This window comes from Mytilus galloprovincialis, chromosome 10, assembly GCF_965363235.1.
Source record: "Mytilus galloprovincialis chromosome 10, xbMytGall1.hap1.1, whole genome shotgun sequence".
NCBI classification, from domain to species: Eukaryota; Metazoa; Mollusca; class Bivalvia; order Mytilida; family Mytilidae; genus Mytilus; species Mytilus galloprovincialis.
In genome coordinates this window covers 78,721,454-78,788,276 of record NC_134847.1, presented here as the reverse complement: position 1 = coordinate 78,788,276, position 66,823 = coordinate 78,721,454, and the positions used below count along the sequence as shown (strand labels likewise).

Sequence of the window (66,823 nt, the reverse complement as noted above, 5' to 3'; positions counted from 1 at the left end):
CCTGTACAGGAGGCAGTCATCTGCGAAAAGTCTGACAGATGATTGTACTGAATCTGGAAGGTCGTTAATGTTGCAGAGGAAGAGAAGGGGTCCTAGTACTGTACCTTGTGGTACACCGGAGTCAACTGAAGCTTCTTCTGATTCCTCCCCATCTACGACGGCTTACATTTTCCTTTGAGTTAGAAACATCTCCAACCATTTGTTTAGTGGTCCTCTTATACCGTATTCATTCATTCTGTGCAGTAGTTTGTTGTGTGGCACAGTGGCAAACGCTTTGGAGAAGTCCAGGATAGCTACATCAATTTGTTTTCCTGCGTCAAAGGCTTTCATGAAGTCATGTAGTGTGACTAGCAGTTGGGTTTCACAGGAATAGCCTGACCTGAAGCCATGGTTTAGTGATGTAAGTACTCTGTGCTTCTCTAGATGTTTAAGTATATGTCTACAGATAATATGTTCCAGTAGCTTGCACGGTACAGATGTTAGTGATACTGGTCTGTAGTTTTCTGGTGCATGTTTATCTCCCTTTTTGAAGACACTTGATATATTTGCATTTAGCCAGTCTCTTGGTAATGTACCAGTGTTGATGGATTTCTGGAATATCATTGTAAGTCCAGGTGCTAGTTGTTTTGAGCATTCTTTCAAAATACGGTTTGGTATGCCGTCTGGACCTGATGCCTTGGATATATTCAATTTCAGCTTTTCGACTCTATCTGTTTTTATGTCTAAAGGAGGTATTGTGCTTTTTATATGCTTTGATGTTGTTGGCAGAGTTTTGTCTTTATCTCTTGTGAATACTGAACTGAATTGTTTAATCAGTAATTCTGCTTTCCCTTTGCTGTCATTGATTAGGTGTCCATTGCTTTTAAGGGGTGCTATTCCTATGTTGTCCTGTTTTCTTGATTTTACATATTTCCAGAAGGGTTTTGAGTTGTTGTTTTCAAGCCCTTCTAGGATTGTGGTGTTGATGTAGTTGTACTCAGCTTTTCTGATTTGCCTCTCACATTCTTTTTGAAAATGCCTATAGTTGGTCCAGATGTTGGTTTTCTTTGCCTGTTGATATAGCCTTGTTTTCTTTTTAAACATTTTCCTGATTTTGTGGTTGATCCAGGGAAGACTGGTTTTTAGATTGGATGAGTTTTGATGGTATATGGTTGTCAAGGTTCGAATAAAGATCTGTCTTGAACTTGTCCCATAATTCCTGTACTGTGGCGCCTGTATGGTACATTTCAATGATGTTGGTTGAAAGTATGGTCAGGCCTTTTTGTAGATCTTCCCATTTTGCTTTGGAGTATATGTAGCATTTGCGTGGCTTATTACTCTGATAATGTGGTTTTGTGTCGCAGTCTATTACAATCATATCGTGGTCAGATATTCCTGGAGCATTAGAGGATGTTTTGATAAGTGACGGGTTTGAAGTCAGCACTATGTCCAGTAAGTTATTGCCTATTGTTGGTGTTTCGTGTATCTGTGTTAGTGAGTGTGATATGATAACTTCCATTAGCATGATTAGAGCTCTTTGGATTTCCTTGTCTTGTGCATTTTGATTTACGGACATGGTGTTCCAGTTTATGTCTGGGCAGTTGAAGTCTCCAGTTAGTATGATGGTTTGATTTTTGTTTGAAATATGGTCTAATGATTTATCTAATCCCTTTATGTGTTCCATGTTCTTGTGTGGCATATAGAATGAGCCTATTGTGAGATCTTTTTTGTCTTTCATTTGTATCTTTACCCATTCTATCTCACATTTTGTTACAAACTCTGGTTTTTCAATTGCAATGATGTCGTTTTGTACAAGGATGAAAACACCGCCTCCCAGTGTACCTCGATCATTTCTGTAGGCTGTGTAGTTTTCTGGAAAAACTTCACTAGATTTAATTGCATCTTTAGTTGGGTTTTTTCCAGGATGTTCTCCTTTCAGCCAAGACTCTGTGCCGCAGATGATATCAGGTTTGATGTAGTTGACTGCGGCTGAAAATTCAGATGTCTTGTCCTTGATGCTTCTACAGTTCAGTGTAAGGACTCTTAGGTTTTGTTTCTTTGGTATATTGAATACGTTGCTGCTGTTTGTTCTGTTTTTGCTTTTATTACTCTTTGATGTGTTATTATTCATTGAATTATTTCCTTTTGGACTGCTGGCTTTTAGTGGACTGACTGCATTTGACGTAATTGATTCGAATGTGCTATTGTGGGTTAAAGGATCATAATAGTTTGAAGTGTTCAATTCGTAACTGTGGAAAGTGAAAGTAGAAACGTTGATGCTTTCACATTTACAACATAGCCATTGTACATTAGATCTTTGCAGTAGGTCGTAGTCTCTAGAACATAGTTCTATACATGTTTTGTGATGCCAGATGTTACAGTCATCACAGCATACTCCTTCGCAATTCCTTAATTACTCCATCAAGACTCCATCCCGACAACAAAATGAATACTTATTCGAAAATTCCGATCAATTCACGATCTTAACCCGATCTTCACTCGACGAGCTAGACCAAATCAACTATTCACGATCTCAGCCTGATCTCAACTAGACCAGATAGACCTGATTGTATATGGGTCGTAGGGATAATCGGGAATTGGTCGGGTATGCACATTTTTAGTATAAAAACGTCCGATTTTTTTTTTATTCCCTGCCTCTTCGGAGTGTGCATTAATTGTTACCCTTGTCCGTCCGTACGCACGTACGTCCCAACATGACCCTTTATAATGTTATATATGCTAGCTGGGGCATTATTGGTGTTCCATGGACACATTCTCCGTTTATATGGTTATATTCAGTAGAAGGTCCGAGAAAAATCATACATTTAAAATAAATACATAGAAATAAAGCAGTTGGATTTGTGAGCAAGGTGGTAAGAGCTCAGAGAGACAGGTTAATAGCTGTGACGGAGCTTGCAGAGTGCATATAGAAGACAAAGAAGATGATGTAGACATCAACAGGCGCCGTGAAATCTAGGTGAGGCAGTGGCTGACACGACGACCACTGTGTGGTCAGTTTGAGAGACTTGCACTAACTCAATAAAGAGGAACCCAATGCTTATAAAAACTTCCTCATAGTGGACAGTGATATGTTTTATTGCTCTTTTTTGGAAATGACACCACAAAATGAGATTTGTCACTGAATTAGTACTTATGTTTATGTATATTATATTGCTCTATATATGTTGGGTTGATGTTTAGACGAGTTGTATATATATATATATATATATATATACAACTCTTCTAAACATCAACCCAACAATGTTAGATCTGTAAATTTGCTTTCGCAAATTTTTGGTTCTTCCCTCGCCGGGATTCGAACCCATGCTACTGTGATATCGTGAGACCAAATCGCCTGCACTGCAGCCGTCCCGCTAGACCACACGACCACCTGGGCTCTCAAAAAAAGAGCTTTCGCTGGCCGTGTGTTACCTTTCCATGTCAGTTTTAATCTAGCGGCGTACTGCAGTACATGATATATAAGGCATGAAGATGTTTATTGTTACAGATCAGCTAAATTATCTATAGTAAAGGATCCTACAAATGAATGTAAGATACAGTCACAGAAAATAATTATATTTATAAGTACGTCTGAGTCAGTGACAACCCTACAACAGATGTATCCATCGGATCGCCATCAATGATGGTGATACATGGCTGTGTACATAATGTATATATACAACTCGTCTAAACATCAACCCAACAATGTTAGATCTGTAAATTTGCTTTCGCAAATTTTTGGTTCTTCCCTCGCCGGGATTCGAACCCATCATATTGATATATATATATCAATATATATAAACTTTACCATCCCCATTTCCTTGATTTCTTACAAATACAAGCGTACTGTTTGTCAAATATATGTGCATAAGTATGTAATCAGTAGTTTTCATTGATTTGATATCCAATAGTTGAATGGTTAAAGATATTTATTTTCTTTTTGCCTAATGGCAACAACCTGTATGTATTGGCCCAAAAATATTGCAAAAAGAGGTAAAAAATGTCACATATTTCCCCAAAATTTGACCCAAAGTAGAATTTCAATCCCCTGGAGTGATACCTTTTTTAAAACAGTTTACAATAAAATTGAGAAAGGAAATGGTGAATATGTCAAAGCGACAACCACCCGACCATAGAGCAAACAACAGCCGAAGGCAACCAATGGGTCTTCAATGTAGCGAGAATTCCCGCACCCGTAGGTGTCCTTCAGCTGGCCCCTAAAATATGCATAATAGTACAGTGATAATGGACGTCATACTAAACTCCGAATTATACACAAGAAACTAAAATTTAAAATCATACAAGACTAACAAAGGCCAGAGGCTCCTGACTTGGGACAGGCGCAAAATTGTGGCGGGGTTAAACATGTTTATGAGATCTCAACCCTCCCCCTATACCTCTAGCCAATGTAGAAAAGTAAAAGAATAACAATACGCACATTAAAATTCAGTTCAAGAGAAGTCCGAGTCTGATGTCAAAAGATGTAACAAAAGAAAATAAATAAAATGACAATAATACATAAATAACAACAGACTACTAGCAGTTAACTGACATACAACTTTACATATATCTATCAAGAGATCAAGAGTCCATTTTTTTTTCTAACCAAAGTTTGGCAAACGTTGTGTGCCGTTTGTTATAGTTTGTTAAACGTAACAGCAGAAGAAACAAATGCATCGTTTGGTTAAAGGGGATTGGCATTTTGAGTAATTTTAGACAAGGTTTTGAGTTATTACAAGCAAGAACACGTTTAGATAATTGATTTAATGTTAAAGTTAGAAAGAAGTGCATCGTTTGAACTAACAAACGACGAACGACAAACTGTAGACGCATTTACAGCGAGTGTATAGTTTGTCAAAGTGTATGCAACTTGCAAAAGTGTGTTAGAAACAAATGATCAAAACTTGTGCTCGCTGAACAGTTTGTATCGTTACTGTTAGAAAGAATTCGCACCAATTAAAAAAAAAATTGTCTTTTGTCTCATTTTTGTGTGAAATTACGTCAAAAAGACCGAATGAAATTTTTTTTACTGTTAGTGTGACCTATAATAGTTGTTATTGATAATGTCTGTGTCATTTGGTGTTCTGTGAAGAGGTGTCTCATTGGCAATTGTACCATATCTCTTTTTTTATGCTACAAACATTTCTGGACAAACGGAAAATACGGACAGACAAAACAGAAAATAGCCCATAAAACAGGTAAAATATAATCTTGATGTTCTTATAAACCAACTTTGAAAGATAACTTAGTCATCAGCAGTCTAACAATGAATATTATTGCACAATTACTTTAATATATGAAAAATCCGCCGGTGCCAAAATTGCAGGATTTTCTTCCCTTCCGGAACATCTGAGATCATCCCAGGTTTTGTTGGGTTACGTGTTGCTAAGTATTTAGTTTTCTATGTTATGTGGACTGTTGTATTCTCGTCGGTAACCGTTTTTCGCTATGGCTGTGTCGGTTTGTTGACCTCTGAGTTTGATTATTCCTTTGGTATCTTTTGTTTCTCTTTTAAAATGTTACCTTTCCTTGCAAAATTAAAGACACGTACTGTACATGGAGGAATTTTTGTACAGTTAACCATTATATTTGCCAATATATTTTTGCGGAAGCATAGTTATGAGAGTTAATCAAATCTGCACACACTTTTAGAGAATCGTGTAGCAGTCATGTGTTATCGTGTATGGCCGAGTAGAGATCAAAGAGTGGTCGAATGTGGTCGCGAAGGGATCGGGTATTGGTCGAGTTGGTTTGGGATAATATAAATATACAAGTCGCAGTGATCTGAAAGCGATCGGGCATTGGTCGAGTTAATTTGAAAATGATCGGACATTAGTCGAGCAAAGGTCGAAATGATCGAGTACTGATTGGTAAAATATTTGTATTCCGACCAAACTCGATCTCTACACGAACCTTTCCCGATCAATTCGACCGCTACTCGACGAATTTTCGATCTCTTCTCGAGTGACTTGCTTCTCGATCCTTACTCGAATGTTTTTGACATGTCAAAAACTCTCGGGTAGGAAGTCAGATCGATGCCGAGCAAGGTAGACTATCCCGAACATTCTTGTCGATTGAGTCAGAGCAGTCTCCCGATCACGTAATTTGTCTTGATCGGGCTTGATCGAGATGATCTGATCGGCAGTGTGAACCTAGCTTAAATAAAGCTATCATGTAAGACCGGAAGTGCAATTTTTAACGGTGACAATTATCTACCTTATTATAGGGGAAATATATAGTAACATTTATTAATTGAATCAGTATGAAGAAACATATGCTTGGACGCAAAAGTAACATTGAGTAAACTGAAAGTAGCTTCTCATCAATGATTTAGAAAATTGATTTGGGAAGACCTTCGATTGTTCTCTGAAAAATTGGTTTTTAACTATATATAATACTTTTCGTTGTTACAGGACATCACGGTCGGCGTTTTGCGTTTGCGCCGATCTGCATTTCATTTGCGCCGATTTTTTTACAGGTAAAGTAAAGGTGATAAGATATAAGAAGATGCTGTATGAGTGCCAATGAGACAACTCTCTATCCCAGTCATGTGATAGTTGTTTATTCTTTAGTTTTCTATGTTGTTTTATGTGTACTATTGTTTGTCTGTTTGTCCTTTTCATTTTAGCCATGGCGTTGTCAGTTTATTGTCGATTTATGAGTTTGACTGTCACTCTGGAATCTTTCGTCCCTCTTTCATTTACCATTTATCAACCTCTTCCGTAAGCCAGTTGTACAAATGTTATGAATTGTCAATCATAACATGTATAAACTGTTGTCCTCTGCTCACTACGGGGAGGTGGAAGTAGGGTTTCGAGCAAGATAAATCAATATAAAAGCTATACATTTACCTACTTTAATATCAACAAGTAAAAACCTAAGATAAAAGCACTCTGTTAATGCTAAAATGAAGGATTCAAATCATAAATCTGTTCTTGTCGAGTGTGTATAGGCAACACATCTAATATATTCCTATAATTGTCGCTAACGGGGTCCATCTTTTCTTTGTCTGGCTTACGTACTGATGCGAGCATTTCTATAGAGTTAGCATTAATTTTAACATACGTTACGGCCTAGATTTTCTTGATAAAATCTGTGATAACATACAAGTTGGGGTGCAGCTGCTCAGAAATGAGGTGAATAGCGTTACAGTGGTGCATATACATGTACTTAGTCTGTAGGCTAAGAATGTAAGACATTTGTCATCAGAAGGAGCGTCAGACATATTGTCAAACGTGAAGCAGTCATTGATTTCATTTGGGGGAAGGAATGGTAACCCGAAAAAATGGGATAGCCATTTACCAATGATGCTTAATTTGTCTTTATACTCTGTGTTCAATCCATGTAAAAGTATTAACTTATCTGTTACTTACCTGTAAATCCAATTAGGAGAAAAAATGAAATCGGCGCAAATGAAAGAATGAAAATTTTCAAAATCGGCGCAAATGTCATACGCCCATCACGGTAGATTTGTATTTATGCAACATTTGTTTAGACGTCGGTCAAATTAGAAATTTTAATACATGATAGAAAATATATATCATTGTTTATTGCTGATGTCACGATGTCGTTTGCTTCTTTTGTTGTTTTATGGCCGTCAAATTGACGCACGTTTTTCAAATTCTTTTATTCTTAGATATTATACCCCATGCAGATAGTTGTTGTTTTGATCTTTTGATTTTTTGAAGTGCTGAATTAGGTAAAGGACAGTGTTCAGCCATCACAAACATGTTAAACCTATCCACATTTGTATATGCCAGAATCCAGTCAGGAGTCTTTAACTTAATGGTTGTTGAGATGTTTGTTTTGTATTTTGTTTCAGAATAAATCATGTTTTATTTTTCTCTCGATTGAGTTGTGTTTTTCATAATTGGACCTTCTGCTGGTTGATATCAGTCCTCGGGGGTATAATCAGCTCAGAAGTCAGTACTAAAAAGTAAAATCTCAAAAATACTGAACTCAGAGGGAAATCAATTCGGAAAGTCCCTAATCACATGGCAAAATCAAATGACAAAACACATAAAGAAACCCGAATGGACAGGAACTGTCATATTCCTGACTTGGTACAGGTTTTTACAGACTTTTTTAAAACTGTGAGTTGATAAATTTTGAAATTATTAGAAACTAAGGTTATATGGATTTGGCTATTTTTATGTTTTTGTTTTTGTTTATTATATAGCTCTTCAACTGTTTATGTTCTTATTCATCCTTGGGTTTCAAACATCCGGTTTTGAACGTTCCTGATTAAGGTTAATCGAAAAAATTACTTCAAACACATGAAAATTATAACGTGTTTTTTTTTCCATTTCATACAGCACTGGGTCGATACCTCTGCTTGTGGGCTATCAGTTCCCGAGGGTAATACTATCATCAGCTCAGTAGTCAAAATTCAGTACTTCAGTATTGAATTTATTTATAACGAACTGTCCAAAAATTGCCCGTTTATAAATTTTAAACTATGTGTTTGACTCTCAAATGGACCTTTGATGGATTTGACTACTTTAAAAAGAGGGACGAAAGATACCAGAGGGACAGTCAAACTCACATATCGAAAAAAAAAACTAACAACGCCATGTCTTGAAATTAAAAAGACCAACAGACAAACAATAGTACACATGACACAACATATAAAACTAAAGAATAAGTAACACGAACCCCATCAAAACTGGGGGTGCTCCGGAAGGGTAATGAGATCCTGCTCCACATGTGGCACCCGTCGTGTTGCTCATGTTATAACAAATCCGGTAAATAGTCTAATTCGGTAGGTCACATTCATGAAAGGGAAGGGGATTGTAGTTATGACGTAAGGAACATATCCGATATCATATGTGAAACGGTTATTCCATAACGGTCAACCAACTCGTGATGGCGTCCGTAAAATTGACTAAGGTTGTTTTTTTGGTTATATAGCTCTTCAACTGTTTAATGTTTTTACTTATCCTTGGTTTTCAAGTATTCGGCTTTGGGCGTTTCTGATGAAGATAAAGCAAAACAAAAAAAGTACCTCGAGAGCATGAAATCTATAAAGTGTTGTTTTCATTTTATAAACGACGATGTAATTTTTTTTAGTTTTGTTCATCTTTGAAGGCTGTACAGTAGCATATATTTATTTATACATGTCATCTATGTATAGATTCTGGGTTATGCGTGATAATTGTCTCGTTGATATAACACCGCGTATACTCATTCTTATATGTATATATATAGATACTGATTGAAAAGATAAAGATAGACGCTGCAAAATATCGGTTTTAATTTATCGATGAATTATTTAGAGCTTACTTTGGTGAAAACATCTCAATAGAACTTGAAGATTAAATTCGCTTATAACATCAGTTATTACTCGTCAGTTTGTGTTTGGAATCTTATTTTTATTTATCTTTTTTCTTGTATATGTGTCGATTCCTGTATCTTGGCATTGCGCAAGGTCATGTTTCTCTGACTGTCAGTGACGTTTTTACACTAAATCTATTGCATGTTGGATGTGTACTGATTGCTATTTTAATTCTTAGATGCATGATTTATTAATAGTGGATATTGGCTTTGGGATAACTGTCAGTGTACAGAAACTGTACTAATTGCGAGTACTATCAGATCTGTACTTAATGTCTTTTTTGTTGTTGGGATGTACAAATACTCTGCCACGTCGATCTGTCTGTCTTTTTGTTAAGATGTTTTTCTGCTTTTTATCGAATTAATGAGTTGAACCTCTTATAACTGATTTTTGTACTGTGGTGTACTTATGTTGTACTGTTGCACTTATGTCCAAGCTTATTGGAAGGGTTTGGCAGCAGCAAACTTGTTAACCCAGCCTAATGCTAAATGTGCCTGTTCCATACCAGGCGCCTGTAATTCCGTGGTTGTCGTTGTTTTGCTGTACAACGGAAACATATATTTTCTTTTCTAATTCACATTTTTTGTACGTAAACCAGGTTGTTTTTTTTTATGGCCCAACAACGAAGTTGTCGGTGCCATATAGTTTTACCCTTGTCCGTAATTCCGTAATTCCGTAATTCCGTCATTCCGTCATTCCGCAACAACCCATTATACGGAGTTTTTTTTTCTAAACGCCTTCAGATATTGGGATGATTTTTTGCATGTGAGTTAACCAAGATGGTCCGAGACCACAATTGTCGTCCCTTGATTTTTGTTCACAAATATAGTCCCTAGTATTGACAGTGGGTTACTTGCCATTAATTTTTTTACCCCTTCCAAATTAATTTCTCCATGTTAATACCTCAAATTGCAAGTAGGGGGTGAAATTACACTGTAAAAAAATTTGGGTCCAGAATTTTAAAGGAAAGTAGTGATTTGGTCCAGCTGAAAAAGGTTGAAAATTAGCACTTCGGAAGCTGTCAAAAGATTTCAAGACGCCCTAAACATAAAATTGTCCATATTTTGAGTTATAGCCGATGAAGTTTTCTATAATTTTGATATAATTTGTCCCAAAAGTAGTACAACACACTGTAATAGTTTCTTTGAGAAAGCGCAGGTGGGAATTTTTTATTTTCATTTTTATGTTCTAAAAGAAATGCACTACGAAATAATTGTGGTCTCGGACCAGATGAGTTGTTACAGATCAAGTCTAAGTTTTGATCCGATCGGCTAATTTTTTGCCGAAATAACTGGCTTTTTTGCTTTGATAAATTGTTGAAAATCACAGTTATACGCACTATTTTCTAAACGCTTTCAGGTTACATTGGGATGATTTTTGGAACGTGAGTTAACCAAGACGAGTTACAGATCAAGTTTAAGTTTTATTCCCGAAATTACGGGCTATGGACTTTAATAAATTGTTGAAAATCACAGTTATATAGACCTTTTTTTCTAAACGCGTTCAGATATTGGGCTGATTTTTGGTATGTGAGCTAACCATGATTATTAGTTACGGGCGTATGACATTTGCGCCGATTTTTAAAATTGTCATTTTTTCATTTGCGCCGATTTCATTTTTTCATTTGCGCCAATTTTATATTTGCCCCTTATTGAATTGGCAGCTTAACTCAGGTGATTAAATACTTACATACATGTAGTACTATTCTTTGAAGGTATTTTGGAAAAAATTTGGTTATAAACGTTGTTTATTTGTGTTTAAGTTAAGAAAAGCCAGAGAAAGAACTAATTGACTCCGTTATTGACAATTATGACAAATATATAGAAGAGACAATATCACAAGAAAGGAATATATTAGATGTGTTGCCTATAAATACTCTGCATGAACGTTAACAGATTTATGATTTTAATGTTACCGTTTTTATGGATTTTAATGCTGTAAATAGATTTGTAATTTGTCATTAGGTTTTTACTTCTTTATTTTAAAGTATGTAAACATAGTGCGTTTACATTGACTTATCCTGCTTGACATCCTACTTCCACCTCCCGTGGTGAGAAGAGGACAACAGACATATACATGTTATGGTTGACAATTCATATCATGTTGTACAACTGGTTAACGGTCAATAAGGATAAATGAAAATTAACATTCACCTGTAATTTACCAGTAAAAAATCGGCGCAAATGAAAGAAAAAATCGGCGCAAATGAAATGCAGATCGGCGCAAATGCAAAACGCCGTTAGTTACAGATCAAGTTTAAGTTTCGTTCCGCTCCGCTATTTTTTTGCTAAATTTAAGGGTTTACAACTTTGAAAATTATTGAAAATCACACTTATAACTTTTTTTCTATAAGCCTCCAGATTTTGAGTTGATTTTCGACAAGTGAGACTACCATCATGTTTGTGTCACATGTGTTATTGAAATTGCAGATTTTTAACTTTTCAAGACGGGACCATTCGTGTCGCTTTGACGCATCTAGTTCTCGTTTGTATTGTTTTACATTTTGTCATTTCTGGGCCTTTGATAGCTGACTGTGTGGTATGGGCTTTGCATATTGTTATAGTGTACGGTTTGCTATAGTTGTTAACTTCAATGTCATTTGTTTTCTGGTGGAGAGTTGTCCGAGACTCTAATTATCAATCATATCACATCTGCTTAATTTCATTACTGCATATCAAAGACAGATGACATTTCATAAGTGGTATACTAACGTTTACACAAACATTAACATGCAAATTATGCAAAAACCATGAAAAGGGATTAGGCCATATAACTTGAACTCCATGGAATCGGGCCTTGCAAATCCTTCTACAACGTCAAACCAAATGTCAATAACTATCAACATCTCAATCTAACTTAATCACAAACATTTACATGTTAATTATTAAGCAGTTGTCGATTGTTGTTGTATATCATATTTGTGTTTCGTTCATTACTTTGTTCACAAGCCAGGCCTTTAGTTTTCTCGTTTCTTATGTTGTTACGTTCATTTCGGGGTCTTTTATAGCTGACTATGCGGTTTGAGTTTGATTCGTTGTTATAGGCCGTAGGTTGACCCATGGTAGTTGTTTTAAATTTCTGGGACATGTGGTCCCTTTTTGAGAGTTGTCTCATTTAACAAGCCAAACATTCAAAAGTCTAATAAGATTAACTGAAGGCATGGTGCAAATAATATCCATAAAAATGAGATAAATCAATGATAATACAACTGCGCCCCAAATATAATTAACTTACTACTAGTGGATCCTCAACTGACCTACTAACAAACAAATACCACAGGAAACAGAACACTGAAGTTGTGGGTTTCCGAACTCTTCGAGACAAAACCTCAGAGATAATGCACACGGTATGAATGGCACTAAAACAAAAACTAGGTTCTAAAATAATTATATTGCTTTTAAATCTTTACACTGTACAACATTTCAGCACTTACGATAAGAAAGTTTTAACAATTTTCTTGATTCGTTTGTCACAATGTGGACAAAAGTCTATTGATCTACAGCACTGTTCACATGTGACTCTGTGTCCACAGTTTGTAAATAACATGCAACGATCATTTTTTCTACAGATGACACATAGCAGACCGTTCTTCAGTTCAGTGTTGAGGAGTTTTAGTTTCGCTGGATCTGTGATCATATAATTGTTATATTAAGAGAACAAAAGTATTATACACCTGTAAATTATTAGACACAATCATCATAATGTCTTACATTTCGTGATTAGATAGTACAATGTATACTGCAAATGTTGTAATTAAGATGGCAATGAACTGGGCAAATCATTCAAAGTTGATGAACCATGACTAAAGCTGCAGGGCCATCAAGTCGATAATTCTCAAGACCGTAGTATCATATAAAATAGTTATCAAAAGTACTAGGATTATAATTTAGTACGCCAGACGCGCGTTTCATCCACACAAGACTCATCAGTGACGCTCATATCAAAATAGTTATAAAGCCAAACAAGTACAAAGTTGAAGAGCATTGAGGATCTTATATATCATTTCAAGGCGTGTTATAGGTTGCTATGCGATATGGGTTTTGCTCATGTTGAAGTTCGTACAGTGATTTATAGTTGCTAACTTCTGTGTAACTCTGTTTCTGTTGGATAATTGTCATTGGTGATCATACCACATCTTATGTTTATTATTTGTAACGCTTGCACGAAGCAGCAACAGCAACACTAAGTTAAAAAAAGAAATACAATACGCTATTATTTTTGGGACCCTTTATAGCTTGCTGTTCGGTGTGAGCCAGGGCTTTGCGTTGAAGATCGTATTTTGAACTTTGATGGTTTAATTTTTACAAATTCTGACATTTTTTTTATTATGCCAGCTGTATTTAATAAAAGTTTTCTGAAATATAAATTATATTGCTTACCTCTCTCTGTTGGAAATGGTCGTGGTTGTTGACTCGAAGCTGCAATACCAACATATACTTCATTAAAAAAAAAATTGTCAGGGGTGGAATAATACTATCTACAATCTCATGTATCACATTTCTTGAAATTTTAAACATATACATACAGATTTTCGTATGCATAACATGTGTTTCCAGAAAAAAAATCCCGGTTTACGGTTTCGACTATTATTTCTTTGTCAGTAAATTTCATATTATCCCACAATAAATTGACTATTCTCTGAACACTATTGTTGTTTTATACTGTACATGTGTGTGTAGTCAATGTCACATCTGTATTGAAGAGCAGCTTAGTATGTTTCTGAAGCGAATTTTATTTTAGTTTTTTCTGTGTACCTTGTATTATTCACTGATCGAATATATAATAGAACTTTATATTGAGTGCTAAAAATGTGTAAAACAGAGATCATGTTCTTGCATCTGTTAAAAGTCTGGACCATCGCCGGTTTATTCACAAAGAAATATTTATTGACCTATAAGGTTTGGTGCTGATTCAAAAATAGGTATGCATTGTGTTGATTCAATGGAAAAACTGTAACTGCAGCTGAAAATTAACGTATATATAAGGGTCAACTAACAATAAGCGCTCTGCATGTTAATCCCTTACCCTCACTAGACTGTACATGTGTTGACTGAGTAGGTTCTGTTGGGTCCAATATAAACTCTAACAAATCTTCAGTGTTAAAATCACTATGTCCTTAATTAAATAATAAAAATGTTAATCTTCATTCTCTTGCTTCTCATAGTTTGGAATATTTAGATATAACCATCATAGTAAAAAGATTAAAATATTGCACAAACACTGAACTTGTTGTTAAACTAACGCCATTCAATCTTTGTCGTTGGTTAATATATGTCATATTTGTTTTTCTTAAATTGGTTTGTTGTAAATTAGACCGTTTATTTTATCTTCTAAATTGTTTCGTATTTTTCATGTTGGGGTCTTTTATAGCTGACTATACGGAACTTCTCTGTGTCGAAGGTTGTATAGTGACCTATAATGGCTAATATCCACGTCATTTGGACTCTGGTGGATGTTTGTCTAATTTGTGATTATACCACATATTATATTTTATATTAATGATTGAACCATAAGAGTAATAGTGTAACCTTTATCAACAAGTGTATTAGTTATGAAAGAAAAGATTTAAAGGACAGACAATGTGTTGTATTATGTATGCTTTAATATATATATCTTCTTTAAATTTCATTTGATTATAGTAAATAAATTATTTCTTATAGTATAATGCAAATTATAATATATAGAATTTGGAAAACTGTTCTCATTTTCATATATAAACTGCTGACTGTCAATAATTACTTTTTAATTATAAAGTATATTAAACAATAATCTTGACGTATTTGGCCAGGTAAAGATGGTTAGAACGACTAGTATTACAACTGAAGTATCAGTATACATGTAGTAGTTAATTCGAAAGCTAAGAAATGGACGTTACAGCAGATAAAATTGAGAAAAGAGACGGGTAATGTGTCAAAGAAACAACAACCGGACAAAAGAGCAGAAAAAAGCACAAAGCCAACAATGGATCTTTAACACAGTGAGAAAATCCTGCAACAGGGGGCTCTTTAAATAGCCTCTAAACATCAATGTGTACTAGTTCAGCGGAAACGAACGTTACACTCAACTCCCGAATGTTTTTCATCAAAACATTTAGATTTCTTCTTTGTATTTATCTTATCGTTCTCCTGTGATGGTTATGTTTAGTCATATTGAATCGTTGGACTCTAGGTTTATTCCACGTGATATTCATTTACTTACCACGAGTTCTGATAAATCTGTTGATGGCAGACTTTACATTGTTAATGGTAAATCCCATTCGTAGTAATGTCTTTACATGTTCATTATTTAGAAATGAACTATCTCCTAAATTAAAACACATTGATTTTAAAATGACAAGTTATTGTGGTGGATTTGTATATACTTGATCACTTACAATTACTTTTAAATTTCCTCTACAAGTAGAAAATCATGAAAAAACATTGATGACGTGATGGTACCATGACAAATTTATGACTATGAGCGGATGGAAAAAAACAGCCAATCAAATGACGTGTATTATCCAAATTTGAATCATTTTACAATGAAACTGCCCTTGTCTGTCATGTCTGACTAAACAGTTTTTAATTTTATCAGAAGTATGTAATCCAAATTAAAACGTTTCATATGCATACGTTTCGATGACATATAAAGGTTTTCGATTATTTACATCAATCTGTTACTTGTATATCAACTACAATTCTAGTACAGCATTTGTACATGTGCCACGCAGACAATTCGACTACTTGTAAACCGTTTTTCAGTGAGGGGACTGTAATTCCGGTTCAAAATAGTTTTTACTCAAACTCAGAAAGTTTTTGTTATTTTTCTTGTTGAGAAGTACGAGTCTACAATCAGGTCAAAAGTTCTTCAGAAAACAATTTTGAAACGCAACATTACAAATTCAACAGGTCATTGTTGTACAAAAGGAAGTCAACTGCCAAACTAAAACAATTTGCCTTCATTTCCGGTAGACCACTGTACATTTAGAAAAAAACTCCCCAAAAACCCAATATTCGATAAATTGTAAAGTTTTAAAAACTGGAATTCTTATAGCATATAATAATACTGAATTCATTTCCAAATCTTAAACGGGATTACCTTGTCCTTCAAAAGAATGTGTAGTATTGACAGAAGCCTCTTGACGCTGAAAAAAATATAATCAAAACTATTGACATTCATATAATGATGATATATGTTTTGTTAATCATGGGATTTTCTTAATCTTTATTGTGTCTCTTTAAGTTTTAACTTGCATATAATATCATATCACACCAAATGTCATACATGTACTATTTATAAAGGGACATATGGGATATAATATGTAACACACATGTAAGTGGTGACGTGTTCCATACATTCTATACATTCCATAACGATAAATCAATTAGTTATGATATACGCTGATTTGATTTTACTGGACTAAATTGAACAGCCATCATGTAAACAAAATCCCTCTTTTATTCAAAATTAAACAATGCAAGCACGAACTATAGAATCAACTAAGTGACGCTGCCTGAATGTTAGTTGCACGCGGAAACTGTCATGAACGATACACATTTTGAACTTTGGAGTAAACATTGAATACTGGTAATCTGTCGGTTTTTTTTTTTTGTATATATATTTATAAACACATCCCCAGCATTGATATGAAGGAGAACGAATAAAATATGTATAGTTTCTGTTTCGTGTCTGACTCTTTTCAACGATTTTTCTGGACTCCCTGTCTAAACAATTAAGGAATGACTGTAACATTTTTTCTGTCTATGAAGAATTATCATAAAAAATGGGGTGCACACTAAATAACTCACGTAGCGAGTTATCATACTAAAGTGTGCACCACATTTTTTTTTATGTTATTTCGAATAGACCATGATAGACAGAAAAAAATATTATAGCTATTTCTTATAATTTAATTCTAAATTCCATTTTAAACCGCAGTAAACCACGAAAAACGTTGATGACGTCACGGTCACTTGACTAAATTTTGTCTATGACCTGATAAACAAAACAACGTCAGCCAATCAGAAGACGCGTTACTACCGAAATTAAAGTATTGGTAAATACATGCTCCTTCTACTTCTTTTCCCCAAATTTATTCCACACAAAAAGTTATTTTTGGACGTCGAAGTAGAACAGGACCAGTCTCTTGTTTTGATTACGTTTTTACCTGATATTTTTCTTTGATACTATCGATGTACCCAGTTCCCTTCATTTTGATTAGATATTTACAATGTGGAAACCACCGTGCATGTTCTTCCCAAGGGATATCTCCTGATTCCCAGTTTCGTAGTCCTCCATCGCAATAGTGGCAACGAACTATATCATCTTCTCCTGAATTAAGACAATTATGATAATAAAAAAGATTACCTGAACTTCATTTATATTGCATTAATAAACATACAACATGAAGGGTTTTCTAAAGCTACGTATCGTGCAATAATCATCCTTAAGGAAGTGTTTACTTATACTGAGTCGGCCTAATGCTAATGTTAGTCTAACAGTCTTCTATGAAATCAGAAGCTTTGATTTTTCTGTGATGCAAATGTTACTTAGACGGGTTTTGCTGTTCAACTTTGTTTGTTTTGGTGTTGATAATTTTAAATACGTAATATGTAACTAGATTTCAGACTTCTGATATATATATGCTAATAAAATATCATTCTAGCTGCATGTGTTGTGTACGAAAGTTCAAGCGAGATTCTAATTTTTATAAAAAATCATTATCTAAATTGTGACTTTTCGAAGTTTGAATCGCGATATATGATACCTCAGACACTAAATTGAAGTTTCGAAATCTTTAAATTGACAATTTTTTATCCGGGCTTTTAAAAAAACAAAATATGGGGCTGCATATGTTTTTATATCTGAAATACAAGTTCAAGAACAATTCACCAATTCATGAAACATGTACCTGTGGAAAAGAAACCAGCATCGGCTAGATCTTCCGGTGTCTGTTCTATGTCCTCTCGCCATCCATCAAAGGTCGCTAACCGTGACAGCACGTCATCAAAGGCAGGATTCTTTGGTTTATATCGCTAAAATATAGGACTAAATATCAATCTTTGAGTTGCTATTTCCTTGAAATTTGACATATCGATTATCAAGTTCCTAAAAAGATAAACAATAGTTCGCACTTTCCGTCCCTCATCCGATGAGAATTTATATTTAATGTGACTGTGTTTAATATCTCTGTTCGACATCAGCTCCGTTCTTTTTTTATATGTGTTAAATATTGGACATCTAGCAGACTCATTAGTCACATGATTCCTAGAACAACAATTTGAAATTTGAAATAAACAAGTAAGATAAAATTGGAACGAAAATGCTAATCAATATACAATTATTTTAAAAAGCATTAGACATGTAAACAAAGATGAACGACGGATTGGATATCTATTACGATTTCGTTTAAAGTTGGTGTAAAATATCATGTATCAATAATCGGGGATTCTACATTGTCGCTACATACAATCCGATATTGATACAAAGTTAAAAAAAAATACGACTAGAGTAAGAAAACTATCAGTTGTATGATACAGCGACATATCACCCATATGGAGAAATTCGTTCTTCAAACAAACTTTGTTTTAGGAAAGTTTTCAAGATATTCGTTTTGTGTATTCCGAGATAATAATTATTGCAAATACATAATACCACTTAAAGTTTTGTTGACATTAAATACCTTATGTTTTCCATGTTTGTTTATTATACTAAACTATATATGTAATTTACTATATGGCAAAACTGAATGTCTGTATAGCCTATAAACTAGATGCTGTATAATATTTACGAAATTGTTCCTTGAGAAGACAATCTGATGGTATATAGACATAATTGGATCAGAAGTTTGATATATAAGTCTAACTTTATAACGGAAGTCAAGGCAATACAAAATTGCTTTGATTTTTATGCACGTTTTGTCTTATTCAAGAAGTCTGTGTGTAGAAATACCATAATATTATTTAATGCGAAAGAGAAAAAAAATTGAGCATTGCTTTCCGTACTATTCTTTTGATTATGTTCACGAGCTTTTATTTTGTCACATTAGAGAGGTTTGGGCAAGGTTTCTTCACAGGGCGAGTAAATAATGAACTCATTAACCAATTTAAAGAAAATATGGAAGAAAATATCAAGCATTATCAAGCAATACAATCATTTTATGTAATTCGAAAATGAAAATGTAATTTTGATCTTTTTTTTTTTTTTGTATTTCCGACATTTACCTTTTTCCATTCCTCTTGGATACTGTCTATAAACCGTTGTCCTTTTTCCCTCCTGAGAAACCAGCATTTAGGATTATGTCGTGCATGTTCTGTCCATGGGTTATCTGTTCCTGCCCATTCGGCTAACCCAAGATTACAACAAAAACAGCGAACAATATCTTTTTTACCTACAAGATGAATGTACATGGATTAAATAAGTGGCTCTAATAAGGCACACTATAATATGTTGCACACAAAAAAACTAAACATAATTGATCAAAAGACTTTGATCTATAATTACTAATTATAAAACTAATAAAAAGTAAAATCACAAATATACTACAACTCCGAGAAAAATTCAAAACGGAAAGTCCCTAATCAAATGCAAAAACCAAAAGCTCAAACGCATCAAACTAATGAATAACAACTGTCATATTACCGACTCGGTACAGGTATTTTCTTATATAGAAAATGGTGGATTGAACCTGGTTTTGTAGCTAGCTAAACCTCTCACTTGTATGACAGTCGCATTACATTCCATTATATTGACAATAATGTGTGAACAAATCAAATTGACATATATATATAAAGAGAAGATGTGGTATGATTGCCAATGAGACAACTGTCCACAAGAGACCAAAATGACACATAAATTAACAAGTATAGGTCACCGTACGGTATGTAAAAATGTCAAAATATGGGTACATCAGTCAACATTGTGTTGTAATCTTAATCACTTTAAAAAAATATATTTAACAAAGAAGCACAATATCAAAACTTAAAGACAAGAATACAAAAATTAACAATAATAGCACAATAACACAATGACGGGATGTATACATAAGTACAGAGCCACGTCATATGTATCAAAGAAACACAAAAAGGCATATAGACAAAGTACACTAGCAAAAATGAAAGACAAGAATACAAAAATTATCATAAAACAATAACAAAATGACGGGATGTATTAGTACAGAGTTACGTCAAATGTATATCACAAAAAAAAACCCAGACCAAACAGTAAAAGTAATATTCACAAAGACAAATAAAAGAACATCGTAACACGTTACCAAGATGAGAATCGGGTGTGATCACGTTTCTCAATCATTTGACATGTTTGTATACAGGTATGCTTGTTGGAGAAACGCGAGTTGAATTTCCGAATGTAGGAAAACCATAAACAAATAAAGCAATAAATCCATATAAAAATCTTTCAACTAAAGTGTTTCTGCTTTTACAAATTGCAAACCCAAATTGAAAATCTTGACGACTTTTTTTTTTATCAATTTCAGAAAAATCTCTTAATCTGAGACAACTTGGGCAGTACATGTGTTCAGAACAGCTTATAAAAATCGACTCATTTAAAGTTCTCAAAGCATCCGTCGTGGCTCGTATTTGTCACGGGTTTCATACGAAATGTTTTTCAAGTCCATGAAAAGAATGTGAGAACGTTAAATGGGTCGATTTTAACAACCTATTCTGAAAACATGTACTCGATTGAAAAAAAAAATAATTTTGCAATTTTGAAACAAATTATTCTTATAATTACAATAGCTACATGTATACAATAATGTCGTTTGTCAAGATTTACATATTTTATCTATTAACATAAAAAATCATAAAGCGAGCTCAATTATTTTTTAAATCTGATATTAAAATATTTGAGATAAAACGTAATGCATACTGTTATATCTATACAAACCTGTGTAAAAACATCCGCTTTCTGCCAAAACTGTGGGTGCTTGTTTTGCATCTATGGGCCAGTTGGTATACGATGAAATTCTTTGTAGTATTGTCTTGAACTGTGGATGTGAAAATTCCGGTTCATACTGTTCTTGTTCCGATTGAAGAGAATTTGTTGGGAGGTCTATGTCTACTGATCTGCTGTAATTGTTGCCTGATATGACCGAGTTTAACGGTACACTACATGAACTAGGTCGGTAAGTTCCATAGTTGTTAGATGAAATTTTTGGTGCGTGTTCCTGCATTGACGATGCATTGTCCATACACGGTATTGTATAATTGTTAGTTAATGCATTGTTGAATGGAATATCATGGCGTGAACCCTTGGGCATATGTGAATTTGCATTATATTGGTACTGTATGGTATCATCAGTACTATTGTGGTTCAAGATGTTTTTATAACCGTCTTTGTTTTGTACGATGTTTGTCAAAGTTGCTTCTGATTGCTGTGTTAATTGTTTTGTATTCGTTCTTAAGCTTCCAAACTCATTTAGTGAAGATTTGGCTGCTTGTTCTGCCGTTTCTTGTGTCGGATTAGATACAGCCTGGGCTAAAAAGTTATCACCACCAGCAGTTGAATTATTAATTTTATTTGACGTGAAGTTCCTAGGTTGAGTGTCTCTTCCGGAGTCTGAATCTACATATGTCCTCAACCTAGTTCGTTTATTATCTGATTCTATGGAATTTTCAACAACTCTTTCATAATTATCCCTTCCATTTCTTTCGTCAAGATTTAAATTGTGTGCATTATTCTGGCTTATGTTATTGCCATGGTTTTCTACATGTGTACCTCGCCATGCATATTTTTGTTCTTCAATACCCGTTTGTTTATGCGTATCATTTACGTGTGAAAAGTTGCCTTTAATGAATTCGCAGTTTCTATTAAGTTTAAAATGCACAATCTCGGGTCTTTCGTGGCTTTGCCAATTATCAACAGCTGTCGTTACTCCGCACGTTGCGCATTTAACAATTGTTCCTTCTCGGGTATAAAAGAATCCCGCATTAGATAGTTGCTGGGGCCATACATGTGTTCTGACAGGCCAATCCGAGTAAGTGTATATACGGCTAGATGGGTTGTCTGCCATCAACTTGTTCTGTACTGGATTAACTGTATCAAGGGAATTTGAAATGAATGCAACAACTTGTATTGCTGATGACCGTTTGTTTACCATATTTACAGCTATTTGCATGTCTTTCAATTGTACATATTTTTCGGAAACTCTAATATACGATGCATCCATATTCTGCCTTAATCTAGGCACTGGCCGATGTCTTGTTTTTTGTTTTTGTCTGTGCTTTATTGCAAATACTTTTTCTATTTGAGTATCACAACAATGACTCAATGCCGCACAATATACCTTATAGTTAATCGGAATTAGGATCAATGTGTTCCATAACGAAATTTTATTAGACGTATCTTCATCTACACACCCATCTTCAATATCTGGCAAGATATCCGATAAAATCTTTCTGCAAATATATTGGACATGGGGTAATAAGTCCTTCCGCTGTATTTCAATACAAAGTTCCTCAACTGTGTTAAATTTGCGGATGAAATTCAATTGAGCATATGCGTCTTGGTATAATTCGTTTTGAAAATTATCAGCTTGGGCGTGTGTAACATCGGGTCCTTGTGAACACGTGTTTGCAAATATTATTTGCTCAGAATTTTTTGATTTTGTCAGGTGTTTCCATGTTGGTATTGTTTTCATTTTAGTACTTGGAGTTAAGTCTATAAAATCTAAATTCTTTGAAAAATTCTCACTAAATTCCTCCATGTCCGGATGAGTTTGTATACTGATTGGCAAAGTCAGAATATACAGATCATAACCAGCTTTTCTTTACTCCAGAATTCATTTATTTTACAATAAATTTCAAAATCTGTAATTAAAGTAAACCATTTTTGGATGTTAAAAAGATCATAGCACAAAGGTTATCATCTATTATCAGAATTAGGTTGGATATGCAATCAGGCGGATAGCAGAGATGTATATGTTGAATATTGGCGAAGAGTGGATGTAACCATATAAATAATTTATCTTTTGTTTTGTTTTCTTTTTATCGTAAACATGTTCCCTTCACTTTGACATACACACCATACCTTCCTTGAAAGGAGAAACATAACGCCAATGAAAACTTGATAGATAACACACGCATTGGAGTATCGTGTCAATTTTAGGATGCAGACTTAATTTTATTGTTGATAAATATAAAAGAAAAGTGAACACATCCAATTTTAACTCATTTTTTGCCGTCAAAGTTAGCATTCAAATATAACTTACTGTCATTAGCCATGTCAATTTCAATATAAAAACTAAACCTTAACAGATCAGGATCAGAATCAATGAATCCTTACGCGGCGATCTTAATAATATATCTACGCAGAATACATTACAATTTCTCCAGATTAACAGTGTAAAATATTCTGTTACTAAGTAGCAACGTAACAGATGCTAAGAATCAGAAATCCCTGAATATTGATTTCAATCGAAAATTTAGACGAATTATGTCATTCTCTTACATATTAACAAGTGTATCGTCGTGTCCGTTGTTCTCATATTCAACTACTGAAGATTTATATAGACAAATAAAGAGGAATATATTCTGAATAAAAGTAAATCCGTTTAATCCAAAATTCAATGTTCAGATTTTTAAATTGTTTCGTTGGTCCTTTAAGAATGGGACAATTCTAAATAAGATTCAATTAAAATCATAAAAGTTATAGATGTTTCGATTAAGATTTAAACAGTTGACAGGAAAGCAAAATTGTACTTCTTATGATAATAAATCAATGTCATGCGTTTCTGTGTATAACTTCTCATTTCTTGTTAAAATGATGTCATGGCAAATGAACTGGTTATCGATGTTTAACAAAAGCAAATAAATCAATCAATCCATGATACACTTTGTAAAGCACACACAAGTGCTTTGCTTGTCAATTTTTACTCATGTTTAGATAACTGCATCAGTTGGTCTTGTAATTTTTTTTTTTTCATTTTGGTTTTTATATGAGTAATGTGTGACGTTGAACTAGTATACATGAGTGTAAATGGCCCAGCTGAAGCCCTCCACTGGGTACGGAACTTTCTCGCTTTATTGAAGACCCATTAGGGACATTGATTTGTTTTCTGCTCTTTGGTCGGGTTGTTGTCTCTTTAACACATTCCCCGTTTCCATTTTCAATTGTGTATTCATCACATATATTTTTGGTAATCTAATACACTAAATTAAATTACTGCTTGAAAGGAAACATACATATCTGTTTTCATCGGAAGCATCTATTTTCTTTATGTCTTCTGAAATCATTCCCTTGTATGATTGAACAAAAGGCTGTGTTTCAGCTCTAAATGCGATTAGAATTGGTATTTTTCTCGATTGTGATTTAATTGATAACGTCTTATTGTCTTATGTTTTACTTGCTAGAGAAACAACACGGGTCCTCCCGAAACACTTGACATAATTCCCAGTTTTTGTATGGTTCGTGTCGCTCAGTCTTTAGTTTTCTATTAAATTAATTTTTGTTATTGGTGCTTGAATCTGTACTGTAGAAATGGTGTTGTTTGTATTATTGGACTTTTTCTCTTTCTTATAATTTCTCTCTGTTGTACTACATGTATGTAATTCCATTGTTTTTCGTACCTGATTAGTACTATGCACAATCAAATGCATTGAAAGTTACTGCAATTTTCGCATTAGTCAAGCAATTACATTATTTTCTGTAAGTTTGTATAGCCTCATTCAATTGAAATACGTAAACTGTTTGATTTGATTGCCAATGATTTAACTGTCTCTGGAACACAAACTGACCAGGAAGTGACAATTGAATTACAGACACCGTAAAACAAAAGTCTTTATAAAATTTATATTTATGTCGATGTAAATGAGACAAATTCTCACCGCAGACCGAAGCACAAAAAAAAAAACTACAGCATAAGCCTATTGTGAGTAACTTTACCTTCTATATAATTCGCAAATTGCCTTCATCAATAACGCCAGTTATATTTTAAATCAGGAAGAAAAACGATGAATTTAGGTCAACTTTTTATTGTGTTCATTCACAATTGTTTTGAGCATTACATCCTGCTAGAAAAAATGCATCTTTTAGAAAACTATTAAAAGTATCCGATCACAACTATACTTTTTTATTGGATGTTCATAATTATAATATGAACACAGATTACGCTAGAGAAATATTGAGGGTCAATACTGACTTAGGTAACTTAATATGTAAATAGTAATTCTAAACCCTTCAGTGATTTACAAGGAAACACTCATAAATTTCCCATAATTTGTTGTGCGATTTGCATCAGTGGTTTACTATATTTAGACAACGTACTGTAGGTATTTTAAATTCACTGAACCATTCTATGGCAGGATTCCTGTTCTATTTGTTTTTTTTTATGGTTGATTTGGAGCAGCATTATGTTTTGTATCGCTTGCATTCAGTTTAATCATATTGAAATATAAATCTGTGAATGTATTTAACATTGATTGAAATAAAATTTAGAATTGAAATATGAAATGTGTGAAAGAGACAATATAACCAAACCAGGGAGCAAAAACAACCCAAGGATACAAAAACAAGGGTCTTTAAGTCAGATTTCAGCTGATCCATAAACAAAAATGTGTTATACTTAGGTGAAAATGGACGTCATCTTAATAAACAAAAAATACATATATACTATACGAATTTGATTTTGACCTCAGGTTTTTCGTTAGCGTTTTATATCAACATCTTACAATATGTGAATGTGGTCTTTGTTATGCACCTTACAGTTATTGAAAATCTGGAGCCATATGCACCGTGCGCCGGAATTATAAGGCGTTCTAATGAGACGTTATAATTTTACCATGTTTACGTCATGCAAAAAAAACCCACCATTTGCTGTACAAGTAGATGCAGCTACACAAGTCACAATCTTTATAAATAAAGGTAAAAGTATAAATATTGTTACCTGTATACATGCCTTCAATGTCCGATCATAGTCATGCAGAAACGAAAGTAAAATTATATATATGTTTATTGCAAACGTAAATTTCCACCAGATATCGATACTTGCGGCGGCGGGAAGTATGCCAAGGTTATAAATGACATGTTTATCGTACTAGTATATATATATACTAACTTGTGTGTCAGTAGAGCAACCATTGTGTAAACAATGTTCTAAATATAGATACACTTAATGTGTTACTGTAGGATCAATATGCATTTTAATTTTAACTTGAGCTCAGTTGTAAAATTCAATATGTTATAATGATTTAAAAATCAATGGTTGACGATTCACAGTATTTGGGTTTTTTTTCAAATTTTCAAAAGGAAAGGTTTTAAGAAGATAGTTTGAAATATAATAGATTTATAAATACAACATTTACAAGATATATGTTCATTAAACTCAAATTGAAAAGTTTAATGTTATTCGATTCCTAATATTTGATGACATTAGAGAATATTTATATAGACAGTTTTCTGCGAATTTTTTTTTTTTCATACTACCGACTTTGACTGTGGATTATATAATTTTTCGACAGATTACCTTCTCCTTGGTAGGACATCCTGGGTCAGGTAGAAGCAACCCAAAAGAAGTAAAATCAAACATATATTATAATCGGTTAAGTTTTTTGGGAAAGTAAAATGTTACCGATGGTTTTGTCGAATATAGGAAACATTAAACAGAAAATATATAGTAGATTGTTGAAAATTAAGGCGACAATACTAGTAGTCTACCGACGCTCTAATCTTGAAAATCTATAAAGAAGAAACGAAACAAGATCACAAACAAAAACGGAGGGACAGCATTAACACCAAAAGGAGCGATGCGTAAATGAATGAAATGAACAGGCACAGTTATGTCCAGTGTGACATATGTTGTGAAATAAACTGAAGATAACAAGGAAGAGGCGAAAGAGACTAAGGAACATTCAAATTCATAAATCTAATTAAACTGACAATTACGCCTTGGCAAAAATAAGAAGACACGTACACAACAGACTGAGCAAACTAAACCCCTCCAAAAACAGTGTGTGATCTAATTGTACACCGGTACCCGCAATGTAAGCATATCCTTCTCCACATGTGGCACCGGTCGTGTTGCTCATGTAAGAACAAATCCGATAAGAAGTTCTATTCGGTAGGTCACTTAGGGGGAAAAGAGGACGAATTTGTAGTTACGACAATTGAATATTAAATTTACAGAAGTATTCTTTGTCAATAAATCTAATGTCTACACAATTAAGTATTGACTACAGAGGCGGATTTAGGAGGGGGCAGGGGGCCCGCCCCCCCCCCCTTTATGGGAAAAATTTTGGTTGCTTATATAGGGAATCACTGAAGCGTGACTGGAGCGGGCCCCTTCTTAGGCCAGTCATTGGGCCGCCACTTATGAAAATTTCTGGATCCGCCACTGGGCTACTGATCTAATAAAAAACCTCGACAAGACCATCGGTACTAAAATTGACCCAGTGATTGAAATAACTATTCATAAATAGCATATAATATGTGTAAACATATAAAACAAATTATTTCAGGAAGATTTTTTCATTTTTCTGGGATATAGGATTTCTCTTTAGGTGGATGCCTTAAAAGCATTAATGCTTATAGGCGAGTGATTTATTTCAAAAAGACGCTTAGTTAACGACTTTAATGCACCCACCTAACACACGGCTGTATTATATATCATTCGAAAGCTGTTAATCTGTACTTTCTGTTTTGCCCGGTCGTAAAAAAAATCGTACGGTGCAATTAAATCAAGGTCAAAGGTCATGAAAAAACATTCCAATTTTTGCGATTACTAAATAAAACGCCATTTTCTAATTCTTGTACCATAAAATTTTCCAAAAGATCATATGAACTTTATGGAACATGATACATAATTTCCAAATCAAACAAAAAATAAGAGATTCGATGCGCAAAATTTCCCGAAAATTGAAATTTATCACAAATCCTAAAAAAATGAAAAATTATTCAAAAAGCAAAATATATCTTGGGGAATCGATATTTGTATGCTAAAAAAATGAATAAATGTATATGTTTTAGGTCAAGGAATATTTGTTTTGTAATTTTAAGATGCAATTATTAATTATTGTTCATGGAACAGCCTTCTATTGAAGTGTTTGCAGTTGCCCAAAAATCTGCCATCTGCAAATAGCGATCATTTTGTTAATCTATGTTAAAATAGCACATCGCTAATTGTGAATATCAGGGAGGAGAATGATTTTCCATAATAAAAGAAGGGGTATTTAACGTAAGAAAAGAATATATGCAGGGTAATCGAGGTTAAAATATGTTTTTTACGAAGTCAAACTTTTTTTACTTTTTGTAATTATGTTTAAATGCAAACATTACTTTGCGACTAAATCGTAGGCAACATTGAAATAAGTAAACATGTTTAGAAACACTTGGTTGTCTAAAGCGGGATGTAAACGAACTAAATAAAATGCGGCTGCTTCTTATTTAGTTTAAAATCGTGCTATAGTAAGTCATATTCAATGTGTTTAGAAGTTAAATCGCTTTAATTATTTGAATAAAAGATGCTTTGAGTATTTTCTACATAAGCTTTAAAAATACAAATGTACGGAAGCTTATAGGGGCCTAAAGTAACTAGCATAAGGCCCCTATAAGCTTCCGTAAGAAACAAATAAAGTTAATTAAAACCATAAACAAAATAAAATTAAAGTCCAAGAGACGAACACCAGTCAAAAAAACACAGCATACCATGAAAACGAACACTCCTAACAGCGAATGATCTTATGAGGTCAGGAAGGGTATTTGACTTTTTCATTTTGTTATTTCACAACTGCTTATAGTGTTTTACATACACAATGACATTGATTCATGGTTTGTGATGTTGATTGTCCCTTTGGTATTATTTTACTTTAAAGACATTAACTTGCAGTAATGAAAATCGGCCAAAAAATCACCTCAAAGTTAAGTGAAGAAGATTAACGCAATAAGACAAATATCCGCGAAAATAACTTAATTTGCTTACGGTGATATATATATAGAACCAAATCGTTATCATGATACATTTAGCTACACTGATCTATAATTTTTAAACTTTTTACTACTTGAATAGTGACGAAATATATCAAAGGGACATCAAACTCATAATTAAAAACGAACTGACAAAGCCGGGCAAAAAACAAACAAGACAAGCAACAGTATACAAAACACAACATATAAAACTACAGATTGAGTAACACAAACCCCCCAAAAAAATTTTGAGTGAACTCAGGGGCTCCAAAAGGGTAGGCAGATCATGTTCCACATGTGACACCCGTCTCAGTTTAAACATATTTATTTATAGTGGATTGGGAAACAAGTTTTGCAACTTAAATTAATCGCTTTCCACTTTGCGGGTGCGAGTGCTGCCTTGTAGCGGCATTAGCCTGCTCTTTTTCGAAATCTACAAAGGTGTGTTTAACGTGCAAGAGATATGGCTCTCTCTTAACACGGGTCAGCCATTTATCGTCCCCTTCCGATGGACTTTTACCGTTTCCTCAAGACCATACTCACAAATGGTGTCAAGAAAGAGCCGAAAATTCAGTCCGATGCACTAACCACTACACCACGGCACTCTTTTACCCGTCTTGTGGCTCATGTATTTCCTAACTCGGTGCCAAGCCTTATTCGGTTGGTGACATTCACGGCAGAAATGACGGCAATTTGGTTACGTCGATGGAACTTATCAGTCGTCATCTGGCGAAACAGATATCTCATAATTGTCAACCAACTCGTAGTGAGGTCCATGAAATTTTCAAAGGGATGATTTCAACTTTGCATTTGAACACTGGTTTAAAACATGTTTAAACCATCATTTTTCTTCAAATGTCCTGTACCAAGTCAGGCATATGGCAGTTGGTATCGAACAATCTGTTTCTTTATATGTTGGCGTTTGTTTTAGTAGCAGTTCTGTGTTTCTGTTATATCGTTGTGTTCCTCTTATAAATGATGCGTTTTCCTATTTTTTGCTTTGTGACCCGGATTAATTTCAGTTACTAGTAAATCGATTGATGACTATTGCATAGCGGTATACTATAGTTGCCTTTATTTCAGAGGAGTTGAGGCTCAATGAAATCGGTCTCCTCCTTTAGTAGTATAGATATGCAGGCGTTGCTATAATGTTGATACATAGAAATGAAAAGTTTATAATTTGGTAGTAAGGGGTGTTTTTATGGGTTGTTTTATGCTCATCTCTTTTGTCGTAAAACTAGTCTGGTAGTTACAATGCAGATTGCACTTAGTTTCACCCCCTTTACTTCAAGCAATAAGATGATTCGCGCACATATTTTTTTACTCTAAATTTTTCAGATTCTTAAGAATTTGTTTATTAAATCTTATATTGACCACATACAATGTTTAAATAGGAAAAAAATGCTTAAAAGCTGTTTTTTCGCAGATGGCGGTATTTTGGGCAACTGTATGAGTTGTTATGATTTGCTGTTTGATTAGAAGTAAGCATAATTTTAGGAAATTTTATGATGTCAAAAACTTCTTTAATAGTCATTACAGGGTTTTACTTAGTTTTAATTGATTAGCATTTGCACCAGAAAGAAAAATTTGGGTTTTCACACATTTTTACTCTAATTTCAGAAAACATGTGCTCTCTGTCAAAAACACGCTTTAAATATTAAAAAATCGATTGAATAATGACTGTTAATCTCTCTGCTAAAAAGTTAAAATTATTTGCATATGTAAATTTAGTATATAAAAGTCATATTATGCAATCAGGCTGAAATCTTAGAAAATATGCACTTATTCGTCCTTGGCCTTTGATCTTAATTTGACGGAAATTGCACCGTACGATTTTTTTTACGACCGGGCAAAACATATAGTACAGATGTGTAGCTTTCAAATGATATATAATTTAGCCGTGTGTTAGGTAGGTGCATTAAACATTAAATTTTATGGTTAAAGTCACTCGCCTATTAATTGAAAACTTGAAGTTGCATTCATGTAAGTCTAAAAATCGCCTAATTCATAAGTTACCTGATAATATATGTAACACAGCCTATCACTTCACTTGTCATATGCCAGTAACAACAAGACAGTTGACATCAGCTTACATTTCTTAAGCAAATGTTGGCGAACGCTTTGTGTCGACAATGGTAGTATTCCTTAATCTGTTTGTTTTGCTTTCTGTATGCTTTGTTTTTTATCATACAAAATATACCGAACTCGACTTGCCCCAACAATTGGTATTGCATATGTCGACAGAGAACATTACTCGTTTGAATTGTTTTAAATTTTGCCATAACAAAGCATTTTATTGCGTTATTTACGATATGAGCTTAAAGTTTATTCATTATGATAAATTCCGGTTTCTTGTAGTTGCTTTCAACCACGCCTGTTTAGGCAATCATACCTAATAGTATTATTTTTATATAAACCCACATAATGAAAAGCTTAAATAAAATACGTGGTGACATTTTAGCGTCACGGGTGAGTCTTTTGTAGACGAAACCTACGTATGGTGTATCAAATTATTAGCCTGGTACCTTTGATAACTATTAGCATGTCGAAATGTCCTATTGTAATGTTAATTTGTGTATTTCTTTGTCCTGAATGTTTTTGCATTTAGGCCCCGTTGAACTGTAGTCCTGTCATGTAATGATGTCATTTTAATGTTATATTTAACATTGCCATTAAAGCGCGAGGTTTGGCTAGCCGTAAAACCAGGTTCAAACTACCATTTTTTCCCTTAAATTATAGTTCGTTTCTGTGTGTGTTACATTTTAGTGTTGTGTTTCTGTTGTGTTGTAGTTCTCCTCTTATATTTGATGTGTTTCCCTCAGTTTTAGTTTGTAACCCGAATATGTTTTTTTCTCATGCGATTAATGAATTTCGAAAAGTGGTATACTACTGTTGCCTTTATTTAATGTGTTGGAAATGGTTAAGCTATAACAGTGGTACTTGTGTCCAGCAGTAGTCGTACTAACCGGTCAGTTATCATTTTTCATAAAGACTTAAGACGGTGTAAATCTTTTCAACAAGTAAAAACAAGAAATGAAAAAAAACTGAAATAATCTACAAAGCAACACACAACACAATCGATTATCCTTTTATACAAATATTTGATTTTCATAGAAATTACTTTTAAAATACTACAATTGTATATCCAGTTGAATGTGATATATATTAGGAGCAGTTGTTGTACCATGTTCACATTTATTTTATTTTTTCGAGACTTATTCATATTTATTTTGAATTGAAATAATATAAATTATATCGTGACTACCTAAAAGTTTATAGGTTGCATTTCTGTAAATATTGACAATGCAATGTCCCATAGGAACTCCTTTTACGGCTTAAACTGTACCACTTTTACTATGAAGTTTTGAAAAATCTTATCCTAGAATTGAAAGTTCATATGCACCACATTTTTTTTCAAAGGTCAAAATATAGGGCTGTGCGGAATATTTTCAACTTTTATATGCCCTGAACTTCTCAGAGTTTAAACTAACACTAATTTTCTTAACTACCCCTACCCCGAATGAAAGGTTACCACAGATTTCAATGTAAACAATATGCACATGTTTATTTACTGGTAACGTTCCCAAGTTATGTCTCTGTGAGATGGAACACAGAGAGCATAACTGGGAACCAGTATGTAAACAAAATTAATTTTCTATGATTATTCAAGATCTCCCCAAAAGAAGCGTGTTTTGAGAAACAGCTGTATTTACAAAGTGCAACCTTATAAATATCGTTATTTAGCATTACATCTGCATTTTCACATATTGATAAATAATAATAAAAATTATTCAAAAATGCTCTCTAAACACCTTTTCCATGGGAAACATATTTCTAAAACTGTTATTTCTGCAACAGGAAACCTAAACATATTTTAGCTGAAAAAACTCATTTGGACCTGAATTACTTTGAACGCATGCACTATTACTACAAAATATACAAACTAAACGTATTTAAAAATCTACCATACAGGTTAATTTGGACAACCAAGAATAAAAAACGATGAAACAGATAAACCTGTAGTTAATAGGAGATTAAGCTTCTCAATGATGAAAATTGGTGTTTGTCAAACTGCTATAAAACCAGTGTAATTTTTCTGACAAAACGGTTGGTTCAAAATTTATGAATTTTTTATATTTTTGTTAACGGGTTAAAGTAAATACTTTGACAAAATTTTATGAAAATTAAACGAGCCAAATTAATTTTAGTGAAAGTGTTGGGTACCACCTTAAAGTAAATATACACAAATTGAAGCTGAACTAAACTTTATTTACAAGTCATTGCTTTTTTTCCCTTTTTGTTGGTGGGAATGTTGATAATTTAGATATATTGTAGGAAACTCTTTATTGTGGATAGTCGTGTTGTCTTACGTCTAGATGGAGTGCAGTCGCTGTGTCAATGTGACCCAATCGAATGTTTTAGAACACTACTAATTTGGTAACTAAAGAATTTGTTTGATTATCTAATAATTTTCTTTCTATTGCATCTTTTAAAATTAATTTGTCTCCATTTGACAATTGGTGAAATAGAAATTGTTTGGATGTATTTTCCTATTGTAAAGCACCGAAACAATTTCTCTTCATACAATTAAATCGTTAACTTTTCATTATATGAAACAATTGTTTACCATTATATTTACTGAGATATTATTAGTCACACAGCAATACTAGTACCTAAATTTGAAGGAAATAAGAAACTATCAATCACAGAAAATAGAAGTTAATAAAAGTTGTCGAATGACGGTAAATGAGTTCAATACAAAGGTTAAAACAAAAGTTACGGGAAAACGGGTTAAATGCTTAAATATGACAACATACTATTATAAATAATTTATATTTGACGCTGCTCTCTTTTAAGTAAAACCCTATATTGCATATAATATCACCAAACCTGAGATCAGAATAAAATGGAACACAAATCATCAAACTAGGTGAAATTGTGTCCAATCGGCTTGTTACACCGAGGACAAAAGTCTATGCATTTTGAACAGTTCTGACACAATACTTCATTTTTACAGTCATGAGTTACTACTTGAGCAGAAAATGTTGTGCATCTGTCACATTGAAGCACTGAGTTCCCAGAATATAAGTACTCTCGACACACTATGAGGGAATCGCACTTTGGACAATAGTCTATACATTCTGAACACAAACAACAAGTTACACAATGATTGCAATTCATAAATACCACATCAGACGGTTTACTTCCACATCTTACGCACATGTTGTCTTTAACATCATCTATCTTTTTTAACGTTGCTGCAAAATATATAGAATGACTGCAATGTTATCATGAATAATTCAACTTGTTATTGGTATAATTAATATGAGCTGATATGGACGGTGCATGCATAACAGGGGACACCTACTATGTCTCGTTCCTTTTGACTCTATTTTGATTTAAAATTAATCGATTTATGAATATACTAAGTTCTCTTGTGTAGCTATAAGTTATAATCATATTCTATTTGAATATTCTAAATAAGTGAATAGTTACTCGGTTATATCAATAAAATAAGTAGTACTGCAACAAAATGCACATTTAGACAATTAGTGTCTCTTCAGTGGTGATCACTCATTTGAAATGACATGAAAAGCATATTTTTTTATTATTTTTTTTTACACCTTCGTATAAGTAAAAATGTATGCATACACAAACTTAAAAATAAACTTGAACGAAAACATTTTCGAATGCAAAATGGTTTACATTTTGTTACATTTTGGTTTGAATCGAATGTTAGAAGTAATGAGATTCGGAGAACAATAAGCGAATATGTAGTGACAGGACACCACTAATTGATTGTTTTGCAGGAATATTGACACTATCTATACCAAGTCAAGAATATGACAGTTATTATCCGTTCGTTTAATGTGTTTGAGATTTTGATATGGGCCTTTTGCCATTTGAATAGGGACATTCCATTTAAATCCTCGTAGTTTGGTATTTTTGTTATTTTACTTTTTATTTTGATCAACTGTTCAAACATACATCGATAATTTATAAACTATCGACAACATATAAGATCATCAATCATTTGTAGCATCATCTGTATTGTGGCATTTTCTTGTTTTATTGTTATTGTAATTCTTTAATTTTTTTTCTGCTGTAGAAGTAGAGGAAAGTTTCGCGTTTCAAATATTACTTTTCTTTAAATTACATATTTCTAACAGAACAATTCTTCTGCAGTGATTAAACTTGTCATTCGCTTAGGCTTTATTTAAATTTCTGACGTACAATCAAAATTAAATAGCATCAACTTCTTTTTAACCTCAGTTTGAAGTCAGTGAGTGTCGTGTTCAATGAATGTAAATCATTAAATACTGTATAAATGAATAGGACGAGTTAACATTTATTCCTAGTTAGATGATAATGTTGTCTCTGTAAAGTTCACTATTTCATTCTTTCTTTTCCCACTTTTCTTGCCTTTATCTTACAATACGAAATATACCATGTACTTGTTAATGGTTAGCAAAAAGTAAAAATTGATACGGAATGTGTATAAACAAGGCCTTGGTACCTTCCGATGAACGTTGGTAGAGAAATAGAAAAAAAGGACAAGACGTTTTGACACACCCCTAGTCTGTGTAGCAGCTGATAGCTCTTGAATACCAAATAAGTTGGGAAGTATATCCCATATGCAGATGGACTTGGTGTATTACTACTAAGGTGGGAAATTTATAATTTCAAAATCAAAATCGTCTTGTTTGTCAGTGATTCTGGTACTGAGAAGATAGCGTATGTTAAATTCGATGTTTAAGTCTAAAAATGAGGCGGTGGAAGCCTTGTATGTTGTTTCGTTAATTCCTAGCTCTGGGGAATATTCAGTCATACATTACAAAAGATTATAATGTAATAGAGTTACCTTTTTCTTCTCTTATTTCTTTAGAAATATCTCCACCTGCCTTATCATCCAGTTTCAATTCCTAAAAGATGAGTGAATTTAGATTAATTTCAAATAAACAACAGAAAACTGAATTCATTACAAGAAAACAATGAAAGGTAATCTGAATAAATATCAATGTATACTTTTACTTCAACTTCCAAACAAAATGTTTTTGCTTATGTTTGTTTTGTAAGATGTTTGAATTTTATATTGTTTGAATTTGATATTTTATATTTCTTTTTTCATTGTTAGTATTGTTCTGCTTCTTTTGATTTTTTTTTTTTTTTTAAGTTTCAAAACAAAATTGTTCCAGGTAGCCATATAGCTATCATGCTGTCATGGTATTTACTTTTTGTATTTCTATGTATTCTTATATGTATGAAGAAAACATAACAATTATAATATACCATTTAAATGTTGGAGGCCATCGCATTAAGATATTGCACTTGGTAATAATTAACCAAATATTAGGAAACCTTACATCGAATAAAATTTTATTTACAAAACAAATACACGTTATTGCAATATACTACTGTTAGCTTTAAACAATGGTTCGTATGTGGTTCATGGGGTTAATTTCATCAAATACAAAAGGGGAGGTACAAAAGTCGTATAATTGTTCTGTTTGAGGATCATAACTATCATTATCTCGAGTATACTCAAATACAACTGTTAAAATAATCTTTTAAAGAAACACAGTTTAGCTAAATCATGAACTAAAGTAAAATTAAAACTAGAGTTTTTTTTAAATATTAGCATCAAAATTACAAACAAAATACGCAACAATACCTGCATGATTTTTTTGCAAAAATGCATACTGTGTTGAATTGTTGGAATCAAAGCATCCGACATATTTGTTTGATGTCTGGCATTATACAGCGGCATTTTAGTCGTTTTTGTTTCATGATTGTCATTTGTATTGGGCCTACATCGGTCTTTGCTTTCACATACATAGTCACAATTTGGCCAGTGGCATGGTGTAATATTTTCAATTGTATCTGAGCAATAAGTAGATTCACATTTATGACATTTGATGATATTCAAATTGTTTTCGTAATAAAAACCTTGTTCATGAATTTTATATATCATATCTGTGGGCATTTTATTCCTCTTGACTGTACTAAAAAATGTTCCTAATCTTCCTTGTGGTGTCCACTGTTTATAATCTGGATTTCCTATTAATTGATTGATTGGATGGTATTTATTCCATTTTGCTAAATCCGAAATACCATTATCCGACACAGATGTACAGATGTCATACAACTCTTCATGATTTGGACGAAAATAAGGATAACGATAATATCCTTCATATTGACTGGCCATGTCTTTGTTGTTATAACCGACTGTTTGTCTTTACAGTTTTAGAACTGGTCAATAGAATTGGCCTGTAATATGCCATTAATAGATGAAAATCCTTCAATAAAAAAATATTTTAACTTGAACAATGAAAATATAAATTCATAAGATAGCAAGGGTAGGGCTTTGTGTAATGTACAAAACATGTGAAACATTCTTTTTGATTTTGTATTTGACAATCGTCAATATGCATGTTTATTCAGTGACATTTTAAATATACCTGATACATTAAGAATGCTAAAAAACAAAATTACATAAAATTCATGTCAACTGCAGTTCATATAGATAGAAGTAAATCTTTTATACCTGGTATGACTCTCTTTAATTTGTCTTTGTTTCGCATAACGTTCTTATATCCACATGATCCAATAGATGAGAAACTAACTGTGGTCAGGTACTAATCGTTACAAGCATTAAATTTAACAATTCAACAGATTTAATACAGGAAGTAAACATTTTATATTTACTTTTTCTTTGTTTACGTCATGTGTTCATAAACAAAGAAAAATGGACTCTTTCCGGGTTAAAGGCTGGATACTGTCTAATGATTATGTATGCTTCATTAGTGCAATAATGTAAGGTTCATCAGAAGGAATTGAAATATATTGCAGTGTTTATACCACAAATTTTACATGTTTTACTATATTCTATTTTTGTTATTACTTTAATCCAATAATTCTCATCAGCACAATGACATGTAATATATATAATATATATGCAAATACAATAATTGATCAATGTAAACCTAATGCATACATAACTGATAAATGAAAACACCCGAGAAGAAAAAAAATACTTATATTAGGTATTGGTTACTAACGAGTATTTTCTACGTTTAAATGCATAGACAAATTACTGTACAAAGTTTACACATGTCTTAAGTATTTTCTATGCTTAACAACTGAAAAAGCTAAAATGACGATTGACGCCTATAATAATATGGCTTTAAATATGTCTCCTTATTACACTTTAACAATCACACTGTAAAATGAAATGAAACTCATTTTGTATAAAAAGTACAGAGAGTGCATATTCTTTCTAATCTATTAACACCGTAGTATCGGCCTGTTTTAACAAATGAATTATGTGAAAACAATCTTATTCTCGAGCTGTCTAATAATTGATTCAATATTGGTTAGCGTGATCAAATATATAAGTCTTGATGAAATACTCGAGAGTATCACTAAATTATATTTGTTATTTCAGAAGTCATTCAGAACCAAATTATACAATAAATACTTCAGCTGATGAAACCAGCTATCCTGTTACAACATTGGTTCCGTACCTGCTCTTATAACAACTTTCAAAAAATACAATTATTCGTTGATAAAAGTTTAAACTAGTATTTTATAGTATTATACAATCTAAGATATATCAAAGATATATACCAAGCTTACAATACGTCATTATATTCGTGGTATATAGTTTGAAACCAAAAATATCTAAGCACAAATCTAAATGAACTTTTTCAGTATTCGATTGTGATAGCCTTGTATCTCACTGCCATATAGCATAAAATACTACTTATATACGTATTGTGATGCCTAAAGAACTTCTTAAGCAACGTGGGTCCTATTTGACACCACAAATAGCAGATATCAACAAAAGCTTGGCTGTGACAAAAAGACGTCTGCAGAACTCAAACTTTATTGATAGAACGAATAACATAAAAACTAGTACATAATCCCGAACCCAATAACCGTTACACTATTCCCCCTTTTCTTTATCAAAAGACAGTTCTCAATCAGAAATTTTGCACAATGTTATTGTCCATCTTTGAAACGTAACGGTTGGTTTATTTTCCGTTCATATCTACTGATTTTAGGTGGGTGCTCTTCTTTCGTCATCTGATGATTCCCATGTGAGTCTGGAGCCTGTGTCATCGACTTACTAGAATCTGAACTGTCATCCGTCTTATTTGACATCTTTGGATTTAAGGCATCATCCAGAGACTCTGTCTTCTTGGTGACGTTTACATTGGTTTTACCACCACTTGAGACTGGACTCAGTGTTCCCGAATCAAGTGAGAATAGCTCCTTTTGTTCTGTTTTGGTATCTGGTGTTGTTGAGTCCTTGATGATATTTTCGGTTATGTTAACTCCTGAATCCAAACTCTGTATAGTCTGATCAACTGAAATGATGGTTTGATCTTCTAATCCTGAATTCTCTTTACCTAAACTGTCAGGCTCATCATCGGTAAACGCATAATACTCATCTAAAATCTTCTCCTATGAAACTACTGGGTCAAATACCTTTAAACGTTGATTAAATGTTCCTTAGGGCATCTTGTTTATAAATTGTATCCGAAGTTTTGATCATCGACAAACATGGCCGCCATGGCTAAACAAAGTACATATATAAAGGGGTCAAATGCAGTTCTCAAAAACTAAAGCTTTTAGAGCAAATCTGACACGGAGTAAGATTGTTCAATTTGTTAAGATCCATCAGGCCTGACATTGTCAGACGAATCGAACAACCCATTGTTGGGTTGCTGCAACTAAATTGGTAGTTTTAAGGCAATTTTGCAGTTTTGGGTTATTATCTTGAATATTGTTGAAGATAAAGATAACTGTAAACAGCAAAACTGTTCAGCAAAGTAAGATATACAAAAAAGTTTATATGACCAAAATTGTCAATTGACCCCTTTAGGAGTTATTGTCCTTTAAGGACAATTTTACACAAGTTGTTTATGTCTTTTAACTTAAAAAATCTTCTCAAATGAATCTAGTCTAAATTTTGTATATTATTTCGTTGTACTCAAGAAACGTAGACACTATGGTTAAAATGGAACATATGGGTAAAATGCATGTATTTGCTTTTGAAGAAAATATGACACATGGATATTTAAATGGCATTTTAAAGCCACTCATTAATATGTATACATGCATATTGAAAAGCAAAAATAATCAGCGATGAAAGATTTAAGCAAAAAAATATAGGTAAGCGATTCAGGCTCTTGAGAGCCTCTTGTGTTTTAATCTCTGCGTGGCTTTATAAGGTATAATACTTGGGTATAACAATGAAAAAAAATAACGTTGATTTTGTTTGATTTAGACAAAAACATAGTGATTCCTACTATCTGGCCAAAAGGAACATATCCTTTAGTCAAAGTCGAACAACAAACATACGGAAATGCAGTTTGTCCATCAGGAGTGCGATGGGATAGTGGTTCGGTCAGTTGGTGTACGGAAGACCAGAAAAATGACTGGTCCCAAAGTCAACACTTTGCAGGTAAAAATAAATACAAAATACAAAAATCATTCGAAATATTGAATCAAAATTATGGGAATGAACATTAATCACTTTGTCAATCAGAAATTAGATTTCTGCTTTAAGAAAATAAAAATCATGCTTTTTATCAATCTTCAAGATCCTTACACAATGGAATAAATGTCAGCAATATTGTTTAATGAGGCCAGGTAGCGACTCAAGTCTTAATCAGGTTTTCAAATGTCAACTTTAAGGTTAGGAATGTTTATATTATACACTAAACATTTAAACCATAACCATATAATAAATAGCACGTGACGTTGCGCGTTGAATATTGCTAATCTTTAGATTAATATGCTGTTTTATTCAAAATCAAATTCAAATAGTTACTTAAATATTTCTTTTTCGAGTGCTGATTTAAAGTCTAGTTTCGAATTAAAAACAATGTAATTTTATAAACTTTAAATACTTTGACAGGATCCAAGTCATCAGGAAACATCAACTCAATTTCTGTGTAAAGCGTGAAGAAGCACCGAACAGGGAAGGACGAGATTGGCCAAAAGGGGATTATTGTATCCCTCAATACAGTGGTTGTCCAGAAGGTAAAAATCTTTGTTTTTAATATGTAGTATATTATTTTGTCTTGTACATCTAAGGCAACCAAAAATTTTGATTTGAACACATCGTCAATGTCATAAATAACAGAAGACTATTAGCACAGCTCATTGGAAATTGAAAGAAGCGTTTGTACAATAATGCAAATTATCTGGTCAGTCAAAGTTCATACTTTATATCTTAATTTGTACAATATATGCTATATTCTTTTTTGTCTAGTTACCATTACAGTAAAATAAATAGATTCGTAAACCCTTTTGGCTTTTTACAGTTTCTGTAATTGATTTATGAATAATAGGCAAAAATGCAAAAGATTGTCATCAAGAGCGTTGATTCCTATCTCAGGTCAAATTTATCATTTAGGCCATAATAGCATTTTGCAGATCTTGTAATTCGAATAACTTTTTATTTGTGTAGATTCTATATACATGTAACTATCAAAGTTTTGTAGTAAAAGCAAAAATGTTAAAACATTATCATGTAAGGGATTAACTCATATGAGTTCAGCATTTCAGTTAAAGAATTTTTTTTGTAGATTTCATTTTTCTGATGGCTTACTGTTAAAAGTTTCTAGGTCTCTTTTATAGTTTAAAAGGCAATTTTTTTCAATGCTTAAACAAAATTCTGTTGAGGTCAAAAGCTACTATACAACAGGGTCAATATATAACTTTAGTCATATAAACATAATTGTAGATCATTTATTACTGATCATTGTTTGTGTCCATTAAGTAGTCACTTTTTCGCGATTCCTCATCAATTGATTCAAAAGAAACAAATTAAAATCACCAACAAATACGAGCGAATCTCTGGAACTTCAAAAGAACCGAGACTGGAAGCAACGATACGGAAAGCGTTGCTTGACACAGGCCTTCTCCTTTTGTGTAAACTATTTGGTTGAATTATTTAGGGAATCACTGAATAAAATTGAGAATGGAAATAGGGAATGTGCAAAAGATACAACAAACGGAGCAAAGAGCAAAACACAGACGATGGCAACCTATGGGTCTCTAATACAGCGAGAAAATCCCGCTTCCGGAGGCGAGCTTCAGTTGACCGCTAAACAAAAATGTGTACTCGTTCAGTGATAATGGACGTCATACTTAACTCCGAAATATATCAATGAACTAAAATTAAAATTCATACAAGACTAACAAAGGCCAGAGGCTTATGACTTGGGACAGACGCAAAAATGCGACGGGGTTAAACATGATTTTTTTTTATCTCAACCTTCCTTCTATACCTCTAACCAACTTAGAAAAAACAAACAAACAGCAATACGCACAGTAAAACTCACTAGGTTTAAAAGAAGTCCGAGTCCGATGTCATAATATGTAACAAAAGAAACTATGATAATGATACATAAATTAACAAAGGACTACTGACAGTCACTGACATGCCAGCTCTAGACCTCATTTAATTATGAACTGATTGAAAGATTATGATTTCATCATATGAATATCAACCACAATCCCTCCCGTAAGGGATTTAATATCATACCATCATATAATATATCAAAAGAACATAACCCATATCATGCCAACATCTGGTTTTAGAATGAATGTTTTTATTTTCGATGCAAAGACCCTATACGTGAATCAATATTAAAGCCAAAATATGCCATCTTTAACGACCTGACAACAGCATCGTAACTAGTCCCTTCTTGATAAGTCTGTTTTGGTTTGGTTAGCTTTTGAGGTAAATGCCGACATTTTTGTGCTTTGTAAAGAATATTACCATAAAAGATTGGATGTGAAATACCTGAAGCATGACTGCAGCAGGCCCAATCTTAGGCAGCTAGTGGTCCGCTCTCTTATGAAAAATTCTTGATCCACCATTGGCTTGGCAGGCATACATCACGTGTTATGCGAATCCACAATCATTCATAATGTCAAAGTGGAAGTAGAAGTTGATATCATTGTTTTCGTCATAGATTCGTTTTTAAAGTCAAGCATATGTGCAAATATTAGGGAAAAGATCAAGATTCAGGTTAACAGAGATAGAAAAGATGCAGGCACTCACAGAAGTTATTTTCAATATAAGTTTAATATGTTTTGGGGCTCCATCATGGAGTTCATTATTTCAAGACGAAATATATTTCAACTTGATTGATATCTAATAAACATATGGAAAAGGTAAAAAGAACATTGAGCGCAGAGTACGGAAAACAAATGTTCAAATCTGAAATGTCATAGAAACATAATATGTTTGTTGTTGCATGTCCTATATTTGTTTTTCAGTTATTCTAAATTATCCTGTTTTCATTGCTTTTTATAGTAGAATGAATAATGATAATAGTGACATCATAAAATGAACGGTGAAATGTCAATTTTCCTAGACAGAAAAATATAGACACATTTTTCATTTAAATGGACGACCGTTTGATTGTCTGGGGGAAAGGGGGGGGGGGGTACGCGTTTTATAATTGTTATTTTCATAGGTACTAGTATAGTTGTATAGATATATAGATATCAATAGTGATAACAAAAGGTACTAGTATAGTTGTATAGATATCAATAGTGATAACAAAATAAATATTATGTAGGCTGGGACACAAAAGCTAACAGTTACAGCAGATGTAATCAAGCTTCTGGATATTACCCAAGCGGAACCTATAGTACTGATATAATGATGAACTTCTGTTGCAGGTATATCACCATACATTAATATAACATTTTGTAGAAAACAAATTCTGGTTAAAAAACCAAAACCGAGGGAAACACAACTACGAGGGGAAGAAAAGGAAACGACAGGAACACCGAATTCGAAGTGCAAAAAAAAAACCAACAACGCCAACACAAATAGAAACGGAATATTTGATAACAACTGCAATATTTCTGACTTAGTACAGGACATTTTAAGAAAAAATGAAGGGTTGAACCTTGAATATGGGTAGCAAATTTTAAAACCTTCCGCTTTATGACCATGTTAAAAAATATTGCTAAAATGACAACATAACGTGACAGAATTTCCCAGACAATCTAAAGGCTTGAATTTATTCTCGTAATTTCATTCATGTAGCATAGAAATGTAGCAAAATGAGTTGAATATAAACGTAAGAGGATGTGGTATGATTGCCGATGAGACAGCTCTCCACATGAGACCAAATGACACAAAAATTAATAACTTTTGGTCACCGTACAGCCTACAACAATGAGCAAAGCCCATACCGCATAGTCAGCTATAAAAGGCCCCGAAATGACAAATATAAATAAATTCAAACGAGAAAACAAACGACCTTATATATGTACAACATAATGAATGCAAAACAAATATTTGACACTGCAACAAACGACAATCAACGAATTACAGGCTTCTGACTTAGGACAGGCACATACAAGACGTGGCGTGGTTAAACATAAGTGTTTGTTCTATGTTTTGTGTATCTTTGCTATACAATAGAAAAGTAATTGCAGGAATAATTGTGAATTGTTCATCCATCGAAGAAAAATGCAAGCTTGCAAGCTCGGGCAATATCAAAATCAACTCTGGAAAATATCAATCAGTATTTATGCAAAGCAAACATATCATATAAAGTCTACAAATCCGTTGATAAATTGTAATAAATGATGTAATTTACTAAAAAGAGACGGTGTAAGAATGCTTTGTATTTTTTTTTTTATAGAAATGACAGTGATTCTTCGATACCTATCACTTTACCACGTGACCAACCATTCTATCTTGTACGGAATAACGGCTCCAAACAGTGCCAACAAGTAAATGGAATGACATCTAAAGAAGAATATATAACATGGGATAATGCAAACAATTCACAATTGTATAAGAATTATAAGATTACAAGTGATATCCACCCGTTGGTGAATGTAACTAGTGATTTCGATCTAACCATGTATTTTTGTTATTATTACAAATAAAGTAACACATTTTCAGCTTTTGTGATGCTTTTGTATTGGATATTTTCTTGAAATAAAGTTTAAGGGCGGTAAAAGTTGTATATTGTTTTTGTCTCTGATAAATTTTTTGTCTCTGATAAATTTTATATATACTAAGTAGATAGAGATACAGGTAGTTCTTTCCATTGATGTTTAAACCATATAAGTCCTTGAGTATTTTTTTTAGAAATAAGTCATACAAGCCATTGATTTATGAAAACAATCACTTGGCCTGGATCGTTATATTTTCATTTATCCCGAACGTTACACTTTCATGAGAAAATGATATGAAATATATACTGCATTTGTAGTAGTAGGTTTTATGAAATATTTTGATTATAATTGGACTTAGGGGTGATTAAAAACAACTGAAAAATATACGTATACCGTGTGTGTGGCTGTTCTATATTACCTACATATGATATGCTATATCATACAACTGAAAGATTGTATGATATCTGTATTCTACAAATATTCGGGGCAAATCATCAATATGTAACAATGCCAAAGAACATGATTCATAGATCGCTTCAAAACGCACGATCTTATCCTTTCAGATTGCATGCGTTACACAAAACAAATGTAAAACCTTACCTTATTCGTTGAGTTTGTATTGTCTTTTCTTTAGTTCTTTATATACTTATATCGGAAAAAATTATTTTGATCTTAACATCAATTGAAAGGTCTGAACAATAACCTACTCACTCATGTTCAGTGTTTCAGTCAATGTTGTCCTGATCCACAGCGATAAATTCAGTACTGTTCAGACAAATCGCTGACCGTCAATTTAGTACTGTTCAGTCGCTTTGTAGACAATTCAGTATAATGTTTAAGTGTACAAGAAGATAAACACTCCCGTACAGTCTGAAAAAATACTGAACCGAATTTTATTAATGTTCAGATACAAATTGGTTTAATAGGGATTATCATTACAAAATTTAACATTTTGATTTAAGTAGAACCTGAAAAGACACCATACTCGTGGCTGTTATGCTGTATCGCAAAATATCTGGTTAAAACTACCAGTACAGAACAAGTATTGATTAAGGGAATATTGCCTATGGTTTAACAGAGATATTTCATCATGCATCAACTATAGTTTAGTATTGAGTTTTAAACAGACATTGAAATTATGTGATGTTGTTCTACTTTCGTACACTTTTTAAAGCTCCGCTATGATGACTAATGAAAAGACACAGTAATCTACTAGCAACAGTTAACAATCAGGTTGTGAGGCCTAATCCCGCAAGGGACAGGTACACTCGTCTCCAATCTTAATTGACTACACTACCAAGAATTTACTCACGTTTTTTTGGTACATTTCTAACCTCGTATATATCAGTACTGTTCGGCAAGACAGAAAACTTGTAATCTTATACTTTTTGTTCATTCAGTACTGTTTTTGACAGTAGTGATTTTGACAGTACTGTTTCAGTACTGATTTTGACAGTACTGTTTCAGTTCTGATTTTGTCAGTACTGTTTCAGTACTGTTTTAGTGCTGATTTCGTCAGTACTGTTTCAGTACTGATTTTGACAGTACTGTTTCAGTACTGATTTTAACAGTACTGTTTTAGTGCTGATTGAGTCCTCTTTTCAGTGCATTTTTTAAAAGATCACTGTGTTCGTAAAAAAAAAGGTCCTCTCTTTAAGTACGTAAATGTGCATCTTTTTCAAGGTTTTTATTTGTTTCTATTTCAGGTAAAAATTAGTTTATTTACCTTCAAATAGTTACAATGTTTACATTTGAATGCACACAGTGATGCCTATTTAAAAGGTCTTAGGTTGTTTTGTATATTTTAAAGGTTGAGTTAATTGTTCTCTTTGGACACTTACCCCATTTCCATTCATTTTCTATATTGTGACATGTTGATGTTTTCGTTATGTTTTTTTTTATTTCTTGATTATTTTTTGTCCTGATTTGGTTTTGCTTTAATTAGTTCAAACTCTTCGACAGTTACTTAAGCCTTTTTTTTAATATTCTGGCTTTATATCATATTTATTGTCAGAATTGCATCTTGTGTGGTTATTTTATAAGGTTTATGTTTTAAGTAAGATCTTATTAATACTTCTATTTGACAATACCATATTACATGTATTTGTATCTTGCTTGAGTCAAATCAGAACATATTGAACAAGAATTGAACATTGGAACTCGGTATATTACTTTTGAGAAGATGGATGGTTGGATGGATGTTATGTGATCCAGTGACAAGTTGAGTGCAGGAAGAGGAAATGATACTCAGATAGAAATACAATGTAATTAACATATTTTGTACAGAACTAGACCAATAATGCACTGAGCTACTTATTAACATGCTAGTTCACCACAAGGAGAGAATCGGCTATAAGACATGTCCCTCTACATGACCAGGTACCTTCAGACTGAGCAGTCTATGTCATTTCTCCTTAATGCTGTGTGCTGAGGGAATAATCAGAATACGACCACTTTTCCAGTCTTATTTCTCATAAATAAATTTCCAATCATATGCCCATTGTTAGATTTTTAATGGTTAAATAAATTTATTGACAGATTTCTTTTTTTTTTGTATACATTAATCATGCTGCAATTTCATTCACTTGTATTAATGTGTGTATTGTGAATAGTAACTTAGGTATGCGTAACTCTTGTACTCTTTCCTATAAACCTTAACTGCAGAGTGTATTTTACTAAACAAAATATATAAAATTTGGTGTTTTTTTTTTTGTAATTTGTTTATTTTTGACATAAAGACAGAAAACAATCAAGCAGGATTACACACATGTACAGTTTCAAGTATGGTCTTAAAGTTATTATTATTATATGACAACTTTAAATAGAAAGACATACAACAAAATGTTATAACTATAATTTTCGTACCAGTTATAAAATATTTAAATCACCTAGGACAGATTGTAATGGCAACCATTTTTTATCTATATATTCTTTTTGTGTAGGCGATAAGAAATTTACTGTATGTTGTTCTATTCTTATACAGTATTTTAAATATGCAATACTACCTTTCACAGAAGGTTTTTCTCATGAGTTTTTACAGCTATAAATATAAAATTTTAAAATTAACATTATATGTTGTACTACATTATATGGGTCAAAAATTTCCCCAATACCAAAAATAACATCTTTTGCCTCTATATGTTTAAGGCTAAATCCACATTTTAATAATAAATCTTGAAGTGCTATCCAAATATTTTTGCTATATATACATTCCAAAAAAATATGCAATATGCTTTCTTTGGTTTCAGTGCAAAAAGTGCACATTTCTGTTTCTATTAAACCACATTTATAAAGAAAAGAATTTGTGTATACAATTCTATGTTATAACTTGAATTGAAAATTTTGAAGTTTAGTGTTTTTTGTTGCTTGAAATGCCATCGAATAGATTTTGCCCCATTCATCAATCCTAACACATAAATCATCAGACCATTTATTTTGAGATCTGAAAGGATTGTCTTTAATTTTTTCTAGAAATAATTGATAAAAATATTTACATGGTTTTTTTTATCATTTTTGAGTTTTTCTACAATATCATTTTCAATAATATCTAATCTACCATGATCTGAAATTGTTTTCTTCCAGATATCTGGGATTGCACTAACAAGGCCATAATATTCAACAAAATTGGTTTTAACTGCATACTGAGTTTTAAGCTGCTCAAATGTCAATATGTTTTTCCCATCTGAGATTAGATCATTTATAAAAAATATACCATCATTACAATAATTTTCAAAAATAAAAGGAAGGACTGTCAGCACCTGTACCAAAAGTTGGAGAGCCAACGTTTTAATAACAATGGTTTTGCCAATATATGTCAAGTTTTTGTATGACCATAAATTGAGAAGGCTTTTCATGCTTTTAATTTTTTCTGTATAGTTTTCTAAAGTTTTATCCTCATTTAAGAGATTGAAACGAATTCCCAACAGTTTAAACTTTCCTGATGTATTCCAAGATAATTTCTTATTTGGTAACAGTTTTTCATTACTGCCTAATCTTGAGCCAACCCATATGGTTTCAGTTTTATCTACATTTACCCTCAAACCAGCACAGACAGCAAAACTATCAAAAATGTGCAATGCTTGTTTAAAAGATTCCTCATTTTCATCCAGAATCAGAGAGGAGTCATCTGCATATTGACTTAGTAAAAACTCAGAGTCGTTTACTGTGACACCAGAAACAATTGGGTCATATTTTAAAGCTGCACTAAGTAGTTCCAACACAAGGATGAAGAGATGAGGGGATAAAGGATCCCCTTGCCTAACCCCCCTAGCCAAATTAAAAAATTCTGATAAATGTCCATTATTTGTAACTGTACTGGTAATGTCTGTATAAACACATTTTATCCATCTACAAAGTGTGGGACCAAACCCATAAAAACCTAGAGTTTTTTCAATAAAGGACCATTCGACCGTGTCGAAGGCTTTTTCAAAGTCAACCAGTAATAATAATCCTGGAATATCTTCTTCTACTAAATTATCTATCAGATCTGCAATAATTCTTACACATTCACTAATGTATCTTCCTTTTAAAAATACTTTTTGTGTCTGACTTATAATATTTTGCAGTAGAGGTTTTAATCTCTTTGCTATGCAAGCAGATGCTTATTTATATTCAACACATAATAAAGTATTTGGACGCCAATTTTTGATGAAGTGTTTTTCTTTTCCCTCCTTTGGTAAACATACTATTAACCCTTGTCGCTGACTTACTGAGAATTTTCCTTTTTCAAGGCTCTCATTCAGGCAATTGACAAGTGGAAATTTTATGTCATTCCAGAAAAAACTTTTAGAATTCTACAGTAAAACCATCTATGCCTGGTGACTTTTTTTCATATTTTTAAGGGCAATAATGCATTCCTTTAAGATAAAATTTGGTGTTACAATATTTAGTCATCCTGTTAACGGGGAGTTGAAAGGGTGAGATATTAACTACATTACTCAGTATAGCATGTTCACATGAGGACTGATGACTTTAAGAAACTCTTGATTTGTAGTTCCTTAGAAAACTGTGATAGATTTGAATCTTACAGACATACATACAGAGGTACATTTTGTAAAAGTATAAAAAATCTAAAGACGTCTGATTTCCAACAGACTGATTAATGTCTGACGGAGGTCATTTGGTACATATATAAACCTTTGTAATTTTTGAACATACATGGTTTGCTTATCAAAATAGATTTTTTTGACTGAATAAAACAAGCTTAGGAACTCAAATTTTTAATTTTATCTTCTTATCAACTGCAATAACATCTTCGCTAGCCAAGGGTTACGATCCACTCCCACTCTCTTCACCCTTGGCAGATTGAGCCAACATTTGTGATATCAATGTTGCGCCATCTATCGGAAGATTAAAGTCACACCCATTCCGAATACATTATTCTTGACCAATGGTATCACTTGAACTCTTCAATTTGGAGGTAAAAACACGGCAGCGTCTAAATTCTACCCACTTGGTAAAGCTGGAAACGAAAATATACGTCAACATTCATGCATTTGTGCATGAAACATAAACAGAAACTTCTATTAGTTGATAAAAAACATTCAAGTTGTCAGTAAATATAGTCGGATGTTTAGTAATGTAAAGACTTGTTGCACAATAAACACGTGGCAATTGTTTACAAACACTTTCTACATTTACACGTGATCATGTTATAGGTGATTTTTGATTGGATGCAGCGAGTTTCTACTGCAACCAATAAAAATCCTTACCTTGTGTCTCCGAAATATTATCTCAATCCGCCAAGGGTGAAGATAGTGGGAGTGGATCGTAACCCTTGGCTAGCGAAGATGCTGCAATAACCTCCATTGCAAATACAATAAACAGTAGTCTTAAGATTGAACAGCATAAAAGAGTAAAAAATGTGTTTTTCTCTCTCTTCATTTGATGTTTTAATCACTGTTTCATAATTCTCCTTCAATGTTATTTTCCACTGCTCTTCCAATGCATGTGATATATATCTTTGCCAACTTGTTTCTGGAAAAGAAAAAGTGGATTATAACATTTATCATTTTTGTTCCAATAATAAGATCAAACATAGGTTAACCATGACATAATGTGAATCAGTGTATATGCATTGCTAAAAGTGGTATAACGTTAATTATACAAGGTTCATATTATACATGGAGAAAAATGAAAAAAAAGAATGGAATAATTTTTGATTTACCTACTTGAAAACTGGCCTTGAAGTCATAAAACTTTCGAGTATTTTTTTTACTTGTACTCCAGAATGAACAAATCAACCAATCAAAATGCTGGATTTCATGTTTCGAGCACTGTGAAAAGTTTTATGACTTAAGGGCCTGATCTTATACGATTTTGAGAAGAATTTTAGCGCCCCAAGTCTGGGTTCATGGCAAATTTCCATGTTTTCAATACGGGCTGCACTTTAACATTCTTAAATTGTTTTGTTATACATTAGGTCGTTGATTTTTCTACATTGAATTGTTTCATATATCGTTTATGTCTTGGTCTTTTGTAGCCGACAATACGGTATGGTTTTTCTCTTTGTTGAAGTCTGCACAGTTGTATATTATTGTTCACATCCACATCGTCTCAAATTTGGTGGATAGTTGTCTCACTGGCAACCATACAACTTTTCATTATTTTTTACACTATACAGCAGTTTAAAAATAAAAAAAAGTGTTCTTTTTGTGGAATTTGTCATTATAAGTAGCAGTGGCAATTCTCATTATATTATCTTTTAAATCTGTTATTCAGTTTCAGAAAAGGAGATCTTTGTTTATATTTCCCTCAGGTTCCTAAGTTAAACTATGTCCTGCTGTCACACTCATCTTTGGATTGGCACCAAAACACATATGTATTAACATAATATGATTATTCGAGCACAATATCAATGCAATCTGTGAAACAGTTAACCGAGAAGTTGTGTGTACGGATATTCACTTCCCATAGACTTTTTTTGTTAACTTTAATGACATCTTTCAATTATTGTAGAATTGTATTGCTGCTCTTTATTCTATTGAATTTGCTCGTTGTTGTTTTTTTGTCCCATGAACACACTACAACATTTCATGTTATTAAAATAAAATAATAGGAAAAACTGCAAATACTTACTTACAAAATTCATAATTGAGTGTAAAGCTATACCTACCTTTCAAATTATTTCAATGTTCTACTGTCACCTTTCATACCAGTTCTATCTCTATCATTTATTTTATCTGTTCATTACAGTTTTTAGTTGTTGATCTATAAGACTTTATTTTTCTCATAGACTTAGTCTGTGTGTTCTGATGGGATCCATTTTTAGATGCCTATAACAATAGATACTGCATCACATATTGTGCATGAATTTATGAAAAGTTGTTTTTCCCAACATGCATTTTATGGTATTATTTATGGACGTAACACTTTATAAATTGTCCTTTAAAAAAGTACATCATGAGATAAAGATTGTATCGATGATTTACAACTTGCTGTCGAGGAAGCAATTGACACATACGTTGGACATAAGGACAAGATTTTTTCCATATGTGAACACATTCTACTAAGTAAATGTCACCAGTAATGCAAGTCTGTCATCATAAAGGATAATGTGTATGTGATACAGTAAAAACAGTAAAAATATTGATAGTAAAATTGTGCGGGATGAATAATTTTGAACAAATGTGACAGTGAGATTGGTCACGTTTGATCGGAAGCCTCATATAAAAAGAGAGTTTCAAGATCTCTGCAGGTTAAGAACTATTGCAACAATTCTGTGAGGGGCCGTCGGTGGCCTTTTGTCTGAACATGCAACAGGGCAAATTCCTGTCCCTATTGAATATGCTCTCATTGTCCAGTGAAAGTCCAAGTTTCTTTTACCTTCTTTCACCCCAGATGACATCTATATATTACAGGACTTACCTATTGTACTTATCTAACAATTGTTTTGAACATGCATGTAATATTTGCGACTGGACATTAAGCACATTTTTAATACATGTACTTTATAAATATGTTATTTTTGTTTTAGGAATCTCAGTAGGATTATTTTTAACTATTGGGATAATCCTCTTGAAATAAAGATTTTTTATACAAAATATTGCTCAATAATTATGTGTCGGTTTAATCGTACGCGTGTGTCGTTCCAATGTGTGACATGCAGTTTCATTTGCAGTAAGAAAACCAAGACAAGACCGGTCAAAACAGGAAGATTTAGAAGGCAAAAAAAAATGATGTTTAACTTATAAAAGGTCTGAATGTGGTTTGTTCATTTCTGTATTGTGTAATATTCTATACCATTTTTCACTATTTATTATAAATTTTGCCTGTTAAAAGTTAATACAAAATTCCGTGTTCATGGAGGGATAAAAGTTTTATCCTTTCAACTATAGAAGCAATCTTTATGACTCTACTAGACTTACATTTTAAACGTTTTTATTGAATTCATTTTCTTAATAGTTACACAAAGTGTGTATTTGTGTTCTGATACTAATTATTGATTTAGCACTCAAAAAAGTGCATTGAAATAAGCCTAGTTTTTTTTTTAAAAGAAGACAAAATATCCGGGCAAAATATATGATCTGACCAAATGTTCACAACATAAAACTGGTAATGGAAGAAGAAATACATTTGTAAAACATACATGAACAATAGCAATCCGTAGATGATTCGAAAAGGACCTGTATCCATCTCTGACTTGTCGTAGCAAATCGTCTGTTTCTGTAACTTTAAGACTTTCTGCAAGTGGCTGCCATATTTTCTCTGCTGTTGTCTCAAAATTTTTCCGTTGATGTTATTATCGTAATCACAAAAGCGCGTCAATGTGGAACATACAATTGCCTATTGTAAAACGTTTATGTGACTGGATGTAGACATGACGTCATTCATTGTTTACAAACGTTAGTTTTGCACTCGCACTGAAATTTCAACAGTTCAACAGTTCAAACTTCTCCTGGATTGAACGTAGATCAAGGTAAACATGTATAGTACATTGAATATTTTAAAACTGAGAAAATTGTAGCATAGCTTATTTAAAACATATAACGTTAGCCAAAGTAGGAGAATACGCGTTACACAATGGCGAACCCCTGGGGTTCCGGGGGTTGAAACACCAAATTATTTTGGACGTTCAATGCATTTTGGGACGTCTCTAATGTACAATATTTGACACACCTGAGATGGTCCCCGCATTTTTACTTGCTATGCTGTTGCATGCTGGTATTGATTATCGGCCATGATGCGAGACGTCAATATGAGCGTCTGCACTCCTGGCAAAATTGCTTGAATTTAAGTCTTTCTAAGAAATATAAACCTGGAATATACATGCAAAAGTGAAGGTAAGTGTGTATTTCATACATTTATTATAAGAAGTAATACAAGTATGCAAGGCTATATGAGCTATTTGCTGAAATTGTTGAGAGCAAATTTCGGGGGGAAAATCCAGACGGAAAAAATGGCTTCCGCGTTATGAGTAGTGTTGTATGCGTTCTACAAGCCCCAAAACTCGGACATCGGGACACCAACTCCATATTTGGACCGAGACGTTATAGTTAGACCTGCGCGCATACGCTATAGTCGGGCCTCAGCACTTACATCAGAGTTGGACTCGACATGGGGATGCATACCTAAGGATATGACTTACACTAACACCGTATTTGGGTGCAGAGGCTATAGTTGGGCTTAGGCGCGGACGCTATACCCAAATATTGGACCAAGCTACCCTCCAAGGTGGACGTTACGTCACACCCTAGAAAGTTGTGTACGGATAAATCTCTATCACACTTCCAGATACCAGATCTGGTTCAGGACTTGAGACCTGCTACATATACATGTAGATGGTTTAAGATTTTTTTTTTTTTTCTTATCATTTGAAAGAAATCCAATGAATATTCCTATCCATTGACTCACCTGAAGTTTCCGATTTCCCTTTTTCTGTCTAATTCTCTCTTTCGTTCAGAGTCAATTTGCGTTTCATTCCTCTGCTTACGTTTCTTTTCTCTAAAGTTCCAGGTGGTCCTAATTGCCGTTCTATTTTTTCACCAGTGTTAAGACCACACCCGTCAATTAGTTTGGTAGATTGATCTACCCGTAAGAATCTAGTCTGTAATTTCTCATAATTTTCATACGGTAATAGTATCATTTCTCCATAATTTGGGATCCACATCTTTCAACAGCAAAACGATGACCGATGGAGCACGATCAAGAACTTTTAACTTCTCCTTCCTAGTTGCAGTTTTCCTCCGTAGGATCGTTATAATCCTTTTATATTTCTTCAATTTCTTTTTATCCCCCGGAGATAAGATAACAGTTCCTTTGATCACGTTGTGGGCTATTTCACTTATTGCTCTCAATTGTAATTTGTCAATAGTTTTGAATAAAGCTTTTCTCTGTAGTTTGGAGCTAGTTTGTATCAATTCCAGAAAGTAGGTTTGATTTATTAAAAGTTGGTTCATCTTTCTCTTCAGCACCTCTTACAGTCTCTTATAATTGTTTGGGCACGTAAATGATAGTATCTTCATTTGGAAACACACGAGTCCTCAATCTGTAAGTATCACTGACGTGTTCCGCCAGATCAAGAACTAAATAACCAAATGGCTTCGAGTTTGCATCTCGATAAGCTTCCATCAACAGATGTCTTCTTCCCGGATAAATTTGTCTGGCCAATATAGATATTTGAGATACATCCCTCAGGTTTTTCATTAATATCAAGTACGTTGCAATGCAAGGGTTCTAGCTTTACTGCCACCCAGGTAGAGATTTTGATTAAGAAAAATACAGGACAATTTTCTGTGATGGCATCCTTGCGTGAAAATGAGATCCATCTCCTGATTCTTCACAACTTCATGTCCTAAAACGTCAATAATCACGAGACGATGACGTTTTTCTCGCGTAAAATCATCAATTATATCAGGCGTAGGAATCCACTTTAAAAAGGTTATCCCTGGAATAGTCTTCTCCATGTCATCAAAAAGGTCTTAATGTATACCGTAACAGTAAAGTATTTTATCAGGAGAATCTTTTCCATACATCACATTTAAGTGTTGCAGCAATTTAAAAACGAAGCGTGTTTTCCCACTTCCGGTCTGTCCACTAATCACCATGCTGGAGCAGGGAAAGAACGGAAACATGATGATTTTTTTTGTTCGCCTCTCTTATATTTTCGACCCTTTTAAAGTTGCACTGGGTAAGGCATATCCAATCGAACTACTCAGTAACGAGATCCACAGTTCACTCTTATTGTTATGCATCGTAAGGTTAACGATTGACGTAATGATGATAACAAACACGACACACATCTGCAGAAATATACAATCTCTGATTTAGGACATCGACTTCCAAGAAAATGCAATTTTTCACTTTGTTGACTATCAACTCTTTCCATTCTAATTGGTCTGTATTCAAACTAATGTCCCTCTCTTATCAATTCATCACTGTTCTATCATTTGCCATTAAATTCACGGAACTGAATTTTTTCATAACATCTTTAAAGGACTCATATCTATAACGCGAACGGATAAAATGAATGCAATAGTATCCACAGGCAGTGCTGTTTGATGGCTGTAATTGATTTGGGGTATACAGGTACTGCGGTCCATTAGCAATCAATACGTTTTTCAACCGTCGTTGATACTTCTCCGGTTTTTCTCCAAGGGAATCAAAAAATTCACTCGGTCCAATCTCGGGGAAAATGAAACACAAGCCAACGAGAACCCACGTCTGAACACAGATCGGAGTTAACCACAAAGGACTGTGGTCTCCTTTCGATACATGCTGGTAATTCATCAGCACACAATACTTTCACCGGATATTCCCCCAAGATGTCCTCCAATTCTAAGTTATTCATTGTAACAACACACTCCTGGATTCGTCGATCTGTAAAATCATCGGATCAATTTCTATGGACTTCCCCTTTTGGGGTTCAACCCTACTTAGCCAGTCATTCAATTCCGACTCAATATCGATCGCTTCATAAATACACTAACCGACAGAGTGCGCTAAAGCATTCGAGTTACTACGAGTTCTGTATTTGTGTTACATTTTTTTTTTATTGATTTCCTGTATAATATCGTTATGTAGTTTACTTTTCATATATCAATTTTACTCTAACGATACATAAAGATAAGACTATTGTTTAATATTTTATCACTTCAAACAAATCTATATATATAATAACAGAATCAAGTTCGTGATAAATACAAACATAGAAGATAGTAAACACCTTATCGCTATTTGTCCGCCATTACTGGATATCACACAGGTTCCCGTAAAATTTTTACGTCATAAAACAAAATATCTGACGCCACAATGGAAAAGTGATTGTTGTATGCGTCAAAAGGTCAAGCGGCCGGGTCGGCCGGCCGAGTAGGCTAATAGCGATAAGGTGTATAGTGGCTCTTATATGCACAACTATGGAGATAATATATGTAAAAAAAACACATCTGATATGATTTCAATGTTCAAGTGATGCGATTCTATTATAACCTTATTTGTGAATATCCAAAACTATATAACCTTATGCAGACACGATCGTGACAAAAAGAGGGTAATGCCAAAACTATATAACCTCAAGCATGTACCAAGATGACCACATTTCAAAAGACAAACTAAACATCTTTAAGCAGGTATATTGACCAAAAGAGGGGAAAGCCAAACACAGTTTTTTTTAAAGCCTACACAAAACAGACCAATTGATCTCAAATTCCACTTTAGGTTAAACACTCAAAACTGTATTTCCTCCATTACATTATAGATAATTCAAGTGCAATATACACTTCATCGTCACAGTTTTGATGCAGGATGCAGTTTAAATGTGTTTATCTATAACATTTCTTTAAACGTCAATTTTTCATTAGTGAATAATTTCTGTGTATTGTTGAAGACCGTTTGTAGCACTCTATGTGTTTTGATTATTTCTGTTGTTTGGTTCCTGTATCGATCATTGACGAATACCTCAAACCTCAATTTTGACATATATGTAAACATTTTCTGACTATCTGTTTGTTGTCAGTCATTTCTGTTTTAATAAATTATTTATTAAACATAAGGAATATTTTGAACTCCTATATCTTGCCAAGAAAAAAAGATAAAAGATTGACATTTATAAAATTCAAAGGGTATTAATTTTATAAAATCAATATGAATCAATAAAAACACTTAATGCCGTCCATTAGTTCACGTGGAATATATTGTTTAGCATTTGAGTATTTAGGAACTCATTATGAATACAATACATGAAAAACAAAAACAAATAATGAAGTATGAGGTAGTATTCACAAACTTAAATTATCATTCATATGTCAAGTTATAAATGATAAGGCAAATTAGCGAAAATATACCGAATGACAAGTCAGGTTAAAGATACAAGAATTTGTTTTCAGTTTCACACCAAATCATGTCAGAATTTGTACTTATGGCCAATTGTCCAAAGAAAAATGGAATCTTTGGCGATATCAAAAGTGTCAGTAATGAGGTGTGAAACTAAATCAATATAATTTAAAGGATCACGTTTTAAATCGATCGTAATACCTATCATGTAATAATGTCAATCTTTTTTTCACAAATATATTTCTTGGGATATATTTCAGTTATATGACTATACATGATCTTCCAATTGGTGCTATAATTTTCTTATATTAATGCGTCCCCTTCTCTCCGCCCCCCCTATAATCAACCCAAATTGACCGTGGGCAGTTCACTCATAACATTGAAATTGATGCGTTCATATGAATAAGTAAGTTTGCCATTATTTACACAAGCTCTAGCTATAGCCTACTTTTCAAATGTAACTAGAGAACGCCATATTATAGATAATCAAATGGTGTTCTGCAATGGAAAGTTGACAGTAGGATGGTATTTGAAAATCTTAAATCATTGTCCCAACTTTCAGTTGACGTTAAGAATCGATTTAAAGAAACCGATCCTTCCTTTTCTGTGAAAAAAAACTAAAACAATGTTGAAAGAAACTTTATTTACTAAATTTGAAACTCCTTTCAACGAAAAAAAAAATCAAACAATTCTCAAAAGTTTCCTAAAAATTCCAAAAAAAAGGATTCACATTAGAAACATCAATCACTTTTAAATCTTCTTGAATGTAAGTTTGAAAAAAATCGCTACTCTTCTTTTGATTGGGAACATTTTGACCAAATAGAAAACATCTATTTTCGCTGACCCAGTGTCAAATTTGAAAGAAATTGAGACAGCTTTAGGTTCAACAAATCATCGTTAATTGCAGGCCTTTGGCGTCTATGTCAAAACTTCCTTCAGTTTTTTCCCAAAAAACTGTGTCTCCATATTCATCGTTAGGGTATTCTATGTACGATTGTGACTGTACAAGTTCTAAAACAAGTAATGGCAAACTTCCAGGTGACATTTGTTGCAAGAAAACTAGGAACAAAATATGTTCTTTGTTTCTTGAATAAATACTTTCTACTCTGGCCATGTTATATTCGAACATACACCAATATGAATCTAAATAGTTTTGAGACATTATGACGACAATTTTGCGACTGTCGTGAATAGCAGAAGTTATATTTTCTGCAATATCCCGTCCCGGGAGAAAATCTCTTTGATGAATGCATAATTTCAATCCGGCATCGTTCTCTAGTTTTCGAAGAAGTTCTCCATGGACAAATGATCGATCATTACTTTCGTATGAAACAAAAGCATCATAACTGTATATCTTCTTCTCGTGAGTCTTTTGCTTAGTTTCAAAATATCTTATTTTAACCATGTAGTACATATATCGAATCCTCCACCTGTGTCTGTACACTAACCCAAAAGTCAGAATGGAAACAAACAAAACAACCAAGGATAGTAATCCTATAACTAAGGACGTGTAAGAGGCACATTCCTTTTGCAAAACTTCATATAAACGCTTTGGATTATTTAAGTTTTGTTTTTTATCGGTAGATAATCTGCACGTGTAGAAATGCAGGTTATTAAATAGAATCTTCGTGTTTCCCATCCATTGTATAAAATCTTTGGTATCACACGTACACTTTAGAGGATTCCCACTTATATCAATGCTTAGATTTTTGTTATTCTTTAATACAGTTTCTAACTGATTCCTAGCTGGTTTATCCAAATACGAAAATCGGTTGTTAGATAGACCTAAAAAATTAAGGTTCTTCATATGGTCAATCTTGAATATAAGATAATCTAACAAGTTACCATCTAAGTATAAACGTCGAACTGAAACTTGTGCCTTAAAAAAATGATATGGTAATGTTGGTATTCTATTTTCTGATAGGTTTATTTCTCTAAGATGTGAAACATGATGTAATACTTCACCGTTAACATCATCAGGCAGAACAAATCCTAAAAGATTATTTTGTAACCGCAGTATCTTTAAATTGGGAGTACACTGGAAGAACACTTTTGATATATTAGAACTCATATTATCAGACAGATCCAGATATGTCACGTGATCGAGGGGACACAATGGACCTATCAAAGAGTAGAACATATTTTGATGACCATCAAGATACTCGATCGAATTTTCCGACAAATTCATTGCTGGTATTTCGTATCGAATCAAACATTTTCTGTAGACAAATGATTTCAGCCTGTGTGGCAACGGAACAAAATTTGGTCGTATTGATGAAATGTGTTTTTCGACTTCCTCTTCCGGAAAATTAATTTCATTTCGGTGGTCGCATCGTTCCTCGTGGTTTGAAGGAATATGAGATTTAAACAATTCGGAAATGTTTACATGTTCAACTGGTACAACCATAATCTCCGAAAGGTAATCGCCGTATGAGAATTCATTATCGGACATGGATATAGTACGAATTGAACTCGGTAGAAAAAGTAATGCCCCTTTCTCTACTTTTTGTATCCTATTACTATTGACGTGTATTTCTGTAAGATTTGTTTTCTTCAAGTGTCTTAAATGTGATCGTTTGATCATCGTATTCATCTCAAATGTTTTATGAATTTTAGTCAACTTTAAAATCTTGATAGAGGTGTATGACAAATCCTGGGTTACATTTTCAACCCCTGAAAATTTAAGGCAAGGATTATAAGATAAGTTCAATATTGAAAGATTCCTCATGAATTGAAAAGTTCCCTTATAGATCCAATTGATTTTACACGCGGAAAAGTTAAGATCCTCTATGTTAGGAATAAATTTGAACACATCCTCGGTCAATGTTCTAGCCTCACATCTACCAGACAATCCTGACAGGTCAAGATGTTTTAAATGCAAAAGTCTAAATGATAAACTGTTACTCTCATTTAGTATAAAGTCCATTCTTAATGTTTTAAGCAACGGAAGAGATTGCAGAGTTGAAATATTGATTTTAGTTTGTTTCATGTCTAAATATGCCAAAGACTGTAAATAGAAAAAAGTGTTAGTTTCTACACTGTCTATTGCATTTTGGCTTACAATCAGCTTTGACAATTTTCGCAGTCCATAAAAAGAGTACTTTGATAATGTTTTAATCTTGTTGTGTGACAGATTTAATTCCTTCAGATTGCCATTGTAACTAAAATGTCTGTTTTGTATTTTTTGTATACGATTATAACTTAAATCGATGCTGCGTATGTTATCTTTGAAGACTGGAATGACATGCAACGTTGAATGGGAACATACTGCGTTGTAGTATGGTGTCGGTAAAAAAGAGAAACAACGACATTTTGCTGAAAAGTAACATTTCCTCCCTCTTGCAGCATCTGTATTTACATGGCCGACAGTGAGGTATACAAACATAAGGTTGATCATGAGGAACATTATTTCAATCTACAAAATATAATTATAATACTCAGTACAACCTATCATGAGGTGAATAAAAAGTAAAACAGTACTATAAATTTTAATGAAACAAACATATGGTACATTGGATTGTAAAATATTTACCTCCTATATATTTATATAAAAGTATGCATCGTTTATCTGACGGACCAAAGTTTGCAAGTGTAATGTAAACAGTCGGTGTCTAATATCATGGCTAAATGCAATTAGTCTCATGTCTCAAACCACTTTAGTCGTTCGTTATATGTCATAACTAAATGTAATTGGTCTGAGGTTAGAATCCACTTTAGTCGGTATTGTATGTTATTACCTAATGATATTGGTCTCATGTCAGACACCACTTTAGCTAGTGTCTCATGTCATAACGTAATGTTATTAGTCTCATATTAGAAACCACTTAAGTTCATGTTTGATGTCATATATATATACATCTTCATGCCTTATATATCATGTACTGTAGTACGCAGCTAGATTAAAACTGACGGGGAAAGGTAACACACGGCCAGCGAAAGCTCTTTTTTGAGAGCCCAGGTGGTCGTGTGGTCTAGCGGGACGGCTGCAGTGCAGTCGATTTGGTGTCACGATATCACAGTAGCATGGGTTCGAATCCCGGCGAGGGAAGAACCAAAAATTTACTAAAGCAAATTTACAGATCTAACATTGTTGGGTTGATGTTTAGACGAGTTGTATATATCTTATGTACACAGCCATGTATCACCATTATTGATGGCGATCCGATGGATACATCTGTTGTAGAGTTGTCACTGACTCAGACGTACTTATAAATATAATTATTTTCTGTGACTGTATATTACATTAATTTGTAGGATCCTTTACTATAGATAATTTAGCTGATCTGTAACAATAACATCTTCATGCCTTATACATCATGTACTGTAGTACGCCGCTAGATTAAAACTGACGAGGAAAGGTAACACACGGCCAGCGAAAGCTCTTTTTTTGAGAGCCCAGGTGGTCGTGTGGTCTAGCGGGACGGCTGCAGTGCAGGCGATTTGGTGTCACGATATCACAGTAGCATGGGTTCGAATCCCGGCGAGGGAAAAACCAAAAATTTGCGAAAGCAAATTTACAGATCTAACATTGTTGGGTTGATGTTTAGACGAGTAGTATATATATATATGCATGGGTTCGAATCCCGGCGAGGGAAGAACCAAAAATTTGCGAAAGCAAATTTACAGATCTAACATTGTTGGGTTGATGTTTAGACGAGTTGTATATATATTATATATATACATATAAGATATCGGTGACTTGTGTCATAATTTTAAAAATGTTATCGGTTTCACGTTAGAAACCAATTGATGCGGTGTCTTTTGTCATTTCAAAACATTATTGGCCACATGTCATAAAACACTAAATTTGGTATCATATGTCATATTTAAATGTTATAGGTATTGTATGTCATAACTAAATGTTATTTCATATTAGAAACTACTTTAGTCAGTGTCTTATGTCTTTCCTAAATGTTATGGTCTCATGTGAGAAACCACTTTAATCGGTGTCGTATGCCATAAGCAAATGTTATCAGTCTCATGTGCAAAAACACTTCAGTCGACGTCTTATATCACATCTATATTTTATTTGACTCTTGTCAGACACCACTTAAGTCGATGTCGTATACCGTATATAAATGTTAATAGTCCCATGTTAAAACCAACCTTAGTCGATGTCTAATGTTATAACCAAATGTATATGTCTCATGTCAGAAATTACTTCAGTCAATGTCTAATGTCATAACTGAATGTATATTATTACAGAATGGTTGATGTTGATCCCAATTTCTTTAGACTTGGTGATGATTTAAAGATTAACATTTTGTATAGTTTATCTATTGACATCAAGCTGTCGTTTTGCTCTTTGAGTTGAGGGGATATTCTGTCTCATTAAGCTTTATCCGTATCTCCTGTACGATACATGTATACCGTTTGATAAGAAGAAAGGTGATTGAAAATGATAATTCGCACCATACATTAATGAATAAATGTTCTTCTGTGATAATTATTTTTTGTTCATATTTCCATGTGTAAAACTCGTCACCGTGGGCCATGTCAATGACAATATCATAGAAAATGTCCTAAGATATGTCTTCGGATTTAGGATGGTTTAGGACGTGTCTAAAGCATGTCTTTGTGAGTAAAACAAGCTATCTTTGAATAGTCTTAACTATATTTGTCCAAACACCATCCTAACACATTTATTTAATTTATAAAAAAATATGTAAAGATGCAAAGAATTTTGCTAGTATTGATAGAATTTTTAAGCTTTAAAAAGGAAAGGGTTTATATAAAAAAGAAGATGTGGTATGATTGCCAATGAGACAACTCTCCACAAGAGACCAAGTGACACAGAAATTAACAACGATAGGTCACTGTACGGCCTTCAACAATGATCAAAGCCCATACCGCACAGTCAGCTATAAAAGGCCCCGAAATGACAATTTAAAACAATTCAAACGAGAAAACTAACGGCCTAATTTATGTACAACAAATGAACGAAAAACAAATATGTAACACATAAACAAACGACAACCACTGAATTACAGTTTCCTGACATGGGACAGGCACATACATACAGAATGTGGCGGGGTTAAACATGTTAGCGGGATCCCCAAAACATGTTAGCGGGATCCCAACCCTCCCCCGTTACCTGGGACAGTGCTGTTACAGTACAACATAAGTACGAACTATAAAAATCAGTTGAAAGAGGCTTAACTCATCAGATGGATAAGAATACAAATACTACAAATACAAGTGGACTTGGAATCTATTTTTTATGAAATTTGTTTGCAAAATCTTTATTTTTTGTAGTATAAGGTATCATTAACAACATTATAAGAAAATTCAAGATTCTTAGATGATAATGACGTAGGTCTGGTGGATAAACAACACAGGCAACAGGCGTATACTTGATAGTGGCCTGATAAAGACGTAATTTATTAAAAGCCGTATGAAAATACATATTTCGTTTATTTTTTTAATTTTATCTATTCTTTCATTTATTTTGTAATTTAAAATAGCAGCATCATTATTATTAAAAAATATTTTTATTATCATTGAAAATGATATAAAGCTATTTTACTTTTAGGAGAAACTATGTAAATTATAAATTACCTTGTTCTCCGATCGACAATTTATATAACATTAAATCAGATTAATAACCATGGAGGATTTTACACCAAAATAGATCTTTATTTTGAAGATGCTCTTTCCTTACCGGAACCCGTTGAGTACTTGCAATATTTATTTACAGTGAATAGGTTTTCTAAAAGTCTTGATACATTGTTAATCGTGTCCTCGTTCATTTCAGATTGATCTGGGTTTTTTCAAATCAAAATACATAAAATATAAAAATTGAGAATCTTCTTTGTAAAACTACCACACTCTTTTCTAATTTTAATTTAAAGGAAATGATTGGGAATCTTTTATCAAATTGAATTAACTCCAATTAACATCGTGTCATAAACTGTATCGTTGTTACCGTAATAAAGTGTTTTAGTAAAGATTGTAGGACCTTTGAAAAATGTCCGAATTTTTGTATGGATTCGTGGAAAATTGTTCCTAGCCCCCACCCCCTTTTTTGTTGTAAAAGGGAAGTGATGTAAATGTTTATTTCAAATTGAAATAGATTTTTAAAACCACAAAAAGAAAATGTAAGCAAATTTTCAAGAAGGGGAGGACGGCTGCCCATAAAAAGCTGAAGGTTTAGTAAAAATCTGATTGAAAAAAAAGTGTTTTATAAAATTATTTGTTACATGTAGCACATGCTTACAATCCTGCACTGGTGCTACTTCATTGAAACCTTTATTATGTTTTGTTAGAGTTTAAAACATTTTGTTGTCTCCAGAAAATATTACATCCATGAAAGATGAATTAAAGATTAAATAGGGGAAAGTTTTGGTTTACAAATATTTTTTTCTTCCTATGCTCATCCATCAAAACATCTACCTTTTGTCTTATGCGCCAATTTTTTTTTATCTGTTTCAACATTGTACTATGTTACGTACTATTGAATTGTTTTACATACCGGTTTCAATATAACCCCAGCTCTTAAAAATAAAAGAATGCATCAATCAATGTAAATAATCATAACAAACGTTTACACGGATGAGTACATGTGATGAGCTAATATATATCATACGGTAATTAGAGAAAGTTTAAGGAACACTTAAGTTAAGATGTTTTATGCATACGGCCCCAGGAAAGAATAATGAATTAGTTAATTTTCCCCAATTTTGTCAGGTGTTTTTCAATTCAAGTTTAGTTTAAAATCTATTGTTACACCTAAAAGTTTAACATATTTTTGGCATTCTATTTCAATACCTTTTAAATTCGTTTTTAAGTTTTTGTCTTTAGTTTTTTTACCTACACCTATCGATTGAAATTTTTCTGGATCGGCGGAATCTGGCAAAATATTTGTATTGTTCTATCAAAGTCTTGTTTGCCCATACCTGTCTGGCAATCTTAAAATGATTGTATGTCCTCGCAAGCGAATAAGGTCTTCTTTCTGTCATTGCTTTCCGCAGATCTTTTTTGTAAGCCTCAACCAATTCTGTCATCTTCCTAATTTTGAGTTTTGATGCTATTCAAAATCTAAGTTGTGGAACATATTTTATCAGAATCATTGGTAATCCATGCAATAAGTTTCTCCTCCTTGACAGTCTTGAACTTTAAGATTAAGTATTAACAAAGCGGCATTGCTAATTTTTAGTGTTTAACATAGAACCATATGGAAAAAAAACAGAACACACTGTCAAACATCCAATTGGTTATCTGAATTTTATTTGTTGGTCGTATATGGCGGATCTTTTTCCGATAACATTTTCTTCAAATTTAATACTGTTTAATAGTCATAAAACAAGTTTCCAGTTAATTATTTATTTATTTATATATCTAATGACAATTTGTCGCATCTTGGACTCATAAAATACAGTCTCTTGGTCCCAGGTTGTCTAT

General features: G+C 33.2%; 2 protein-coding genes and 1 long non-coding RNA gene across 4 annotated transcripts; 1 reads left to right on the top strand and 2 right to left on the bottom strand.

Moving 5' to 3' along the window:
- Positions 1-12,688: 12,688 nt before the first annotated feature.
- LOC143048490 (uncharacterized) lies at positions 12,689-37,927 on the bottom strand. 2 transcript variants are annotated; one of them, XM_076222173.1, is made up of 10 exons: positions 26,193-26,334; positions 21,197-23,118; positions 19,516-19,682; positions 18,204-18,327; positions 17,460-17,623; positions 16,391-16,436; positions 15,512-15,616; positions 14,339-14,428; positions 13,693-13,731; positions 12,689-12,939 (listed from the first exon to the last, which is right to left on the bottom strand). In XM_076222173.1, the coding sequence occupies exons 2-10, from the start codon at positions 23,013-23,015 to the stop codon at positions 12,743-12,745; spliced, it is 2,751 nt and encodes a 916-aa protein (XP_076078288.1). In that variant the 5' UTR covers positions 23,016-23,118; positions 26,193-26,334; the 3' UTR covers positions 12,689-12,742. The 2 variants fall into 2 exon arrangements, with proteins under 2 accessions (XP_076078288.1, XP_076078289.1); XM_076222174.1 differs by lacking the exons at positions 12,689-12,939; positions 13,693-13,731; positions 14,339-14,428; ... (4 more) ...; positions 19,516-19,682; positions 26,193-26,334 and adding exons at positions 34,394-34,464; positions 36,069-36,129; positions 36,879-37,503; positions 37,752-37,927 and having other exon boundaries at positions 21,344-23,118.
- A 2,570-nt stretch (positions 37,928-40,497) lies between these two features.
- LOC143049363 (uncharacterized) lies at positions 40,498-45,157 on the top strand. Its single transcript, XR_012970199.1, has 4 exons — positions 40,498-40,676; positions 41,133-41,257; positions 43,813-43,915; positions 44,893-45,157. It is a non-coding gene; the product is annotated as an uncharacterized LOC143049363 (long non-coding RNA).
- A 13,894-nt stretch (positions 45,158-59,051) lies between these two features.
- On the bottom strand, positions 59,052-65,028 carry LOC143048474 (toll-like receptor 4). The gene is made up of 2 exons (XM_076222161.1): positions 64,982-65,028; positions 59,052-61,838 (listed from the first exon to the last, which is right to left on the bottom strand). The coding sequence occupies exon 2, from the start codon at positions 61,827-61,829 to the stop codon at positions 59,307-59,309; it is 2,523 nt and encodes an 840-aa protein (XP_076078276.1). The 5' UTR covers positions 61,830-61,838; positions 64,982-65,028; the 3' UTR covers positions 59,052-59,306.
- Between the last annotated feature and the right edge of the window lie 1,795 nt (positions 65,029-66,823).

Coding starts and splice junctions, on each gene's coding strand:
- LOC143048490 (XM_076222173.1), bottom strand. CDS start 23,015: ATGGAGGAATTTAGTGAGAATTTTTCAAAGAATTTAGATTTTATAGAC. Junction 14,429..15,511: donor CAGATTTATCAGAACTCGTG/GTAAGTAAATGA, acceptor TATTTAATTAAG/GACATAGTGATTTTAACACT. Junction 12,940..13,692: donor ACCATTTCCAACAGAGAGAG/GTAAGCAATATA, acceptor ATATGATCACAG/ATCCAGCGAAACTAAAACTC.
- LOC143048474 (XM_076222161.1), bottom strand. CDS start 61,829: ATGTTCCTCATGATCAACCTTATGTTTGTATACCTCACTGTCGGCCAT.